We start from the raw sequence: 72,089 nt of genomic DNA on the forward strand, positions 1-72,089 counted from the left end.
TTCCGATCTTTCGAGGAGGTCTTCATAGGTCAGTCTCTCACCTTCCATGTTTATTTTTTTAATAGTTAATATGTCAACAGGCGATAGCCACCAGGGGGTCTTTTTTCCAGTAATTTTTTATTCTTTTCCCACACTTCTAATTGTGTTCTTCTAATGATGTGGTTTGAGAAGCCTTTATGCACCTTTTCCTTATTCTGCCAAAGATAAGCATGCCAGCCGAATCTTAGGTCAAAGCCTTCTAAATCTAACAGATCTGTGTTCTTTAAAATAACCCATTCTCTAAGCCAACACAGGCACGAGGCTTCATAATACAGACTCAAATTTGGGACCGAGAATCCTCCTCTGTCTTTTCTGTCCGTTAACAATTTAAATCTAATTCTTGGTCTTTTACCTTGCCATATAAATTTGGAAAGAACTTTTTGCCAATTTTTAAATATTGCACTTCCTCTAATCACTGGGACATTTTGGAATAAAAATAAAAGTTTCGGTAATATACACATCTTGATTGCAGCCATTCTGCCTGACCAGGAGAGTTTTATCCTATTCCAAATATCTAGTTCCTTTTGGATTTCCTTCCAGGTGTTTGTATAATTATCAGCCATTAAATTTATATTTTTCATCGTTAGCCACACTCCTAGGTATTTTATCTTTTTTACTTCTTTAATTCCCAATTGGAGTTCTAGCTGCCTCTTTGGATCTTCTCCCATATTCTTAACCATCATTTTAGTTTTGGTTTTGTTTAGCTTAAAGCCCGATACTTTCCCAAATTCTTCTAAAAGTCCCAAAACTTTGTCAATACTCCGTACCGGGTCCTCAACTGATATCACCAGGTCGTCGGTGTATGCCTTCAGTTTGAATTCTTTCACCCCAATTCTAATTCCTCGTACCTCAGATGTTTTCCTTATCTTATTCGCAATTACTTCCAACACCATTATAAAAAGAAGCGGAGACGGGGGGCAGCCTTGTCTTGTGCCCTTTGAAATTTCGAATGTGTCTGATAAATTATTGTTAATGATCAGTTTAGCTCTTTGATTTGAATAAATTGCTTTGATTCCCTCCATAAAGGCACCATCTATCCCTGCTGTCTCCATACACTCTAATAGGAATCGCCATGATACATTATCGAATGCTTTTTCTGCATCGATAAAAATTAGTGCAGCAGGAATTTCATTCTTCTTTTCCAAATATTCAATGATATTTATTATATGCCTGACATTGAAATTATACTTGTTGTTGTATGTGTTTTGTATGTATTTTTACTGTTTCTGTTTTCTGTTTTTTGTTTTTTCTATGTTATATAAACTTTTAAAACTTTAATAAATATCTTATATATAAAAAAAAGACATTGTCTTTTAGTTGTCTATTAGGCAGGAATCCAGCTTGATCCATATGTATTGCATTTTTTAAGTAGCTCTTGAGTCTGTTTGCCATTATCTCAGCAAATATTTTATAATCGTTGTTGAGAAGTGATATCGGTCTATAATTTTTAAGGTTTAGTTTATCTGAGTCCACTTTAGGTATCAGCGTTATGTGAGCATCTTTCCAAGAGTCCGGTATCTTCCCTCCTTGTAAAATATTATTCATTACCTCACATAACACCGGGGCTAAGTATTCTTCAAGAGTTTTATAATATTTGGCCAATAGACCATCTGGGCCCGGTGCTTTCCCTAGATTCATTCTCTTTATTGCTTCCTTGACCTCATCTACTGTTATACACTTATTCAATTGGGTTTTCTCGTCCTCTGTTATGGATGTTATTCTGTTATTTTCTAAATATTTTCCTATTTCTGCTATATCTTCTTCTTCTTTCTGGTAGAGTTTTTCAATGAATTTAAGGAAATTTTTCTTTATTTCATTTGGTTCTTCCACAAGCCTTTCTTCTATTTTTATCTTATTAATCACATTTTGCTTTTTGCTTTTTCGCAGTTGCCAGGCCAAGAATTTCCCTGTTTTGTTTGCTGGTTCGAAGAATTTTTGCCTCATTGATTTGATTCTCCATTCAACTTCTTGACTGACTAGCATTGAATATTGTGTTTGTAACAATTTGGATGTTTGTTTGGTCTGTTCATCACTAGGGTTTATTATTAATTTTTTCTCGCATTCTCTTAATTGGATCAGGATTTCATCTTTCTTTTGTTCTCTTATTTTTTTCCTATAACTGTTTTGTTGGATTAGAAAGCCTCTTAGCACCGCCTTACTGGCGTCCCAGACTGTGTCAATATTTGTCTCTTTATTAAGGTTTAAGTCAAAGAAATCTTTTAGAGTTTTTTTTGCCTTCTCAATTATCTCCTCATTTTCAAATAGGTACTCGTTCATTCTCCATCTGTACATGCCCTGAACTCCACATTTAATTTCCAAAGATATTGAATTATGATCAGAAAGAGTTCTGGGTTGTATTTCACATTTTTCAACTCTTGTTACTAATTCTCTTGATACCCAGATCTGGTCTATTCCTCCCCAGCTCTGGTGCGGCTCTGAAAAATGTGTAAATTGTTTTGTCAATGGGTTTTTGTGTCTCCAAATATCCACCAAGTCTAAGTTTTCTTCAAGGTTTTTAAATGATCTTGGTAGTTTCCCTTGACTCAATTTTTTCTTTTTTGCACTTCTGTCTAGCTCTGGTATTGGAACTCCATTTAAGTCACCTAGTAGGATCAATTTATGAGGCTCTAAGTCCAATAATATTTGTTCCAGTTTTTTAAAAAATTCTGCTTTATTCGTGTTTGGGGCATAAACATTTACCACGTTTAATTTTTCTCCCTGATGGGTAATCTGTACCCCCACGATTCTCCCTTCCTCATCTTTACATATTAATTTGGGGTCTCCTTTTTATTTTGCATATATCACCACTCCTCTTTTTTTGTTTATATCTGAGTTGATAAATTCAGTCCCCAACCTTTTATTTATCAGAATATGTTTGTGTTTTTTGGCCACGTGTGTTTCCTGACAGCATATCACATCACTATTCTTTTTCATCAAAACCTTCAGAACTTTATTTCTTTTAGATTTGTCATTTAGTCCGTTCACATTCCAAGATAGGATTTTAAGAGTCATTATCGTATACGTTTATTTTTTAGTTCTTATTACACGCGTGCACAAGCTTGAAGTCTAACTTTCCTGTTCCTTATAATTTCTTCCTCGTTTTCTTCCTCTTCTTCTCCTCCCTCAGCCCCCTCTTCCTCTTTTTCTTCTTCTACTTCCTCCTCTTCTTTCTCTTTCTCTCCTTTCTCCTTCCCCTTCGCTTTCTTTCTCTTCTTCTCTCTCACCTCTGTGAATCTCTCTCCCTCTTCCAACCTTTCTTCCACTTTCCCAAGTTCCTTCTCATATCTTCTCAAAAAATTATCAGCTTCTTGGGTACTCATCAATCTAAATCTCTTATACTTGTAATAGAAGGAAATCCCTTCTGGGAATTCCCATCTATACGGTATGGCATTCCTTCTCAAGATACTTGCTATTTGTCTATATCCGTCCCTTTTGCGTAAGAGCCTAATTGGAATTTCTTTATAAATGATAATCGGTCTTCCTTCAATTATTAGGGTTTTTTTATAGCTTAGTCTTAGAATCATATTTTTCATTTTAATTGAATTGAAGACCACTAAACAGACGCCAGCAGGTATTTTTGATTTTGCTTGCTGCGTTTTCCCTCTAATTCTGAATGCCTTATCTATCGTGTAGGCCACCTCTTCCTCTTTTACTTCTAACCATTTTGCAAGCTCTCTAGTCATTTTATCTTTCACATTCTCATTTGCTTCTTCACCCACTCCTCTAAATTTTAAGTTAAACTGTTTCTGCCGCATTTCTACCATGGCTAAGCTGTCTGACAGTTGGTCTTGTCTATTATTCCATTCTCTTATTTCCTCCTTTATTTTTTCTGTCTCTTTCTTTTGTTCCTTCATCTCCTTTTGAATTTTCCTGTTTGTTTCTTCAATTGATTTTGACCTAACTGTCAGGTCTTGAATTTTACTAGAAAGCTCTCCAACGGCCCCTTCTATTTTCTTGTCTATCATCTCCTGCACCTCTCCTAATTTATTTTCCATATGTGCCTCACTTTGTTTAAATTCCTCTTTAATCTTTGACCACAAGATATCTAAATCTTTGATTTCCTCTTGTCTGGATCCTTTCCTTTCCCCAGGGGTCCCTGATACCTTTTTCCCGTCTTTCCCCAACATTTTACGTTGTTTTCCCAAGTTATCAGTTTTATTTCCTAGTCTCTCCCTTAAAGGGCTCACAATCTCTCTCTCCTTTTCCTTCTAGATCCTGTGCGTTCCAATATATTCCTCCCAGTATTCCCAGCTGAGGAGAGTCTTTGTCCCCAAAACTTGAAGCAAACCCCGTCAGGTCTAAATAATAAACCTCATGTAGCCAAAAAAAAAAAAAAAAATACCGGAGTTTCTTCTCTAAGTCCACAATATGTTTGCTAATGCTGAAATATCTATTACTTTAGATCATCTTATATAGATTATATTTTAATCCAGCTACACAACATTGGGGACTTTAAGATTTAAGTTAAAGATCTTTCCCAGAAGGGGAACAAAGCAAATGAGAAGAAAAGAAAAGAAACCCCAAACCTAGGCCTCTGATAAGACCTCTGATAAAACTTAATTTTTTTCCCCTAAAAGAAACCCAGAGGTTTTAATTCTTGAGAGTAAAAACTCTATTTACGTGTCCCCCCCCCCCGAGTATATATGATAAAGAAGAAAGAAGAAGAAAAACACACAAAAGTAGAAGTTGATATTCTTGTAGAGAAAAATTAATTATCAAATGTTCCAATGGAGAAAGAATAGTTATCAAATATTCTTATAGAGAAAACATAATTATTAAATAGTCCTGGTCAATTCAACACAGTTCTAAATGGTTCTGATGTCTTCCGCCACTTGTCGGCTCAATCCCACTGGTTTCTTCCACGATAACTTGTTTCTTCAGTACCCTTCCGGAATAGGATCTCAAAATATATAGTCGTAATTTATTTTATGCAAGTATCAAACTATCCAAATATCTTCAATATTAAAGTTCCTTAAATGAGTTCAGAATCCTTAAGAGAATATGTAAGTCCAAAGTCCATACAACTTTGCCAGGTCGGCGAAGTTTTAATTTAGAAAAGTGAATTTAAGTTGTAATGAGAAGGGTAAAGTCAGTATATCAAGGCTTAAGACGAAGAGTGGGGTGTAATTACCAATTTTCTCCACTGGGGCCAAAGTCTGGAATCTTCTAGCCCTTTCCAACTCAGACTGCGTTGGAGTGCCCCCTGCACTATCGTTCCAACGATTATAAAAATGAGAAGTTTTAAACAGTCCCTCCAGAGAAAAAGATGAAATGAAGTGACAGAAAAGAGAGACCGGTATAGTTCAATAGTCCCCAGGTCTTTTGCGCTGCTTAATGAAGGGGGATTAAATAAAGTTTCAGAAACAGAGCAACTAATATAAAGGTAAACAGAAGGATGGTCACTTATGTGCTTAGTGTGCCGAGGAGAGGCAGGGGAGAAAAACTGATTTTAACTTTGGTCCCTCTTTCCTTTATCCCTTACGGTTCTTATCCACGGTTCTTATACATTCCCCTTCTAATTCTGGTCTCTTTTAATCCAACAGAGAGGAGGGGGGTAGAATTTTCATGCAGTCTTTCTTTTCAATCTCCTTAAAGCCTTGTCAAATTCATTTAAACAGTCCGCTTGGCTGCAACTCAGTTGAAATAAATAAACGCAGTTACTTTTTAGCTCTTAACTTTCCAGCATAAAGATGTTCAAAGTCTCTAGTCAATTCCTTATTAGTTACTTTGTAATTGATAAGTTAATCTGCCACAGCAAAGAAAAACGCTGTGGACTTTTTTTGTTTTGTACTCACTCAGATAGGCAACAAATCACTTCCTTTCTCCTTCTTGCGACTTGTTTCCTGCGCCATTTTTCCCCTCAGCCGGGATGAATTCCTTGTTTTCAATCTTAAGGCATCCAAAAACCACTTGGTCCAATCTTCCAGATTTTGAGGTATAGATGTTCCACTTTCGCCAAGGGTTTTATTCTTATCTTTCTGGAGATTCGTCGCGCTTCTCAGGGGAAGCTGCAGGCATCGCAACACAGGGTCAGTGCTCTCCCATTTGCGTTCGCAGTCTCGCCGTCCTCGAGCTCTTCTAAAAGAAAACCTCGAAAAAACGACGAAACCGCTCCTCCGCTGCTGGGAAGCCTGTCCCTCAAGGGTCTCCCCCCTTGAGATTTTTGGGGTGCGCAGTGCCTAGCGACTCCCCCAAGCCCCCGTGTTGCTGGAAAACCCCGGACGAGGTTTTCCGTGCTTCCTCGTTGTCCGCGGGTCAAACCGGAAGTCCCTTCGTATTTTACTGTTTTTCTTATGTATTTTCATTCTCTTGTAAAACACTCTGAGGGTCTTGGGCTGGAGAGCAGCATAAACAGTAACAGTGACATAAGAGGAAGAACATAACAGCCCAGTGCTAGGGGTGATTAACTTATAAAGTGCCTGCAGGTTTTCTTTTTTTACAGATGTGCAGATGTGAAATTATAATTTGCATCCTAGTCGAAAACACACCACAAAGCAGCATACAGATTACAAAATGAAATAACCACCAAAAGAAATTCAAAACACAATAAAAATCTTTTAAAATACCCAAACCTAAAAAAGAAAAACAAAAGGCCAGCATAAGGACATTTTGCAGTTTACATTCTAGATGAGCTTCTATTATTGTGGTTTTGAATAATTCCCAAGCATTCTGGAGAGATCTGACCCTCTTGACTTTGCATTTCAACTTCCTTTTTACCAGTCCCCTCATTATTGTGAAGCTTCCTCTTTCGAAGTCAAATGTGACTATGTTGGCAATTTCTTGGCAATTGCCCACTTACATATTTATGTTGAATTTGATAGCACTATAATCAATGTAAGTGTTGTTCAACTGTTGGGGAACATCTCACAGCAGGCCCAGATGGCATCCATAGGAGAACTCAAATGGGAAATTGCTGATCTGCTCAGATTTCACACCTGAGAACTGGAAAGTGGCAACTGTAACACCAATATAATAATATAATATATAATATATAATATATAATATATAATATATAATATATAATATATAATATATAATATATAATATATAATATATAATATATAATATATAATATATAATATATAATATATAATATAATATAATATAATATAATAATATAAATTCCATGGAACATCCAGGAAATTACACAGCAGTTACCTTAATGTCTGTTCCTGGGAAACTGATGGAAACCAAAGATGGGATTATCAAACATATGGAAGAACAAGACCTGCTGAAATAGAGCCAGCATGGCTTTGGCTCATTATCCTTTTACAGTTTCAGTAAGCTTATGGGTGATCTAGTTAAAGCTATGTACTTGGATTTTCAAAAATCATTTGGTAAAGTCCCTCACCAAAGATTCCTGAATAAGTGTAATCATGGATAAGAGTGGGTAAGTGTAGATCCATAACTGTTTGGGTTAGAGGATCTGCTTTGTTTATCTTTCTGCTGGCAGGCTAAGACTTTCCTACTGAGGCAGGATTTGAAAACCAGGTACAGTTTAGGTTGGCAATGGGGCTGCTCTCAGGGTATTTGGTATTTTAATGCTGACTCTACATTTATTGTATTTAAACTATTGTATTTAAATGGTTTTGTCAGGGAACTGCCATCAGTTCAGAGGCGAGAGGTGGAAGGGCAGTTGTGTTATAGGGAACCTCCGAAAATCTTGCGAAGCAGTTCCTCCTCTGGCGAGGAGGGAAGCCCCACCTCCAGTGGAGAGGAGGTGCAGGGACCAGGGGATGCTAGGGAGAACCTTGACACTGAGCCTGAGCAAACCAGAGAGGAGGGAAGTACCCCTTTGCCAGCACCCATTCTGCGCAGTAGGTTTTGGCGCAGGGAGGGGAGGAGAAGGTTGGGGGTCAAGCGACTGTTATGCTGGGGGAGGTAGAAGGACCGACCACTCCCAGATTCTGCTAGCGATTGAGCCAGACATGAACTTCTGATGCTCTTCACTGTAAATAGTTTGCACTAAGAAGAAAGCCTGGAAAAGACAGGTCGGAGTCTTGCCTGTTTGCTCGCGAGCAACCACACCAGCACCTGACAGGTTTGGTTTTATTACTTTGTGTTTTATAATGATGTTCTCAAGATGCTGCAAGCTGCCTAGAATCCAAACTTGGGAGAAAGACAGGGCATTTATGCATTTAATAATAATAATAATAATAATAATAATAATAATAATAATAATATTGGTGGTAGTAGCAGCGGTTGTACTATATCTCAGGTTTTGCACATTTGCTGATTCACTGCTGAAGGTGTAAGCTTCTCCGCTTCTCCTGTCGAAGTTGCATTTAAGGGGATTCTTCCATGATGTTTCATTCATACATGCAAGCACTAGTCAACAGGTGATTGACATGCATCTTTGAACGAAGCTCTAATTCTTAATGTGCAATGCAAACATTGTGTTGCTTCTTGTGTATTGACCCCATGTATACCAAACTGGATAAAGCCATCCACTGAACTATGAGGATGATAATTCCTTGGAACTGCACTTTCATTTAGAATTATTTGTTCTGTCAATATCTGCAATTAAAAGATATCTCAGGTCTTCCTGGCCTTCCAAAATCTGCTCCTGAAGTGGCAGGCTGATAAATTTTCGTTTGCTCCATGCTTTCTGCTGCCTGTTGCCCCACTGAAAGGATGCTGCAAGTAAGCAGCATCTTAGATTTCTGAACCCTTTTAACTTGATGTCCTACTTCATCAGAACAAAAGTGTGTCTTCCTTTCTGGTTATATAAAGGAAGAATGCCAAAGCAGGTGCCTGGGTGGCTTGGGGGGGATGCACAAAAAAGATGCTTTCCCCATTATTATAAATATTTGAGTGGTAGCCTTTTCCCACCAGATCTTTCCCACACAGTCTGCATTTCCTTTGTTTCAAAGGTTGTTTGTTGAAATGTATTGCATTTGTTTTATTAAAGTGATGTTTGCACTGAGCAAATAATCTTTCTGATAAACATAGCTGTGGCTCAGTTATGCTTATGGGTAGCAATAGCATATCTCCTAATAAGAGTTGAGAGATTACATTGTCTCAGAAAATGCTGCCATTGATTATGGTTATCATTTATTACTACAATTGTGACTACTATTGTCCACAACACAACACTTTATTATGGTTGTAGACCAGCATAAGGAGGGAGGGGTACAATCTTTTAAAATCATTTAAAATCTAAAAACAACAACACTAAAAGGAGTTAAAACAGAATATATATATATAAAATCTCCATAAGAATCCAAAAGAAGCTAATAAAGCCTAAAAGAAGGGTTAGGAACATCAGACAAGAGTGAAAGCCTACTGTTATCCATTAACCTAAAGATTCTGGTTAGGTGAAATATAATATAGAGCTGTGTGTTAAACACGGCTGATCCACTTTTGATAGTGGGGCAAAAACTGAGAAGTTCAATGGATAGAAATTGTTCCCAAATAAAGGCTTAGACTGTGCGAAGCTGCTATTTCTGTCACCCCTCCCTCCTAGCCCCTGCTCTTGCTTTTTCCTGGGTTAGTTAGTGAATGGGATGTTGCTGCAACACTTCCTAGCCAAATGAGGCTCTGTGGTCATATTGCTGAAAGTAATTAGGGCAATGCAAATGAATGTGAACATTTCCATAAGGAATGCTAAGTCTGTCTGAAAATGGGAAGCATTTTTCTGCCTATTGAAAATATCCTGAAACCATCTAAATAGCTTCAGTTTAGCTATTCTCTAGGTTAATATGTAAAAATGACAGCATCACAAAAAAGTATATTGTGTACATGTAACTTTACTGATGTTTAATATGTGGGGACGGCTAAGATACACTGTGCGTGCATCTTATTCTTGTAAGCAGCATGCACCCTTAATAAAGTATATTCTGGTCTGTTGCCCGTGAATGTAGCAGGAGGATTTCAAAGCGGGCTCTTGGGCTGGGGAGGAATGCAGCCTTGTCTTTTTGTATGATCTGAGGTATGATGCCAGCATGAGATGTCCACAAACAAATAAGATTCTCATTCTTCTTTGACAGTCTTTGGTTATCGTGTGCCAAAACTGAGACAATCCTGCTCAAAATGCTTGCAAATCTATGTTGGATAAAAGGAGCAGGGAAGTCTTTCCTCTGATGGCTAATTAAAAATGGAAGTCAGGGAAGAGCCAGCTGGGCCAGGGAGTTGATCAATGTCTCTTTGCCAGACACAGCAGCCTTGGGGCACCCAGAAGAGGATGTGGTGAGATCACTTCTGAAGAAATCCTCTTTGGACCCAAAACAACATTCATTCAGTCATTCATTTATCTTGCCATGAGGTATCCCAATGCAATCTGCAAAGTGAAATAAAGTAACACATAAAAAACAATTGCTTATATAAAAACAAAGTTTAAAAAGTCAAAACAGTCTAAAACAAGAACATCCAAGTACAGTGGTACCTCGGGTTAAGTACTTAATTCGTTCCGGAGGTCCGTACTTAACCTGAAACTGTTCTGAACCTGAAGCACCACTTTAGCTAATGGGGCCTCCTGCTGCTGCTGCGCCGCCGGAGCATGATTTCTGTTCTCATCCTGAAGCAAAGTTCTTAACCTGAAGCACTCTTTCTGGGTTAGCGGAGTCTGTAACCTGAAGCGTCTGTAACCTGAGGTACCACTGTACATAAAATCAATTCAAATCCATGGCAGATACCAACTGGGATAATTTTTTTAAGAAGGCTTTTAGAAAGAGAAACATTTTTCACCTACACCAGAAAGACAGTCAAGAAGGTGCCTGTCTGGTATGCAATGGCAGCCAGTGCCAAAAGGTGAGGTGCCATCACACTAAAGGCCCAATTCTGACATTGTGTTCGACAGAGCTCCTGATAACACAGTACTGTATCTGCAGGGTGCCCTCTCCTACAGAGCACAGTGATCAGCTGGGGATGTAGAGGATGAGACAGCCTGTGGAATTCTTTCAGCAGCAGCTTAATATTATGGCAACATTGCACCCCAGTGAGCAGTTGAGCTGCCACATTTTGCACGAGTTGCAGCTTCTGGCTCAGCTCAGAGGTGGTTCTATGGTAGGACGACTGGTGGGGTTGCACTAGATGCCGCCCTGCAGGGAACACGAAAGCAATGTTGTAGAATGGAGCACAGGAGGTGGGGGTGAGGGAACCAAACGTTAGTGTTGCACAGGGTGCTGCTGAAATTTGAGAGCCCAAAGTCAGTCTCAAGGGCAGCTCCATGTAGACCACATTGCATTAATCCAATCTGGAGCTTACAAGTAGGTGAATGACAGTGGTCAACCTTTTCTACTCTAGACATAGCTGTAGCTATTTTACCATCCAATGCACGTAAAAGGCACTCCTAGCCACTGAGATCACCTAGACCTCCAACAACAGAGTTTCTTTGTTTCTTTGTTTGTTTTCTACACTGCCATTCATAGGGATCACAGGGCAGTTTACAAGATAAAAGCACATATACACTATAACATAGTAACAAACAAAAACAATACCTCCAGTTAAAAATGTGATAGATTGTTTAAGGCCAGAATCACCCCTGGACTTTGGAAGTCTTCAAACTGTTGCTGTAAGTTCACAGCACAGCTCTTCAGCAATAATATCTTTGTTTCCGTTGCACATCAGTGGTTTCTCCAAATTCTTTCAGGCCTTAAGTACATCTTCAACAGATTTTATGTTAATACTGTATATACCACATAGGAAGCCAAATAGGAAATTATATTGTAGCTGTTGGAATGTCTCTCTTCAGCAGATTGTATGGTCCTGTCTAAGACAGTATAGTTTAAATACTTTAATTTCTGCTTTGGATCTTGTGGTGTTTTTTCTTGGGCCTCATACTCAAACTGCCATTTCTTTCTCCCTTTTCTAACTTGTTATGTCTCAAAGTTTGGTAGTATTTCTAGCTCCTTTACAACCCCAGTAGCATCTATCAAAACTTGTTGAAAACACTCATCACACCTTCAACCCACAAAGTAATTCTCGGCCACTTGCAATTGACTTGTAGCTAAATTTAAATCAGCTTCCTTGTTTTGTAATAGCTTGCTTGTACGCTTGACTTCCAAAAGGATGTTGTGCCATGTTACAAAAGATACCACAAACTAACATCAGCAATTTGGGAAGTATTTCCATATAAACCTTTTAGACTTGTGTCATTAAAGAACTCTGTTAAAGCATCATATCTACTACCAAGATGATATCTCAGTGGTTTCAAAAGTGCTCCTCTCCGAAGTCAGTATTGCACCCCTTTGAAGACTGCGCCCTAAGTAGCTGCCTCATTGGCCTAATGATAGCCCCAGCGCTGCTGACAAGCCAAATAAATGTCTCCACCATACTTATCCTTTATTTCTCCTAAAGAGGCAATGGTATATGGCTTAGAATATTTGTAGCAAGAGCTACTGATCAGGGAGCTATTACACAGGATTTCATATGTGTGCTGTCAATATGGCACATGCCACCTCTACGTTATGTGCTTAACATAGTTGTTAGTGCACAGATGTTTTATTTTGAGTATTATGTGCTTTTCAAAGCATGGCTTTTATTATATCAAGAAAAGTCCTGGTTTAACTACAGTGGTGGTGACATCACGCTTACACAGTTTCCCAGATGTTTTAATTGCTGAAAGCACAAAGGCTCATTCAGTCATGCATGTTAATTGCTCATTATCTGTGACAACTTGCACATGTGTGAATCAGCCTTCCAAGATTAATTATCATGCATAGAACATTTATGCCATCAAAACTCACTCTAACATGCTGTTTTTCAATTCTGATAGTTCACAATTTTGTCTGAAAGTTACCAAATACTGAGTAACCAAGTGATGAAAGATTAGTGAGTGATGAATGATGGGAAATTGGCATGTGTGGATCAGTCCTAAATTAGGTGTGCATCAAGGTTGTGCTGCTGCTGTTGAAAAGGGCAAAATAATATATTTGTATATTCTCATTTACTATATAATTGCATTTTGAATAATATTCTCTTTGTACCGTCAGGATTGAGTTCACTTGTTCTTCTCAAAAACATAATTGTGGTCCTGTTTACTACATATTTTAATCTAGTGCAGAATATACCCCATTAACATGCCTTGCCACAGCACAGAGTTTTAATCTAATGCGAATGCATGATGAATTGTGTCAAATTGGCTCTAGGTATTTCAGTCTTGCTGACAATTTTCTTTGTATTAAACTTACATTTACTTCCTAATTAAAACTGCACTTGCAACGCCTGCAGCAACAGCAGCTTTAACGTAGGTTTCACCAGGCAGGCAAACTAAGGTAAATAATCGTTTCTCCAAGCATTCTGTTTAACTCTAGTTAAAACTTGGCTAGCCTAGCTCATCAGCCTGAAAAGGAGTGGTAATTGCCTGATTACCAATGCCAGGTTTGTCATCACTGACTCTCGGTCCGCTTCTGCAAGGATGTTTCACACAAACAGAGCAAGGTTCCTTTCACACGTGGCTTCACATTGATTGCTGTGTCATCTGGTCGCTGTTTCCCAGAAGAGCTCATCTCATGCTGTGATACAGGCAAGGACAGATGATTTAACAATTATTATTTGTGTAGCACACACATATCTATACACACATCCCTATAGGAATGTGGATGCTAGGATTGGAATCCATATTCCAAGAGAATTTAAAACCTTAAAGGAGGTGAGATCTAGTATGGCCTATCTAGCCTGAGCCAGGCAATTGTTCCAGCGTGAACTTTCCACATGAACCCAAACATGCATTATTATTGCAGGCTGTGCAGCTAAAGGGGCAGTGGAGGTACAGTTTTCTCACTGCCCCCAATATCATGCAGGCTCTTTTGGCTCTGCTCATGATGTCCTCATGTTAGATAGCGGAGCCAAGGAAGTTTACTTGCATGAAATGCTATATGCCTTGGCTTCTACAGATTGGAGCAGATTGGGGAGCGGGGAATAAATAACAATCCAGATTTATTTCATTGTTCATCACTTGCTTTTTTTGCAGTGGAGATCCTTGGATTGCAATCATACAACAGTACTTCAGGAAGTATCCTATCACTAGAAGCAAAGACCTTGAGGGCTATATACACATTGTATATAAACATTGGCAAAACACAAAGTATGTGGGGATGGCTGTTACAATGCAGGGAAGAAGATCATCTAGAGAAGATGGCTAACTGACCCCTTATCTCTATCCCCAATCCCCCACGACTCATAGCTAGTATACAGTATGTAGGCTAGCCTTTAACTGCTGGGCATGTCTGCTTGCTAGTGGCAAGAGGGGAGAGAATTTACATTTGGTTTGTTATTTTTAGCCAAGTCTTCTGTCTGGATGAGGGCAGGAGGAGCAGATGACCTGCAGTTCATTTGTTCTCAAATTATTCCACCTTGGGGGCAGAGGCAGGTGGTAGAGAATCACCCCCCCCAAAAAAAAAGCAACTGTGTTCAGCAAATGCAACCTCCCAGGAGTGCTGATGAACATTTATGGCTTATGGCTGGGTTAGGTTATCTCTGGTTCTGCCTTATTTCTAGCAAGGGAATAAAAATAAATGAAGCCTTGCCACAGGGTTCAATTCTTTTCTGATCTATCCAGAACTCCTTCCCTTCTTGCACCCATGAATAAAGCATGTTGGTTTCTACCATCATGAAACCACTTTGCTACTGCTGAAAGACCACCAAACCCCAAGAACAACCAATGTTGAGTTGAGTGTGCTCATGAGAAAGCTGGCCAGCCTACAATGAAGTCTGGCAGCAGTGAGAGAAAACAAGCATCAATTTTTGCAAGTTTCTACTCTATAGAAAAATGGGGGGGGGGGGGGTTAGCAGATTCTAACAAAACTATTGAGGATGTTTCATAACCCTGCACTTTCTTTGATCCATGTGGATATGTATGGTTTGGGGTTTTTTTGTTTTTTTTAAATAAATGTTTTATTACATGGCATCGCCCCCCCCCCCCTCATCTAAGGCTACAGCAGGCGAGCAGGAGTCAGGAGATTGCAAAAGGATGCACAGGCTACACATATATAATGAAAAATTCCTGGTTTGAGAATATGGGCATTTTGATGCAGTGCACTACAATCAAATATAGTTAGAAAAACCCACTGCTATCTCACCACAGCACACCTGATGCACACTGGCATGTCTCCTAATTAGCTCAAAATGTGTCTAAGAAGGACATCTTGCAAAAAGAAAAAGAACTATTTTCTAAGGTAGTTATAGCCACAAAAAGATGACAGGGCCACCTTTCTCTTGCTGAGTAAAATATCCATCATTTAAGTCACCTAAGATATTGAAAGGTTTCTTTTGTGTGTGGTTGATTGGGGGGTATTTTAAAGTGAAGGGTCTCTTTCTATTAGTCTCTCTTTGTTTCATTTAGTTTTCCCCAAAAGATCAAGTGAAACACAAATATGGAACACAAATAAAAACAGAGGAATGTGCATACTCTAGCCAATTTTTTCTTCCATTGATTTCCGTAAAGGAAGACTTGTCCATATGGAAGTATGTGTACAACATATAGCTGCCAGGTGCTGTACAGGAAGAACAGCCCTAGTTCAGTGGCAGAATATAGGACTTGCTCATGAGATTCTAGTCAGGTTTCTTCCATCCCTAGCTTCTTTCCAGCCAAAGACTTCCAAGCAGCACATCAGAGAAGATTAAGTGATCTGATCCCACATAAAACAAGTTTCATATCTTTAGGAAAGATCCATCTGCCATTTAACTCTGCGTCATTATGCTTTCATTGGGAACTCATTGAATTTCTCCATTGATGCACATCCCATCTCATTCACTGCTCATAACTAGAACCATCAAATATTCCTCTTCCTCATAAATAGACAGTCTTGAAGGGAAGTAGAAGTTGAGTTAGGAATGATCAATGAATTCCCTCTCACCAATTATTTTTCAACTTGTGTGATGCAAAGTGTTTTGATTGTTTCCAGTAATGGGTAAAGTGGGTAATGCCAGCCTCTTTCAAGTGTTCTAATGAAAGTTCCTGGAAGGGAAGTGAGAGCACAATCGTGGTGGAAGATTTTGCCCCAGCCTCTATGCATTCATGGGAACAGCCTTCACGAATCAGGTCCCCAGATCTAGCCAGGATGGCCAATGGTCAGGGATGATGGAAGCTGTGCAGTTCAAAACATCTGGAGGTCACCAGGGTGGGAAAGTCTGCATTTGAACATCTGTAGAGAGGCAGCATGAATACTGTTGCTTCCACTGTTGCTTTGGAACTCCGGAACGATAGGGATTCCGATGAGAGGGAGCGAGAAAGCCTTTCCTACGTGCAGGGGGATCTAGTGAAGCCCTTCTGTTAGCACAAGCATTTTCACCTGAACAATGGGACTTCCTCTCCCTCTCCTCATGTGCCCCTAGTCTGTTTTGGGGTCTCCCTCAACCCCCTAGAGCAGATTTGTGGGTGCATTGGAGACATGTAGGAGAGTGAAAGGAGTACCATTGTCCAAGAAGATGTCCTTGAGCAAACAGGACAGCTTTGTTGGGTATAACCCAAAGAATGGGAAGAATTTTTGTATTATTGAAATTGTTCTCTCCCTGCACCACAAGATACCTTGGTGAAAGTGTACGGATGGGATGGTCAGTAATAGAGACAAAACCATCATTCCCTAATATTTATATATCTGCCAGCATCCCACTTTTGCCATTCAAATTATGAATGCAAAATTCTGATTTTCTTAAGTGTCACTGCATATTAACAATCAGAAACTGTCAAAATACTGAATACCATTGTATGTCCTCTATTATACACTTTCATTTGCTAAATACAATTGCATTTCAATTTTAGATTACTTTCAGATATCATGCCAGGTATCAATAGCAAATAGTCAAAAATCAAAATTCACAGAAGAGGATTGAGAAGAGTGAAGTCCGTATTTCACTCTGATTAGCTTATAAAAAATGCAGAGTGTCTTTGCTGAATTTTGTTAGATGAATCTATTGCACACAGTGAGTGGTATTCAACTAATTTTTACTCAGAATGGACTCATTGAAATGAATGAGCGCTCCATTAATGAATAAGAATGTATGAGTCTGACTAAGAAAGGTCCATTAATTTCAGTAGACCTGTTCAGAGCAAAACTTTGTTGACTACCACCCAATAGTCATAACAGTTTATTCTGTTCCAAAAGAAAGAAAGTGATAATTCTGGATGCAGTCACCTGGAAAACAAACATTGGGTGTGTGTACCTTGCTGCCCGCCAAGCTGGAGGCAATCAATCGGCAATGTGGGCAAGGAAGTACACCAAAGGTTCAATAAACTTCATGGTTTTGCTGTCAGCCTAACACTATAAAACAACTGTGTGGTTGTGCATGCGGGGTGGAGCTGCAAACACTTCCATGATCTGCATTTGGTTTAGTGGTGCACAGACTATGGAGGCTTGCCTATTCCACTGCAACAACCAACGTCTTAATCAGAGGGGTGGGGATGAAATTCCACACTAGGGGGGAAATCATGTTCCCTTCCTTGTTCCAACTGAATGCTGAACCATTAAGAATTGATATTTTGTCCTTTTTGAGTTCAAATTTATTTTGCCTGCTGGGTATGCATCTTAGAGCTGTTGCGGCTAATCATCACTTCTTCGTTTTCCTGTGAGAATGTCATGCTGAACTGCATCAAATACTTTATTAAAATCAAGACATTGTATGTCCACTGCATATCCTTTATACGCTAAGCTTGTTATCTGATCAGAACAAGAAATTAAGTTCGTTCAGCTTGATTTGTTTTTGATGAACTCATGTCGCTTACTTATTTACTGCTAGGCACTAGCCAATGTCTGCTTTATTAATTACTGTAGCCATATATCAAGTATTGAAGTGAAACATAGCACTCCCTAAGTCTTTGTCAAACAATGGAAAGGCAAATATGATTATTATTTTAATGCTAACTAAAAAAAATTACAACCAGAACCAAATGAATTATCTTTTTATCTAAACTGCAGCTGCTGATAATGTTAAACTTCTGTAATAATAAATTCATTAAGAAAACACACAGAGACACACACCAAAACAGGCTGTTTCCTGCAATACTACTATAAATTATTGTGTGTAATTATGTCCTAGTGAAATTGATTTACAACATATAGTAGTGGATCATCCAAATATTGTGCCTACATATAAAATGTTGAGGTACTTAAAAAGCCCTGCTGGAAACAATAGCCAATCTATGGGTTGTATCTTCTCTGGGGGCTCCTCCAATCCCCCAGAACTGATTTTGAGGACATGTGGGGGGCTGGAGAGGAGAGGGAGCTCCATGGCTCACACAGAAGTTTGTTGTGCCATCAAAGCTGCAACACTGGATAAGGCCCCATATCTTCAAGAGAGAGAGGAGGCCTAGATGTTCTGCTACACTGAAACTCCAAAGGGTTGCTATTTCTAAGCACTACAGTCTTGATGGGTGGGGGGTCACACCTCCCTGCTAGAGCTCATGCTTGGCATGTAGAAATTCCTAGGTTCTAGTCATATGATCTCTGGGAAGAGGGCTGGGAAGATCCTCTGCTGCTTGAGATTCAGGAGAGCTGCTACCACCAAAGAACATGTGTACCTATCTATCTGTCAGAAGAACATGCCAACTTTCTACAAATATGGAAAAAGGTCTGGAAACCAAGCTTTATGAGGTTGAGGGAGTTAGAATCATAGAACTGTAGAGTTGGAAGGGCCCTGAGGGTCATTTAGACCAACCCCCTGCAATGCAGGAATATCAGCTAAAGCAACCATGACAGATAGCCACACAATTCCTGCTTAAAAACCTCTAAGGAAGAAAAGTCCACAACCTCTCATGGGAGTCTGTTTCACTGTTGAACAGAAAATTCTTGCTGATGTTTAGCCGGACGCCCCTTTTCTATAACTTGACTCCATTGGCTCAGGTCATACCCTTTAGAGTAGGAGAAAATTTGGAGTAGGAGAAAACAAGCTTGCTCCATCTTCCAGGTGACAGCCCTTGAGATATTTGAAGATAGCTATCATTACTCCTCTCAGTCTCCTCTTATCCAGGCTAAACGTATCTAACTCCCTCAACCATTCAGCATAAGGCTTGGTTTCCAGACCCTTGATCATCTTGGTTTCCTCCTCTGCACACTTTCCAGCTTGTTAATCTCCTTCTTAAATTGTGGTGCCCAGAACTGGACACAGGACTCCAGGTGTGGTCTGATCAAGGCAGAAGAGAGCAGGGCTATCACTTCACTTGACTGGGAGACGAGTGTTGCTGCGGCCTAGAGCAGCATTGCCTTTAAAATATGCTAATATACTAGGAACTTTTAGAATTATTTCACAACTAGATGGGCTGGAGGGAGATGGGAATTACGTTATTCACTTTGATTGATTGCTTTGTCAATGCCTGCTGCTTGTTAATCCATATGCAAATCATATTCAATTGCTAATCATTTAATCAATTTTTACCTATTTTGTATCAATTCCCATATATTCAATTTTCTGTTTTCCCTGTTTCTACATGCATTCTCATTTTATTTCATATCATCAACATTTTTCATTCCTATTAAGCTTTGTATATCAATAAACTGAGTAATTCATTTCAGTTACGTTCAGCAGTCTTTGGGGTTTTTTCTCGATGTGTGTGAGATTCACTCCCTGTTCCACTAGGTTGCTACTGGGCAAAACAGAACCTCAGCTGGGATCCAGTGAGTGTTATTGCATGCACCAGGATTTGGCATGGTATATGCTGATGTTGTCTAGATCACCAGATTAACAAGCATGACATGTTGCTGCAGACACCCACAACTTCTGAGTTCTTTCTAGCTCTGCTCGTCTTTTGATACAAGAAGAAGTGCATAGTGGAAGGTACTCAGATGGCTGCGGGGACAGAAAGTCCCACTTGTGCATTTTTTGTTGCTTGCCTAACAGCTGTCACAGATAGATCCATTGAGAAGAGGACCTGAACTCTGGCTAAAAGAGGGAGTGACCCCACATGCTCCTCTGAAGTAAGGAGTGAGCTACTAAGGGTTCCTCAGAGAAATGGAAGTGGAAGAGAAATAGAAGTGATTTCCACTAGCTGCGATACCCTCTTTTAAAAAATTAAAATTAGAGGCAGTCTTATATCCAGAGCAGTTTATTTTTAGTTTTCTTCCCAGGAAGGAGCCCTGTGTCACATTCTGGGCATGCCTCCTAATCAAAACAAGGCAGAGCAGTGACTCATTTAGAAACAACAAATGTCTCATCCCAGGGCAGGCCATTTAGCTGCCTCTCTGCATGGGAGTGCTTAATTTGCCCCCGGTTGAGGCTGATTGGCAGGAGGCAGAGCCAGAGCAGCAAATCATGCAGAGATGCATAGAGCAGTCTCGGCTGGGTGTGTACTTTTGGCTCATGGGAGCCCTTACATTATTTAATTAATGTATTTCTTGTGGCACACTGGCCGTTCTCTCATGTTAAACTGACATGCTCTGGCAGCGAATATGCTCTAGTTTGTCAAGGTATTTTGTGGTTCCCTATGACGTTTGGCAATGTTAATCTGGTATCTGTTCTTTCATCCTCATGTGATTCCAAGACATTATGGCTCCAGATGTGCAGTTACAAAGTATAATAATTGGTGTCTACTGAACTATTGTTGCTGCAAAGCCACAATTATTTGAGAACACTGAAAGCTCCCACCTACTACCAGAGCTGGCAGATGTTACATGGACCCCTGAGGGGGTCTTTCCCGTGTTATGCTGTGGAGTTCAAAGTAGGGTTTTGGGGGGTTTTTTGTACACCTGTAAACTTGGGAATTTGTTGTTGTTGTTCATCAAAAGGGCTGAACTGTGTCCCCACAGCTCAGATGATTCTGTTTTTCAGCCAAATTTCAGCACAGTGAAACTTGCACATTGTGAATGTAATTCAAAATCAGCATTATCCAAAGGTTCTCTGAATGGATAAAAATCTATGAAAATTAATCATAAACATGTCTGACTTGCATATTGTGGAGAAACAGAGGTGCATCTCAGCATACTGGTGTCACTTTGCCTTAAAATTCCTTTGATCCCAATGTTAGGATCCTAAGTTTCTTAGAGTTTCTACATGTTGGGGATCTTAGAAATTCTGCTTCACAACTAGGTGGACTGGAGGAAGTTAGAAGGCTATATTGATTGCTTCAGTTATTATGACAATTTCAAGGTATGTTATGCTATATATTTTTTATTATTTTTTCTATTTTTTCCTTATATTTTGCTTTGGTTTCTTCAAAATTCATGTCCTCATTTTCTCCTGTATTATAATATATGTCTTAAATGAAACATTGCTCACCAATTGATTTGTTTCAGTCATAATCTTGAGTTTGTGGTCTTCTATCACTGGTCATACTTTATTCCCTGTCCCACTGGCTTGCTAATGAGCAAATCTGAATCCTGATTACAAGACCCAAATGATTCTTAATCACGGGGACCATATGTTAAGGCATCAACCTTAGTTTTCAATTTCCTGATTTTATAGTTCTTGAGCCAACACAAGCCTTTACTCTGATCAGGCAGGGTTTTTTATCATTGAATTCCCCTGATTTTTTTAAAGGGAGGAATATCAGGTTCAATTAAACATGAAGGTAGCTGTTTTGTGACTATTAATTTTTGAATATAATTGGTATTCTCAATTATATGTGCACTTCTGCTCACAGTTCAAAATCTACACTGCATGCAATCAGTTGCCACAGACTGAAATGCCGTTAAACTAGTAACTTCAGGGCATCTCCCTTTTGATAGAAAGAAAGAAGACTTTAAATTCCATTACTTTCACTTGGCAAGCACAGATAAATCTGGTTGAGCTCTTGGAGCCACCTCAGAAAGCTAGGAACCCAGGTCAGTCAAAGTAGGGCTTACTTCTGAGTAACCTGAATATGATTATAGTTTAAAGCAGCTGCAGTTCCACATCATGTCTTCTTATAGTGACACTTTCACTGCCACCTCTACTCACATAGTAAAACCTCCCTGGCAAGGATCGAGAGTTTGTGTGGATAGATGCCTATCAGAAAAAACACTGTCCATGTCCTTGAGCTGCATCAGCTGAAACTGATTCCATAAAACTTGCCTTGATGGGGTTTTGGATACCACATCAGGATTCTCTGTAATAGTATCAAGATAATAGAGCAGTTAAGTTGTTTTACCCTCAAAGCTCCTTGCAAACAAATCATGACTGGCAACTGATGGATCTAGTTGCTCCATTAACTGAGGCTCATAGACCTCACTGAGTGGAGCTTTGTAAAGGTTGTCCAGTGTGTTTTGACATCTGCCTCAGTTGAGGATGGCAGTGAAAATATACATTCTTAGCTATCCATGCAGACATGCAGTAGGCACAAGTAGAGCATCAACAGGATCACCAGCTCTGTCTGGTAGAAAATGCCCCACAGCGTTTAGAATTCCATTGGATTCCATTTATTTTCCTAGACAGACCATTTAGATTGGTCTCCCAGTTCTGCAGGGAGGTCTAGGAGCTGTAATTCTAAACTCAGCTGGAAGTGGTTGGACCATGAAAACAGGCAAATATTTCCCCTGCCCCAATATCCAGACCTTCCTCCTCCGTACATGGGACAATGCCCTGCTTTAAACTGCCCCATGAAGACCATGAGGTCCTAAGCTGACCTATCACAGTGGACTCAGCATGAATGTTGAAAACACCCAGGACTACAGTCTTCTGCTCTTCTAACACTGCAGTTGAGAACACCTTAGTTGGGTGGTTAGTGGGCAGGACACCAAAGGCAACCTCAGTCTCTCTCTGTCCCAGCACCAGAAGCAGCCTCTGAAGAGCCATCCCAAATCAAAGAGGCTTCCTCATGAGACAGGTGCTCTGCCTCAGTTAATCCAGCACTAGACCTGTTTTTTAAAATTCCAAATCGGACATGGGGGATGATCCAGCAATCACTCGTAATTAGCAACAGAAAGATTTGCCTGCGAATATGACCTTGTCATAGTACACATTTATAGTAACAAAATAATAAAAATGTGGAACTTAACAATGCAGAAAAGCATGTTTGCCCCCAAAGAATGCATCATAAACACTTTTAATGAACACATGTCACGCTTACCATATTGATGCTGCATATGTTTCCTAAGCCTCCCTTGTCACCTTGAATAGGGAAAAATCGCTTGGGGTGGAGATTTCTTTTCTGCTTAATGCAGCCAGAGAAAAAAGATGCTGCTTTTGCTCTAAGATGTTGTGGCAGAGACAGATGCTATTTCAGAGAGAAAATAACTCCATGAGTCGTTATTCAAAATAAATCCCCGTTGGCTTCCGTGGAACCTTGTACAAATGATAGACTGTGGGTCTTGATCCACAGAGAGGGGAAGGCATCCATCGGTATGTAATCGGAAGCTATAAAGGTACCAAGAACAGCAAAGTGAATATGAGAGTGAAAAACTTAAGTGGCCTTTGAAGTTACTCCCAAGACATTTCTTTGTGTGATTACTTTATCAATAAAGAATAAAACTTGTATCTATGAGTGTTTATATTACATGATTACCTCTCTGGCTTCCATTGGACAGTTGCTTCTTTTTTTCCACCAAAGGGAAATGCTTTATTACAATTTGATGAAAATTCTGCTGCCAAAAATAGTCATTTTAAAAACTGCAACCCACAAGTAGGCATGTTGGATGCCCTGCTCAGAAAGAGGGAAGTCCCTGTAGTCATTTTGCAACATTATGGCAGTATTTTTCACTGCAAAATGCCCATTTGAGTATTTGTTAATGCTCTAATAAGCATTCCCCACTGGAAGTGGAGCTCTTAAAGCTTACTAAAACATTAATGGAAGGTTCTTATACAGAGGCCCAGAGTTCTGACTTCAGCTCAAGGGACTGTATGCCTTATTTTTGATTTACACTAAATTCAATAAACAGGGAGCCTAAAATGAAATGTTTTTGCTCACATGGGGTTGTTACCAAAACAGCAGCCCAAGTATGTTTTACTCAAAAGTAAGTCCTATTAAGTTCAATGAGGCTTACTGCTCTGGCCTTCTGCATGAGCAATGAAGTAAAAATAATGCCTCTAATACATTCTCTAATATTTACAACAGTGCACACCCTTTTCTGCCCCCCTTCCATTACCAGTTCAGTGATTTTATCTTTTGCTGAATTAGAAATATTTTATATTAGTTTGAATGTTGAAAATCTTCTTCACTTACTAATTCAATATGCTTCACTTTTAGGAAGCAGTTTTTTAAAAAGGAGAAGTCAATGATAATTAAATGCTTATTTCTGTTTAGCATTTTTACAGATATTATGTGTTTTGTATTTCTAAATAATATGCAAAAGTAGGCAGATTATTCTGATTCTGCCATTATTTTCTTTTCCAATACAGCATGGTAAACTAAGAATTTTGTTAGGTCAAATTAAATCTGGTTGAAAAGTCTGATATGCCATTTGCCTCTGCACTCGTCCTCCAAATATCGTATTTGCTTAGAATACCAACTTTACTTTAAAAATGCTAATTTTATTTTATTGTTAAATGAAATACCTGAAGAACTCGGGGAAATACAGCTTTTAACAGATTAAGTTCCAGGGGAGGTGGGGGTAGGCTTTTTAGGTAATCCTATCAAAGAAGAAAAGGCTAAATTGAAGAAGAATGAATGTTCTTTGTTTAGATATCTATGCCCTGAAGGCAAAGGAAGGATCTTGTGGGGAGGTTCTTGGTTTGAGGTGAAATGGACTGTTGGGTGAGGAATGTAAATGATACTGTAGAATATCAAATTGCGAGGAGGGGGAATGGCAAAGCAATACTACTTATTTTGTGGAGGGGGCATCAACAGACATAAAGGGGCTACACAGATTCAATCTACAATCTAGAAAGAAATTTTTTTAAAAAATGAATCATTGTTTCATTCTTTGTCTCTTAGAGTAGATGATTTGCCTCTGAGTCGACATAGATGCCATAGATGGCATTTGTGAGCCATCTATGACAGCAGAGGCAAGTTCACTCTTGATTCATCTACAAGTCTGTACTGCTAAAGTGGACTAAGTATTGGCATAAACCAAGCCAGTATGATTGGAACCACAAGCACAGGCAAGCAGTGAGTTCCTTCCCTCATGTTTACTCACAAGTAAGTCCCACTTGTTGTGTTTAGTGGAGCTCCCAGGTAGGTCTATATAGGGCTGCAGCATAAAAGAATTCCTCCTAATTCATGCAGATGGAAGGGTGAATCTGCCTGCCATTGTATATGCCTGAATCATATTGTTTCACTATGTAAGTCACATTGCTTTCTCCTGCTCTGGAGGGTAGGACTTGAACCTATGGCTTCAAGTTACAAGAAAGGAGATTCCAATGAAACACCAGGAAAAGCTTTCCAACAGTAAGAGCTGTTCAACAGTGGGACTCCCTCAGGAGGTGGTGAACTCTCCTTCCTTGGAGATTTTTAAGACAAAGATTGGATGGCCATCTGTCATGGATGCTTTGGTGATATTCCTGCATTGCAGGGGGTTGGACTAGATGACCCTTGGCGTCCCTTCCCAAAACATAGAGAAAGTCTATCTATGTTTATTTTTTTGCCAGAATCAGAGACAAATTGTAGGCATGGTCTGCCTTTCTGAGGGGATGATGCCTGCTGAATTTCAGAATGATAGCTGAGATGGTTCTCCCAAGAAGGAAGACTTTACCATTTTGGGTGGGTGCAATAGGAATCAGAGGGTGTATGAGGGAGAGACAATGCATTCCCAATGAAGACTGGAATGGGTAGCAAGAGCTACCATGCACACTCCAAGACAGGGGGCCAACAGCTAGTGAACTACCCTTATGAATTCAAATAACTCATTATATTAAGAAGTACTTTGGATTCATTCCTTGTCCTCTGAAATTCACTATTTTTGCATTTTTACTAAAAAGATAGCCTGGATAGAAGCCAGGGGGGTTGAGTTAACTGCCTTTCTTCTCTCTGGTAGTGCACATAAGTTCATAGCACTGGATACCAGAAAAGCATTTCTGGCAAGAGCAGATTTAGCACCCAACTTGCCCAGCTTGGTTTCATTATACGGGAGGTGAGGTTCAGCTACACCAATCCTCTCATTAGGTGAAGTGGCTCTTTTTTAACTCTTCCCATTATGTATGTAGTACTTGCAAATATATGAAATTCATTATGAAGAGTGTGCCAAGCCCTTAGAGACAAAGCGATAGGTTCCTGACCCCCACCATTTATCCCAAAGGAGTCCGAGGTGGCCACACAACATCTGAATTTAAAACAATATAAAACAAATTTCACAACAGTCCCCAAAAGAACATTTTCAAAGCTGATAAAAACCATTATATTTCAGTCACCAAATGCCTGGGTGAACAGAAACTTTTTTCTGATTTTTTCTGAATGATAGAAATGAGAGAGACGAATGTACAGCACTAGGAAGGAAGTCCTATAATCAGGAGACCACCACTGATAAAGCCTTGCCTTGGGTCACTGCCCCTTACAGAGTGTCCCACAGTAGCACCAGTGGCAGCAGGACTTTATCTAGACTTCATGGTTAATACCAACTTCCTAAATTGGGCCCATTAGCTCACTGGTAGCAGGTGCAGTGCATCTAGGACCAGCGAGACATAGTCCCATTGCCATGCTCTGTGCATGAGGCAGCTTCTGAACCATCTTCAAGAGCATTGCAATAGTTCAGACAGCAGGCCACTAGAGCACGGACTACGGATGCCAGGCTATCTCAATCCAGGAACAGCTGCAGCTGGTGAGCTAGCTGGAGTTGAGCATAAGCACTGCTTGCTACAGAGGTTTGGCCTGCAGTAATAGTTGGAATCAAGGTGCACTCCCAGAAAGTGCAGCTGCTCCATCAGGGAAAGTGCAACATCTGCACTGAATTCCAGACCACCCATCCAAAGCTCCTCCATCTTATTAGCCTCAGTTTCTTGGGTCTCATAGTGAAATTATACCCTGCAGGGATGGCAACCAGTTACAGTCACCCATCCTTGGAGACTGATAGAATCTGAGGGATTTTCTAGCGGATAGAGCAGGTGATCCTGTCAAAGTTCTAGTCTTGGTATGGAATGTGCTATTGACACAATTGCTGCTGAGGGCCCCCTCCAGAGCTGTGGAGCCCATTTTGCTCCTTGGTACACCAAGGTTGATGACATGGGTTGAGCAAGGAGCATAAGCCACATAAGTGGCATAATTCTTTTGGAGACAACACAAAAACCTACTTTGCTGCCTCCATCAGTTAGTGGTAGCATGTTCAGGTATGTGTTGGCAGGAAGTTGGGCAAAGGTTTCCTGCATTGCAGAGGGTTGGAGTAGATGACCCTAGGGGTCCCTTCCAACTCTACAATTCTATTATATGATCACATCCTCAAACAGTCTCCCATTGCTTCTTCAAAGAGTAATTCTGTGTGGTCCAGGGGTTGGTTAATGACTATGTGGTAGACCTCTGGAGCACACACTGTCTAGCTGCAATCAGTTTGCAAGACACATTGAAGATACAGTTGTTCATTTTTGCAGCGTATTGTAGCAGTGCCAGCTGATCAGACCCAGTGTTATGCGATCCATTTTAGTTAATGTGGCATGATTATGTGGACAGGAAACTTGCAGTGATGTGTCCAGACAAGCGCTTGTTATATCATTGTCCATCCTGGCTTACTAATACTAGCCAGAGTGGGTAACTGGATGGGTCTACTAAATAAAATATCATGCAATGAAGTGTTACCAGCTGTCCTTAGTGTGGTACATCCACCTTGACCAGAGGCAGTTGAAGGGTGGCCCAACCGGTGAAGCCGCACTGGGCACCATGCTGCAGGCGGCACTCCAACAATGCTGTAGTGCAAGAGGTAAGGGGTGCCAAATCTTAGTGTCACACAGGGTGCTGCTGAAATTTGATATCCCAAATTTATTTTATAAATAAATCCCATCTTTATTGAGAGAGAGATGGGAGAAGCGCAATCTCAGCCATGTTTGATACCCCACATCTGCCTGCCCCCTGTCCCCCAGAAACAGCACTTATGTCTTGTCAGGACTCAACCTCAAGCTGTTGACCTCAATCCAGGATGTTCACTGTGGGGAATATATAGGATAGAATTCATAGCCTCTTCCAGTAGTTGCATCTGCCCAAGCTTTTCAGCTTGCCAGACAGAGAGAACCCTGCTCCTCCTCCCCTGGGTGCTCTTCTGAGGGTTCTTCTGACCTCCTCAAGCCCATTTTGGGATGTGCACATGCAGAGGGAGAGGAAAGGGAGGAAGCCCTCTAAGAAAGTGGAAATCCTTACACAGGGCTGCCATGGACAGGGCTCCTTCAGTGAATTCTGCCCATAAGGTTTAATTCTAATTCACTTGCCACCTAGATCATTGTTTTGCAGATGGAGCTTTTCTTTCAATGGTTTCTGAAGCTGTATTTATGGATCCCCCCCCCCAATACGTGCAGGAAAGAGCTGACAGCACCACACGTTTTTTACAGCATATGACTACAGAAATGCATTTCCCTGAAGAGAAACATCTCTCTAAACATAATTAAGATCACAGTCATAAATAGAGTAGATTTATTAAGAAACAAAAAACAAACAATTTCTTCCCATCCGAATATGACAGGAACTGGAACAGACGGAGTTGTGATGATGCAGGAGTTTTTGTCTAACCTCAAAGATATGTTACAGAAGAAAGCAAAGATATAAAATGTCTTAAGAGAGCCAGCTAAAGATTGTATTTCAGACCTCATTCAAAGCAAAATAGCTGCCAGACAAGCCCAGATAAACCTAGGAATTTGGGTTTAAACTGATGTAGACTTCTTGACTTCAGGCAGCAAAATGTCTTGGGCTAGCACTGGGAGAGAGAAAGTCCAATAACCTGGTCTTCACATGCAGCAGAATAAGATGGTTGGGTTTAAGTGGGTTGCATCGTTCTAGACTTCAGGTGATGGTGTCTTTCAAACGTTTTCCCATATTAAGACAACTGAAAGAAAATATATACACAAGTGATTCAAGCCCAGCAACTCCTCCACAGCAGCATTCTGAAATGATATCTATTCTACCAACTCAGGACCATTCTCCATAATTTCCAACTTCAGTTTGTTTTTAGATCCAGCCTGAGCTGACATTATTTGGTTGGAATGGAATGTCTCTTGCCCTGGCTCAGTATATAGTCACATCACATAGCTAAGCATCTAGCCATTAAAAAGAACAGCATTGCATAACGATGGATCAAAGAACTCACTCTTTAGTGGTATTAACTAAAGAGTCTAAGATTATGGAAGAAATAAAAATAGTTAAAAGGAAGAAGAAGAAGAAATAAAATACGTTTCATCAATAGCCTTTTCATTAGAAAAAAATCAAGCAAGCTCTGGGATTTAAAGAGCATAGCTACAAACAGAAATTGCTTAGCACATTAAAGATAATTTGAAAAGCTATACACCACAAGATATTTTCTACATGCCACTGCTTATTACCAATTTTGTCTTTTTATATTACATTTACTGTTGCTTTCCCCCCTTCCCACAGCTATCGAGCTGATGTGTCACACACAAAATAATGATCTTTTCAGATTCTCCCCTCTTTCTCCCTCCTTTTCTTGCTAGTGATTTTCAATTTGATTCTTACCCCCACCCCCGTTTTCTGCCTCTTCCTTAGTGTCCTTGGTGACACACCATAAATTAGGTTTAATTTTTTCCTCCTTAAACAAGCAATACATTGATTACTCAATCCTTTAGGAAAATTATACTCATAATATAGAACAAAGTATCTCTATTGAACAGATTTCTATGGAGGAATCACTTAAGACAAATGAGTTTGCTACACATCCTAATAATAGATCATCTTTTCCCTCACAGAACAATAGAGATATTGAAGTGCATGTAGAAATGGCCCTCTTTGAAACTGCAGTGTCTATTTAAAGGAGGATAGCAACTCCACAACACCATAAGCCTATTGTGCACCCTGTCTTCCAGAGTGATTCTTATGCTCCCTTCCATCTATAGAAGAATATAACATCTTCTCCTTTTATTGGTAGCATTTTCTCTTCCTGATGTTTGTGGAAATTGAATCAGGCTCAGGGTGGGAGGGGGTGAGAGCAACTCATTTACATATATCTACTTTAAGGGGAGGGACTACAACTGAAAAAGAGTAAGTGGTGGTAGCAATAATTAACATTAGAATGCACGTAGTGAATTCCATGCATTTAAACTGCCTTGCACATATCATTTCAGTCATCCATACATGCCTCCACTGTATTGTTGACCTGGAACCTGGCTTGGTAGTGGAGGGGCAGCCAGTGCAGCTGTTTCAACAATGGGATCACATGTTTTGACCAGATGAGCTTGGGCCTCTCAATGACAAAGATGTGTCCAGGAGAACCCCCAAGCTATGCACTTGCTCCTTGCACGAGATGCGCCCTGCAACCCTGCACCTTCCATGCTCATAATCCCCTCCTCCTCTTGAGGCCAGAACAATTCTCCCCCACCTCTGTGCTCCCTCTCACCGCTGAGCCCCAGAGACAGAGGTTAATGGGGAGAGGGAGGGGAGAAGTGCAGACTCCTCCCCCTGAGAGTCTAGGCAATAACTTCAACTCCTGCCAGGCTGAAGCCTGCAAGTTGCATGAACTGTCATCTTATTTTTTTAATAAAAAAAAAAGGTGTTCCAGCCCACCTTAAAAAATTAAGGTGTTCCAGGAGAATTAAAGTCCTCCACCTGCCATTTGGAGGGAGCAGGCAAACCTGGGGACTCCATGTCAGCCTTGGAGGTCTGGCAACCTTACACCTAAACAAACAAGGGTTGCTTATGCATAGTCAAGGTGAGTCAACTGCTGGTTCTCCCATGTGTTCACATCACTTGATAGCTCTATGTTTGTACATTTGGGACTGGTTTTCCATATTCATGTCCAGTGTTGGCATTACGCGTCAACATTATAGGGTACCCATTGAGGTCCACACTCCTCCCTGCTGACTCCCAGTATTCCATAAATATGTTGTTCTTGCCTACTCACTTTCTGTCTCCAAGCCTGCAAATAGTGACAAGATCAGGTAGCTTCTGTTTGCTCTTTCCTTTGGTTAGCAGTATGGCATTAGGCTTAGACAATGAGATGAACTGCAAATCAGTGGTGGACTTTGTACTCTCAAATTTCAGTGGCACTCTGTGCAACACTAACATTTGGTAACACTAACATCTCTTGGACTTAGTTCTACAGCTTTTTGTGGTGCCTCCTGCAGTGTGGTGCCCACTGTGTCCAAACCTGTTGCACTACCCTAAAACTGCTTCTGTTGAGAAAAAATTCTAGAGACTAAACCAATCTTGACAAATGGAAAATTTTGGCTAAAAGCCATTAAATGGCAATGGAAAGAACAAGTGCAGCAAACGTTCCATTTAAGTAAGGAAACAATGACCACCAGATATGAACAAGTATATTATAATATTGACTAGCATGATGGGTTTAGGGGGTGTAGTAGATGAGTAACTGGATATATGTCAAGGTGACATCATTACACAAATGCATCTTTTGCCTGGATCCATAGAGGCTAATGGATCTAAACATCAGGGAATAATTAACACTGCAATCCAGCCCCTAGGAACTCATGCCCATCATATCACTTGCTGTTCTCATTACTTTCCATTTCCCCACCAGGAAAGAAAAGTTGCAGAGGAATCTTCCATATATATGTGAACATAACTACCCAAAGCACAGACATACTGTACAGTATATTTAAACATTCTAAATGAACAACACCATTGCAAATTTAATTATGCAAGAAACCCATACAAGCCTTAGCCATCATGCTCTAAAAAAAATTCTTTACCATTCCCTAGTTCATATTTCAGGTTGGTCCAAAAAACTCTTTGAAATACAGACTTTTTGTGATTGTTGTGGCCTCATCTTTAAGTGGTATGCAGAATAAGGGAGCAATTCAACACCCAAGAAGCTATCATAAAGCTCTAAGTTAACAAGGTGTAAAGGGACCCCAGATCCTAACAACATTTAGCAGCAGGGCTACTGCTGGTCCCATCCCCACTGCACCCCTTTTTCAGGGCTTACACCTGCTTAAGATCCACCAGGCTTACCGTATTTTTCGCCCTGTTGGACGCACCGGCCCATAGGACGCACCTGGTTTTCAGGGGGGGAAATCAAGGAAAAAAATATGATCCCCACCCCCGCAACTCTGGGAGCAGCAGACAGGCTGCACGCAGCCTGTGCGCTACTCCAAGACCTTCTCCCTGCTTTCGCGGGAGGTGGCGGAATTCCCCCACCTCCCGCAAAAGCCCACAGGAGCCATGCGCGACTCCTACGGGCTTTTCGACCAGGAGGGAGAAGGGACTGAAATGGCACTCTTCAAAGGCTGCGCGGCTCCTACGGGCTTTTCTATGAGGTGGGGGAATTCCCCCACCTCCTAGAAAAGCCAGCAGAAGCCGCGGAGCCCCTTTAAAGAGCGCTCGGCTTTTGCCTGCTTTTGCAGGAGGTGGGGGAATTCCCCCATCTCCCGCAAAAGCCCACAAGAGGGTTGGAGAGTAGCGGGAAGGCGTCGCACGCCTTCCCGCTACCCCCCAATCTCTGGGGCTGGCGATGGGGGAAGCGCTGCTTTCCCCACCGCCAGCCTCCAACCCGGGTTGAAGAGTAGCGGGAAGGCGTTGCGCGCCTTCCCGCTGCCCCCCATCCTCTGGGGCTGGCCATGGGGGAAGCGCTGCTTTCCCCACCGCCAGCCTCAAAGCTGGGTCGGAGAGTAGCCGGAAGGCGTCACGCGCCTTCCCGCTGCCCCCCATCCTCTGGGGCTGGTGATGGAGGAGGCGCTGCTTTCCCCCACCACCAGCCTCAAAGAGCAGACTCTCCTGGCTTCAGCGGAAGCTACACAAAGCCTCCAGAGCGCAGGCTTCGGAGGCTTCGCGTTGCTATTGCTGAAGCCAAGGAGCCTGCATTCGCCCCATAAGATGCACACACATTTTCCCTTCATTTTTGGAGGGGAAAAAGTGCGTCTTATAGGGGAAAAATACGGTAGCTCAGCCAGCTGGTTTTTGGCTGGGCTGGGCTGGTGGAGATAAACCGGCATATTACCTGCTGAACTGGGAATGAGGGAGTTAAGCCAGGGCAGCCTGGTTATACTGGGTACCTCCCAGCTCAGCTGGAGATCCCTAGACCCTAACCCACTCATCACAGCAGATCTTGCTTATAGGATTGCTCCCATAGTGTTACATATAGTGTAGAGATTTATTGTTATATGCAGGAATTGGCTCTCAAGTAGAAAAATAATTCCGAAAAAATTAATTCAAAAATAAATGCATGTTTCAAGAAAAGTTTAATGAAAACAAAGCAGTTCTGAAAACAAATTGCAGCTCTAATGAACAGCAAGTTCAATGCTACAGTTTATATTGTGTTACTCAAACATGAAGTTTGAATGGACTTGTATTGATTGTCAGTTATCCAGTCATTCCTAGTAATGCACATACTTCAGTAGGAGAAAAAAAGTAAAGAAGAACATCTGTAACATTTACTGCAAGTGGCATGGATGCATTCTTTTGGCAAAAGGGAATGTCAGTGATAGACTTCTGAGAGGTCAAAGAATGCTTTCCTTGTTTAGTGGAGAAAGCCTTTCAGCAGTCTCCTCCCCCCCCCCCAAGTCAGCATCCATGCTACACTAACTGTGTCATTTTTAAAAGAACGCTTGGTGCTCACCACTTTTTTATTTTATTTTTGGATAAAAATCAGCCTAAATGTATGCCTTCAAAACAGAGTTTGATATCTTTGGTTGTGTAGTTGTGAGCATGGGAAAATGTACGCGGGTGAAATAAATTGTTAATGTAGCCAAGTGGAGTTGGACCTCTGCTATAACAAAAGCAAGTGTCATCCATAAGTCTTCACATTTTGGAGATAAATGGGACAACAGATTGAAAGAAGAGTGAACACTCAGCACATTATATTGTGCACAAACCCCTCCGATGATGCCAATAGAATTAAAAAACAAATAAACCAAGAAACAACACCCCCCCACACAGCTTTATGAGTCTTAAGAAAGATGTTTCAAGCTTTTAAATGGTTCCATATGGTAACAGAGATGGGGAATAATATGCAGCAACTCAGAGGTAAATCAGATTTTGTGCATGACATATACAGCTTTAATGCAAAGTGGGCAATTCACTCTTGTCACATAACTTAATTCAACCAATGGAGGCCATGATGCTGCTACTAAAGAGTGTCTCTCGGATCAATGCAAACAGAATACAGCTCTGACTTTAGCTGAGTGGGGGCACAATGGCTTCACCTGCTCTGGTTCTTCCAGAGCCTCAGACAAAGGTCTTCTTTCCCTGCTCTGCTGCTTGAGAGCCTTTCACAGCCTAGAAATGGCAGAGACTGAACCTGGGACTTTTCAGCACTTGAACAATGGACAGCCAAATGCCCCTTGGAGATCAGGCACACTCACAGGTACTGTGTGCAGGGCTGAGAATTGCCTAAAGAGCCCTATAGACGTCTATAGCCATGATTGCCACCAACAATTCATGAGCAAGGAAGTAATGATCTAATTGTTTCATTACACACACACACACACACACACACACACACACATATCCCACCCTTTCCCCCAGCGGCACTCTATGGGGTCACATTTTCATGCTTACAGAGGGGGTGGAGGTAGGGAATAGCAGGGTGAGGAGCAGACTCTTTCAGTAATATCACATTTTCCTTTGGCTGCTCATTGTCTGTGTCATTATTCATCTCTTTTTAAGGACACGGCTGATTCTGTATGAGTGAATAGTTTATATGGCCTACAAGAGAGTCACTGAGGCCAAATTGATTTTTCTTTACTGAATATATATCATGTGCCCTTGGGCAGTTACAGAGGTTAGAGATGTAATGCAAGTGATTATGAAAATAGCATGCTTAAAATGCAGGTCTGCATAATACGTGCTAAAAATAAGAATTTAAAAGTATCTTATGATGAGACCAGGCAAAATTCCCTTACCCATAATATTCAAATGAATGCACAACAGAGTTATGCACAATATATTGATAATTATACACCTGTTTACTGAACCACAGTTGTAGGCCCCTTGCAATTCATAGCAATATGAATTGTAAGATTTTCTATTACCTGGTTGTAATCCTGAGAGAAAGTAAATAGTCATTTCAGATAAATGAGTGGGGTAGGAAGTATCTTGTTTCTGATATTAAATTGGGATTTGATAAATGGAAGCAACTGAGGAAGCAGTCTTCTGCTGCGTGTGAGCTCCAAAAGCACAACCGCCAGATTGTGAGAGGGTAGCTAATCCAAGAAATCCACATATCCTTCCTTCTCCTCCACTTTAAATAACTACTGCTTGAAGGGATTAGCAAGCAAGAGATTGAACTATCAAGTGCTGGAACCAATTTCAATTGAAACAATCAAATATTATGCTTGAAAATAAATCCCAATTTGACCTTTTCTTGCCCCATCAGTGGCCGGGGGGTGGGGTGGAATCAAGTGTCAAATCCCAAAAGACAAAAGAATCATAGCAGGCTCAATTATTGCTGGGACATGTAGACTTCAGCTAATTTTCTGAATGTGTTTGGTGCAGTGTGAGTGACTTTCAGGGTTGCATGTGTACAGGACCAATCCTATAGCAAGATCTGCTGCAATAAGCAGGCTTAGGTTCCAGCTACACCAGTTTAACTCCCTCATCCCTGGCTTAGCCAGAGATACAAAGGTGTGTCTTCCCATCCTGACTTACCTGGGATCCAGCTAGCTGAGCAGAGCCCAGCAGATCACAAGCTATCCTAAAGCCTGAAAAGGGGGTGTTTGGGGGGTATGGTGGGGACGGGACCAGTGGAAGTATTTGGGATGGATCCTGAGCCCATTCAGCTCAGTCATGTGAACTGGCAACCTGGGCAAAAAGGGTGCTGTACCCCAAAACCTCTTTGAAAGGCTTGCTTTTCCTCTGCCGGCTCAGCCACCAGTAGCTCCACTGCTGAATGGAGTTTGAATCTGGTGAAACTTGACACTAGCTCAGTTTACACCCGTGTGCTTTAGGCCAGCCTCCTGTGTATTGGACTGATCCCAATATGTGATTGTGCAATATTATTTATTTGATACTAAAATGCTAATGAAGTTTTGCATCCTGGTATCCTGTGTGTGTAGGGGGGGTGTCCAATTAGGAGTGGGAGAGAAATCAATTATGTTTTCAAAATTTGTGCTTTTCTGAATTTTCTGATTAACTTCTCCAACCAATAATATGCACAGAAATTCATATATTTGGGGAAAGTGTGCATAAAATGAATATATTTGTGAAACTAACATACAAAATGCATCATATTAGTGAAAATTGTTTTAAAGATGTGTACATTGGCCAAAACTGCAAAAAAAAAAGAGGGCTTATTAGAATAAATTCACACTGAAATGCTGATGAAATTTTATGAGTTTTCTTCACACTTAAATTGCTACAGATATGTGGAGAACTTGTTTTAAGGCTGGAAAATGAGAAACTAGGGGAAATGAAATTGACTGATTCATCCATTTCTACTTCCAGTGCTCCAAGACTATGTTTCCCCCCCCCCCTCTTCCTGTAAGAAGGTAACATGCCTTCAATTTTAATCAGAAAACAAATGTGCCTCAGGTATTAGAAGTTTGGGAAGTAATAATTTAATCAATGATTTAATAAGCAGCAATAAAGTAAGACAAACAATAAACATAATTAAGAGGCTGGTGCTATGCATGCTTAATCCAAAATAAGTTTTCTGAGTTCAGTGGGACTCTGATACATACTCTTTCTTTGGAACAGACTCAAGTAAACATGGCTAAGCATGGCTTACAGCACTCTTGTGCTATGTGCACTTACTTGTAAGTCCCATTAATACCTGAGCTCTGCCAGTTATGTGCCCGCACTGCTACAGGATCAGTCCACTTCTAGAACATGTGTGTGTGTGTAATTTGATTCATTTTTATTCCACTTTTCACAATATGATAACAGTAAAAGGAATATTAAAATACCAGGAGCCCAGGAAGGTCTGGGCAAACAAATCTTTTGTAATTAGCAAAATGATAACACAGTTGGTAGCTTCTGGATCTCTGACAGCAGACCATTGCACAAAATGGCACCACCAATATTATATCCAAATATCCCTCCCCACCATTTAGTGAGCCTGTTGCTAGGTGAACAAACCTGAACCTGAAGAAGCTGCAGCCTCTCGGGCAATGAAGCAATTGAGCCTCAAGGATGTGAGTGATGCATTTTTATACTTTAAGCCAAAAATTACCTCAGAACATTTGGAATGTGCAAAAGCCAGTAGATGATTGAAGGGATGTTCATGGTACTGGCTTTAAGCACAGCAAGGCTAGTCACACTTCTCTGAAGTCTCTCAGCCTCACTCACCTCACAGAGTGTTTGTTGTGGGGGAGGAAGGGAAAGGAGAATGTTAGCCGCTTTGAGATTTCTTAAGGGGAGTGAAAAGGGATGCGGGTGGCTCTGTGGTCTAAACCACGGAGCCTAGGGCTTGCCAATCAAAAAAAGGTCAGCGGTTCGAATCCCCGCGACAGGGTGAGCTCCCGTTGTTCGGTCCCTGCTCCTGCCAACCTAACAGTTTGAAAGCACGCCAAAAGTGCAAGTAGACTAATAGGTACCACTCTGGCGGGAAGGTAAACGGCATTTCCGTGTGCTGCTCTGGTGTCGGTGTTCCATTGCACCAGAAGTGGCTTAGTCATGCTGGCCACATGACCCGGAAAAATTGTCTGTGGAGTGGACAAATGTGGGCTCCCTCAGCCTGTAAAGCAAGATGAGCACCTCAACCCCGGAGTCATTTGCGACTTAACTGTCAGGGATCCCTTTACCTTTACCTCTAAGGGGAGTGAAAGGTGGGATACCAAGTCCAAACTCTTCTTCTTCTTCCCCCGCTAAATTTAAGCTGCATGTTCACAGTGTTGTTCATATCAGATAGGGGTGTAGAGATGTCTTCACCTGACACACATGACATTGTGGGTTTCTTTCCTCTGCAATGCCTCAACCCCCAAAGTCCTGTTTATTAAGCTGTGATTTGTGCAAGAGTGCTCATCTGTGCATCCACAATGGCTATTAAGGTATATTTGCATTGCCATTTACTCCACATCTAGTTTTTTAGTTGGATTGAAGCTGGTTTGGGGTGGGGGAGGGAAGCATCAGCAGTATGACCCTACATGACTGACATGGAATTGTAGCTAACCTTGTGTGAATGCAGATTCAAAAACTAGCAGTGGGGCAACTTTGGATGCAGAGTAAGTGGCAATGTGAGCACACCCTAAGAGTGTGTTTTGCACATTTGCCTGGAAGACCTGGCTTGTTTCTGTCAGAGCCATCAAATAATGCATTCTCAAGTGTCCTTAAAGGTAAAGGGACCCCTGACCATTAGGTCCAGTCACGGACGACTCTGGGGTTGCGGCGCTCATCTCGCTTTACTGGCCGAGGGAGCCAGTGTACACCTTCTGGGTCATGTGGCCAGCATGACTAAGCCACTTCTGGTGAACCAGAGCAGCCCACGGAAATGCCGTTTACCTTCCCGCCGGAGTGGTACCTATTTACCTACTTGCACTTGACGTGCTTTCGAACTGCTAGGTGGGCAGGAGCTGGGACCAAGCAACAGGAGCTCACCCAGATTCAAACCACCGACCTTCTGATCGGCAAGCCCTACGCTCTGTGGTTTAACCCACAGCACCACCCATGTCCTCAAGTGTCCTTAAATGAGCTCTATCATGGCATGAAATTTGGGTCTTTATTCTTTCAATGTGCACATGAATGAATATTCTGGGCAGGAAGAGCTTCTGTTAGGCTACATCCATAATGCTTCTTTTGCTGACAGGTAAAGTTTTTCCTGTTTTTAAAGAGCTTTCATTCACTGTCGATGGTAGCAGTTGTGTTTTTAGCTCCAAGCTTTAAAGCATTTTGATTGATTTTTATGTTTTTTAATTGCTCTGTAATTTTTATTATATGATTATTAGGTAATTTGGAATCTTTGCAATGAGACAACGGACAAATTCATATATGAGAAGGTGCAGAAAAAATGTAAAAGACAGTTACAAACAGATTCTGAAGATTTTCCTTCAGCACTACTGACTTTTCTAGCTATGTTATTCCCTTTTAATATCCTGGGGGGGGGACACAGGACATTCTGTTGTTGTTCAATTACGAGTGAACAGCAGCCATTTTGGTTGCCGTGATCTCAAGCAATTTCATAGCGCAATTCCCTCCCCTCCCCAATTTTTCCCCCAGGGTTGTGATCTCATGTGGTGCCCCAAAGTGTGAATTTTTAGGTGTTGTGCCCAAAAAGACCACCGGGGTTGGGGGCACGGCTCAGCAACCAAAATGGCTCTTGTGAATAAAAATGGGAATTTGGCATTCAGGACGATGCAGTCCCAGATTTTGGCTTCCAAGTGTGGGAGGGTATGGGTAGTGGGAAGCACTCAGTTTAAAATAATAGGGTGGTACACTAGATCCCAGAGCAAATTGGGCTGATTTGGGTCAACCCAAATTTAGCAATCCCCAATCGTCGCAGGTCTGATCAGGTCCGTTTCAATGTAATTGGGATTTAAGCCATAATTAAATGCTGTGCAAGGTACTGAATTGATTTGGGCCCTGGACCTAGGTTAGGATGGCAGCCATGTTGTATTGAGGCACGGAGGGTGAACAGAGCCTGCTGGGCCAGCCTAGCAACCAGATACTGTGTAAATTAGGCTTCAGTCTTACCAAAAGAATTTCTTAGCATAAAATCCCAGGGAAGGTGGTTTGCCATAGACTCTTAAGGACCTGTAGACACCAGCAACCCACAATTCTTAGATGCAGTTGCTCTGAAAAGATTTGGTTGTAGGGCTTCCACACCTAATGAAAGTCCAATAAGAAGCCCTCAAATGTGTGTGTGGGGTGTATATATATTATAAGGCCATTGCAAGGAAGGCTGGGAATAATGGAAGGAAAGCAGTGAAGCATTTGCGAATGAGTCTGGCAAGAACAGACAACCATTCTCCAAAAAAGCTTGGACTGAGGTGATTGGTGTTTGTCCATCCCTGATTTGAAACTGGGACAATAGCAATTGTACCAATATATTAGGAGATGTCTACTCCCTAACAATCTATTCCAGCACCTGATTTTGTCTTACAAGAGGACTGGAATAGGGTGGGGATCCCAGAATATGAATATATATGTATGTGTATGTGTATATGTATATGTATTGTATTGATAAAGTGAATGAAATTCATTCTTTTAGGTCAATCAGGCTTCTTTAACTGCAGCCCGAGTTTAGACACTTTTCTTTTGGTCTCATATTCATTAATACAGTTTCCTGTCTAAGGAGAGTTAGTCCATCACAGGTTCATTGCTTCCACTCACCATCACAGAGAAGATGAGCTTACACTTTGCTGCATGAGTGAAAGATGCACTCAATTTTGCCTCCAGTGCACCTCCATCAATTTTAAAAATAGCAACATCGAAAACAACCTATTTTGCAAAACAGGCCAATGTTTCAAGGTATTATTATTTTTTTTTTTAAAAAAGAGATAGGTCTTTGAAATTCAGCATCCCTGTTCAACTTGATGAAGAAGTCTGTTTACTCATCTGGGAGGACGTCTTTAAAAGACAATTCTGTGGTAAGCCTGAGGTCCTAGAATGACTCATTTGGGACTAGCTGGTAGTGCAAGATAAAGATTTATGTGTGTTGAAAATTCAAGATTACTTAGGGTGATATGTGTGAAGTTACAAAAGGCTAGGAACTTAAGTCAGTATTAAGGGCAGGTGAGGTAACATAAGGGAGAGAAAAAATAGCAAGGTGGACTGTGCTGGGAGAAAGGGAGTGAGTGTGCCATGGATTCAGGTCCCCGTCCTTCCCAAACAGGTGATGTCCAGCACCGATTGCCCAGCCAGGCAGATAATGTGCGGCAGCAGTATGCAGGCAACTTGCTGGAGCTGAATGTTTTAATTTGGACCCATTTTAAACATGTGAATATATAATTATAAATATATACATTGTCCTGATGCTATAGCAGTGTTTCTCAGATGTATTGCAGGGAAACTTCTGTCTTGAAGCTAAAATATTTACATTTGATGTGTGAAATAATTAGAATGACACTCTCATGAAAGCCTTCCACTCTCCTTGGTTTTTATGTATAAATCATAGATCCAATCATTCCTCCTGGCTGCATGGAGGAAAGTCCAGAGCAGCGGTTCACGTGGGGACGAACAGACAGCTTCCTCTGAAATTGGGCAATTTTGCCATGTCTCCATATGAGGAGTGACTGAAGGATCCACTCACACCAAAATGCAGAGAGATGACGCAGAATTATCAACCCCCATGATGACCGATTGGAAAGGTCATGAAGCCTGTATCATCATGCAGAGATACAGTGGGATACCTCTTCTATGGGAGGAAACGTGGGATTAATTTCCTATTCAGTCACGAGTTTATTGAGTATGTTTGGGCCGGTCTTTATTTCTCAGTCTAATGTACCACCAAGATAGTTGTGAGGATAAAACGGAGCAGGGAGGAGAGAACCACATATACAGCCCTGAGCTCCTTAGAATAATGTGGAAGGGGGAATACACAAACAAAATATATATTCTGCTGCTACAAAGAAGGGTCAGAAAAGTAAAATTAAAATAATATGTAGATAGGTTAAAAATCCTTTGCTAATCAGTAATCCATTTTTAAAAATGTATCTGGAGGATGATACTATTATCTCTTTTCTGTGTATTAATGTCTCATGAGCGTACAAATGAAGAAAATTCATGCAATCTTTGAGGCAGCAACACCTTCAAACCAGAAGCCAAATAGAGATATCATGAAATATCAATCTATCCTGTGCTTAGCAACTTGATTGTGAAAATCTTTTTTTAAAACTGTACATCAGTGAAGCTTTAAAGGGCAATAGCTAAAATAATGTGGGGAAGTTTTACAAAGGTGCATTGGCTGCTAGTCTTTCGAAGTAATTTTGTCACATAATCCTCTGTGCCATATTGATATAGCTTGATCATGAGCTTGCCTTTGGCTAGGATTTGCGGGTGCACACACAGACATCACTGCCACCACCAAAGGTGATAAGGTGTAAGAGTTACATATGCTAGACTAATGGCAAATGAGCTTCGCAAGGTTTAAACTATTACTATCTGTTTACAGTGGTACCTCGGGTTAAGTACTTAATTCGTTCTGGAGGTCCGTTCTTAACCTGAAACTGTTCTTAACCTGAAGCACCACTTTAACTAATGGGGCCTCCTGCTGCCACTGCACTGCCACTGCACGATTTCTGTTCTCATCCTAAAGCAAAGTTCTTAACCCGAGGTAATATTTCTGGGTTAGTGGAGTCTAAAAGCATATGTAACCTGAAGCGTATGTAACCCGAGGTACCACTGTATTTATTTCCTGGTATCATAGGGTAGGCTGACCTTTCTGGACTGTCATCTAAATGAGACTTTAGCATTGCTTGATATCCTGTTAGAGAAGGCAAGGCAGAACTCAGCGGCCAGGTTGCTCACTGGAACAAGACGGTTTGAGCATCTTTCAACGATCCTGGTCCAACTGCACTGGCTACCGATTAGTTACCAGGCCCAATTCAAAGTGCTGGTTTTGACCTATAAAGCCTTTAACAGCTCGGGACTGCAATAGTTTAAGGACCGCCATTCCCATATGAACCTACCAGGACCCTGAGATCATCTTCTGAGGCCCTTCTTTGTGTGCCTCCTCCTCGAGACGTCCAGAGGGTGGCAACACAAGAACAGAGCCTTCTCTGCAGTGGCTCCCCATCTGTGGAATGCTCTCCCCAGGGAAGTTCGCCTGGCGCCTTCATTATACACCTTTAGGCGCCAGGCAAAAACATTCCTCTTCAACCAGGCCTTTGCCTGACCTGACATCCTATACCCTTTTTAAAATGCTGGCTCTTTTCGAGGCGGGGGGGGGGGGAGGATCTGGTTTTTGTTTTGCTTTTATGTAAGTGATTTTTAATGTGAACCACCCTGAGACCTTCAGGTATAGGGCGGTATAGAAATAAAACAACAACAACAATTTACGTATTAGATAAGAAAGAAAAAAACACATTTTATTACAAGTTAATCCTCCCTGCCAATGCAAGTAAGCATGAGTTCCAATTTATAATATGTCACAATTTATAATAAGTCCTGTGATGCAGATACCACTCCTGTGTGCTTGAGATTCCAGTGCCCAGAGCTCTCCCCACCTTGAAGAAAGAAGATTGGCGTAGAACTCCCCCACCCGCTGTGCCTGTTCTGGCTGTGATTTGAAATCTCTCAGCTATGAACTTGCCATACTTTTGTCTTGGCATGGTGATGTGCCAGGTTAAACAGACCCCCATCACTCCTTGAGTGGAAGGAAACACCGTCTTCAGTTGAGCTGAAGGTATGGGAGAACACCAAGCAGAAAAATATGCAGTTGGGGTGAGAACACAGCCCTGCTTCACACCGCTCTCTATAGGGAAGGCGTCCGAGGATGAACCATGTGCACATTCTTGTGGAAGGGCACCGTCATCTTGTGGCACTTAGGTGGGCATCCTATCTTGTTGAGCAGTGTGAAGAGTCCTTTTCGGCTGATGAAGTCAAAGGCCTTCATCAGGTCTATGAAGGCAACAGACGAGGGGTGTCTCTGCTCTCAGCATTTGTTCTGCAGCTGGTGCAATGAGAAAATCATGTCAACTGTTGAGCTCTGAGCTCTAAAACTGCACTGTGACCTTGGATAGACCCTGTCAGTGTGTGACTGTAATCTGTTGAGAACTACATGGGCAAAGGCTTTCTCCACAGGACTCAGCAGAGAGATTGCTTGATGGTTGTTACAATCATGGCGGTCACCTGATGCCTTCCTCTGCCCCACCTGCAGTAAAAGAGGCTTCTCCCATATCTGTCTCTACAGCCACAGCAGGTGCTGTAACTCTCCAACGGTTTGACTTAACCCCCACAAGGGTAATGGAGTACCTGCAGGGGCAGAAAGAGCCAGCACTTGTGGGACTAATAATAAGGAAGGTTATTGTTGGGCTTGCATTTGATGTGAGGTAGAGTAAAATGAAAGAGTCTGTGGTATATTATAACTGCATATTCTGTCTGTCTGAATGTATGTATCTGTCACTGTTGATCCATACTGGAAAAGAATTCAGATAAATTTATGTTCTACCTGCAATCAATCGCAGGAAGCAAGTGGTATCCCATAATGTCCAATCCCCTAAATGTTAATTACAGGGGGCACGCTAACAATTAATTTTAATTTTTATATTTAAATTCTTGTTATTGCATATTGTCCCTTGTATTCATGATATTTTTTATGATCTGTGATATTGTGTGTGTTGAAGCTGGTCTATGACCATATTAATAAATTCAATTCAATTTATGTTCTACTGTCCTAAGCTGACCAACTCACAGTATGGGTTCTCTCTCTATGGAAGAACAAACTCATACAGACTTCCAGAGCCACTGAGTTTTATTTAGAGGGTTATATAGTGGAATAATACAACATACACTTTTTCTTGTTTCTAACACGTTTATAGTTCTATTTTGATTTGGATTACGTTTGTCAGGTTTTAGCTTGTATATTTTAATTACAAACACAAGCTTGTAAGAAACAACAATCATCTTGAAAAACAATGCTCAGCAAATACTCTGGTTTATACAGATACATTACCTTTAATTTTAATTTTTAAAATTAGGACTTCCGGGAGAGGCGTCATGGCTGACTAACTGCTTTCTGCCAGCATGCTGTTGACAGAGATAATTATGTGGTGATTAATTATAGCTAGGCTATAAATCCTAGCTATTGAATTATCTCTGAGGGACAGAGAGAACAGGGATTAACTTTCAATATTCTGAAAGCACTGATCCCATGTGGCAGGATCAAGAAATCTGCGGAGGACCCGGATGGACAGGCTGAGTAATGGGAAGGACTGTAACTGTGCTCAACACTGCATAATAACCCTAGACATAAGTCCTTAGGGCAAAGGTCAGATTAACCTCCCTTTCTTCAATTATCTTCAAAACCCATATAAATTACGATCAAAACTATCTCTCTGACAGTTAAAATGTTTGCATGAAATATGTCCCAACTGCTGGCTTAAGAAAAGATGCTATTCAGGGGCTGAAATCAAAATAAACAAAAAGCGTGCAACGAAAAAAAATTTAAACAGAGATTTTCCATTGCTGATAATGGAATTTATTTTGCTTTGTTCTGCTTTTAATCCTCTGCTTCATTGATGAATCTGCGGATTGTAATGAGAAACTACATGGCTGCGCGCTGTGAGAGTAAATAAAGATTGTGTGGAACCGAGCAATAGGAGTCAGCACAGTTGAAATTATGGGAAACATCTCCCTGATTGTTGGGGGAATGTGGCGGCTCTTGGACTTAGAGCAGAACTGCGTAGAATGCACAAGAATGGACTGGATAAAGCTGAGTCTGAAGAAGTTAAAGAGTATTTGGAAGGACTCTTGGGGGGGGGGGGATACTGATGGAGTATTCCCAGAACAGAACAATGAGATAACTTTCACAAGAGTGCTGGGAGGAGTGGAACTAGAGGAAGTGAAACAGTCAGTGGACTTATGGTGTGGGAAACCATGGTTAACAAGAAATGAGACTAGAAAATTTGAGTAAGTGTGTGAACTAATGAATAAATAATAATCAGTGATTGTGGATTATGGTCTCAATATATGATCACAGTGAAGAGACGCCTGAAGGAATGATTGAGGATGTCTTGTCGCTCAGGACCAGAGGCAAAGCTGGTATGCTGAACTGGACGAAGACTATTGTTGACATTTATCAATAAAAGGATTTGGAGAGCATCTTTTGGACTTTTTGTTTTGAAGGAAAATGAACTTGGGATGCCTAGAACTGAAGATGGAAAAACACAGTCTAGCAGATGGAAGAACAACTGGATATTATTTGGGATTGAACATTGTAAGTATTTTGAAGAAATCTTGTACATACCACTGACAGACAGACAGCTGAATATTGTTTTTATTTTTGTTTCTTTCCAACTAGTTCTATTTATTTTTTATTATCTTCTTATCTTTTTCTGATTCTTATGTTACCTGTTCTTTTTCTTTTTTGGTTTGTTTTTGTTTTGATCGGTCTTTTGTTGCTATTGTCCTATACTCTGGGTTAAAGAGAGAACTGTACGCAGATGAAGGTTATGATCACTTGGTGAAGGATCCTGTGTGAGACAAAGAGATGGGGAGATCTTCCAGGGTGAGAGGCTGGAGGATGCTCCCAGGTGAGGGGGGCTCACCTTTTTCATGCTTGGAACAAAAGTTGAGATATAACTTTAAGAGAAAACTTTACATTCTTCTATATTTTTTCCTTTTTTCATTCTTTATTTTCTTGGTTTTTGCATGTTGTTTTTATTATTTTTGTTCTTAGATTAGTTTGTTTTTTATTGTATTATGAAAAGTCTTAATAGATTTTTTAATTTTAATTTTTAAATTAAACCACTGTTCAAAAGTTGAGAAGCCTTTTTCCTACTGGAGCAACTTCTTTGTTAGTTTTGCCCCCTCCCCACAAAACGTCTCAGTTTATCAGCATGTATTCTCTCCAAGTATAGCACCTTTTTAAATAACAGCTAGAGTATTCTGTCTTTGGTAGAAATAAGGCCTTATCTACTTGATGCAACCTGCAGCTTGAAGCACCACTTTGTTTGCAGCAATATGTACACTTGCAAAAAAAACAAAACCCTGTCACCTTCTTATAAGGCTGTGGACTTGTGGATTTAGGTCAGGATGAAGTTAGGAGGTGACAGGTTTAGTTGAGATTCCTGCATTGCACGCGGTCGGACTTGATGGCCCTCAGGGTCCCTTCCAACTTTACAATTCTATGATTCTATGAACTGTTCAATATCAAATAAAATATTGATATGTGTCAAAGAGGTATAAATTCAGATCTGCACTCTGCAGTAAACACATGCAATGAATCTTTGAATGCTGCAGGAACCAAGAGATGAATATGCATGTGCGACCCAGTCCTTAATAAGAGAGGTTGTTAAAAGTGAAATCACTGTTCCTGTAAATTTGCACAGGCGATTCTGGGATGTTAACTGGGTTATGGGTTCCAGCAAATATTCATCACACCTCTGTTGCTGCCATGAAAATGACAGAAGGACAGCAGAAAATGTGAGTGTCATCCATTTAATGGTACTGGCTTCCAACACATGATGGGGGGAAGATGTCTGGATAACTGACATTGATATGACCATGATGCTCGGTTGCAATGTCAGTTAATCTGGTATTTGATGTCACTTTGAAGATTTAAAAATAATAATGAGGCAGTCTTCATGCTCACATTGACTGAAAATTAAATACACCCCGCCTATTCTATGGAAATGGTCTTAATTTCACAACATCACTTAATTTATTCATTATAAGAGAAGCTGGGAAGGTCATTTTATTGAAATAAATGTTGGGCCAGTTTACATTGGATATAACCATGAGCCGGGGGGTGGGCACACAACACAATGATATTATGAAGCACATTTTCATCTACTACATGTTACAACAACAGCACCAAGATTATTGCCAAATCTACTTTTGCCCGCAGCAGAACACTGCGCCTAATTTTATGAGGTTGTTTTACTGCAACAGTTGCCATTTCAGGAACATAAACATTTTCAGACAAAACCTTGCCTTCCACTATTTCATTCCTGTTCAAAACCAATGACACCCCCCCCCATCTACTGCTGAGGCACCAGAGTCAACAGTCCCCAGATTTTGTGGGGTATGTTGACTGCTAGGCATGAGAAAAGGTTTTGAGAGAAGCACGAGGATTGCTGTAAAGCCTGATGACGACCCAAAGACAAGAGCCACATTCAGGTGTTCACAGAATGCAGAAGGGAAACGAGCAATGCACGAACCATGTGCACTAGACCTGCCCCCCCCCCTGACCTTGCTGCTTCCACCCCAGACTTACATCTGAGAGGGAATTATTCATGTGTTTAGAACATGCTTGGAATCTTCCCCAGCTAGGAAGCTTGCAAACCCACAAAGAATTCCCCTTCAGACTTTCCTGCTCATGTATGGGAAGCTCCGGAGTGGGCGTGGGGCCTTTGGAGGTGATGTGCGAGCATCCAAGTCTACCCAGCTGCTTAGAAATTTGAGGTATTTTTAATCTGTTATAGTATTGTAACTTTTGTATGTTTTAAGGTAGAGTTGTGTTCTCCCCCCTTGGTGTTACTGTTTTATCTTTTGCAAACCACCTTGAGAGGTTGTTTTTTTTTACAATTAGGTTCTAGAAGGAAGAGCCATTTGGGGACTCCTCTGCAGGTCAACTGTTCAGGTTCTTAAAAGAACAGTGGCCCCCTCTTTCACAGCGTTCAGGTGATAGCCTTTCTGCTGATACCATGCAAGTGGTTCAGGTGCAAAAGGCCAACAACCTGGTGCACGGCACATTAGAACTGGTGCAACAACTCTTTGACAGTATTACATGTGAATGGGTCCCCAAGATTTAAAGTTTTGGGCCAGCATGTGCCAGCCCATGGATTTGTAGATAAAAATATGACCAGAAATTTGCATAATCTTAATCATCCTTGAAATTCCTTTTATCTAAATCTTTTTATCCTATGAATCAGAAATTCTACATGAATATAGTTTCTGCATTTTTAGTATACACATTATTATGCAAACTTTGTACTAAGTAGGATAAATATTTACATGTAAAGGGTTGCTCAGTGACTTGTGGTAGCTTTGACTATATTATATAAACTGCAGATTGCATGAGATTGTGAGAAAGAGGAAGAAAAGGAGAGGCATGGTGCCACTGAACCTTAAGGCATTGTGGATTTAAAAGCAAATCAGGCTGTGCAAACAAGTTCTCATCGTACAAAATTGTATTATTATTATTATTATTATTATTATTATTATTATTAAAATTAGCCATTTAATATTTTTAGAAGTCTTTAAGGTAGCTTATGAAGACCAAACAATACAATAGGAAATATATTAAAACAAAAAAATATATGTAAACAGAAGTACAGCAGAATTTGCAGCTTTGGCAAATGAAAGAGACTTGAGAAGCTGTAATAATATAGCCCGGATATTACCAGTCTCTGGAACAGTCACCGCTTTTCAGGAGGAGGCACAGCTGGGGGTATCCACTAAATACTATAGATGCCATTTCTGTGACCAACAGCAAAACTTAAGGAAGTACAAGCCCATCCAATACAGGCCAACTACTATTCTCATGGGTGTTGACTCATCTAACCACCACACTCGTCTCTTGTCTGGACAGGGTTAAGCATTCATTTATTATCCTTTATGTAGAACACTGCAGACTACAAATCCCTATTCTGGACATGCATAGCTACTTTTGGATAAGATTAAAAATAGATTTAGTGTTTGGTATTGTCCGCGTATTGACGGTACTTCCCCTTAGTAGATGGCCTCTCCTAGTGGTTTCATGTAGCATGGTGGAATAAAACCAGATGGAATCCCATAAGATAAATGCCACAGAGTCAATGAATAGTCATCCAGCTCTACCTGCTGGAATCTGCCTGTCAAGTCAGGTGAAGCCACTGCAACATAGTGTCTCCTATTTGCATTCCAGATAGCCAAAGCAGGAGGATACCATGACTGATGGAATGGTGTAAAAGCTGCTGAGAACAACAAGTTAATCAAGTATCTCATCCTAGTGTAGACTGCCCACAAAGGTTTCAGTTCCCAAAACTGCCAGAAATGGGTTCAGAAATGCCATCCAGAAATGTCTGGTGTTACCTGCCATCACACAAAAAGCTTTCCCAATAACAGGAGTTTTGCTACCAAGTCCATTGATGTTTCTGCAGGAGCAGTCTCACTTACCTCCTCTTGGATCCACCTGGACACATCCTTGCTGCTAGTGATCAACCATGATGAGGAAAGGTCAGGCATAGGGATTGTTGACTGTACTCCTCCAAGTGTCTTATGCACATCTACTGGCTGCTGTAGTGGAAACTCATACTGAGGCAAAGGAAACACCACACTTCAGTTATTTGTCCCACTATTAGGGGAAGAAATATTTTCCTAAGAGAAAATCATGCCAGCCGAAAGTTAGTGTGATGACCCCACTGTCCATGAATGGGTTACCCAAAATAATTTATAGTTTTGGTACAGCCAACCCATATTTAAAATTCTTATATAAGAAAACAACAAAATAATAATCTGTTTGATAAAATCAACCTGAAATGCAATATTACTAGCATTAGTTTCCATTTTAAGTTGAAAAAACAATGTCTATCACAATGACAAACACACATATAAAAAGAGATGAAGGCCCCAATCCAGGATGAGGCACCTGCATTAACCGCTTCTGGGTGCAAAGCTAATGCCATGCATGTGTATCCAGCATTCAAATGGCTGGGTGCATCTTTTCCTGCAGGGTGGGATGCCCTTGTTTTGTCCACAGCAAATTATTTCCCATGACCAGACCTGGATTAGGACCTGGATCTGCTGGTTTGAGATTGATAGCCACTTGTTAATTTCATACAAACACTTGCAACTTTTTCAAATATCTGTTTGATCTTTGTTATCAAGGTGAAGGACAACCCAAAGACATCCAGCCAAAATCACAGCATGAGAGCAGCATTTCCTATAACTATTCCTGACAGCTGTTTATCCCATCTATTTTTAAAACTTCCAGTGAAAGAGATTTTGCAGCTTCCCTTGTGAATTCTTGTCATTGCTCACCTTTTCTGAAAGTTTTTTTCTAATTAGAATAAATTTAAGCCAGCAACTAAAACGGACTGGTCCCTATCCATAGAAAGTTACAACCTATTGAGCTCTATTAATTTCAGAGGACTTATTCATGATGAACTATTTCATGAGCAAGACTATAGAGCTGAAACGAAAATGTTCCATATGTATGGGCTTCTCATTCTTTTCTATAAGGTACCACTGATGATGTTTCAGGGAGTGCTCAAGTGTAATAGTGCAGTTAGTACTGCAGCATCAGGACCAGTGTGTTGTAATAAATCTACATGAAGCCTGCAATTGCTAAGTAATACTTAATTTTGTCTCTTACCTCTGAAGAGCCTAGACCTGCTTAGATATAGTTCCTAAAAGGAACTCAGTCAATGAGTCGCCAGGGGAAGCAAGGTCCTGCAAGGCTTGGCGGAATCTATCAGGGTCCATCAGCCTCCATGAACGAGCCCAAATTGGCACGCTACCTAAGCAGGGTGGGGGTGGAAAGTCAATCCTGGCTTTCAGGGCATAGTGATCAGACCATGGCACCTTCATCGAGGGGGACATGATCACATCTATGCCTGCACCAAAGATCAAATCCAGCATGTGGCCTGCTTGATGTGGGGGGGCCCGAAACAAAGTGGGAGAGCCCTAATGTCGCCATGGAAGACACCAGGTCCAGAGTCTGTGCGGAGGGAGTGGCATCAGCATGGATGTTGAAGTCCCCCAATACCAATAGGTTAGGGAACTCCAAGGTCCAGCCGGCCACCGCCTCCAGCAGGCCTGACAGGGTGGCTGCTGGTGCGCTAGGTGGCCGGTACACCAGCCAGACAGCCAAGCTCTCCTCAGAACCCCACACTAGGCCAACACATTCAATGCCAAGGATCGATGGTGATGGCAGAGCCCTGAAAGAACAATCTTCCCAGATTAACAATGCCACCCTTCCCCCCCGGCCCTTGCAACTGGTGGAGGACGGAGAAACCCAGGGGTGCCATCTCTCGTAAGGTAACTGTTTTCCCTTCATGCACCCAGGTCTCCGTCACACAAGCCAGGTTGACCCCCTGCGAGGTAAAGAAATCTCGCAGGGTGGCGGTTTTGTTGCCTATAGACATGGCGTTGCACAGTACCAGTGACAGAGGTGAATAATCCTTGCTCACCCTACCCTCATCCCTCGGGATGGGGTGCAGATTGGAAGGGGTACGAGCATATCCGTATCTCGATCCCCTTCGCCTATAACATCTGCCCCCACCGCCATACCTCCCTCGCCCCTCCACGGTAGCAATTCCAAGCCTCATACTAGCCTCCATTGATGGCAATTGATGTTATTCTTTCCCAGCCCAGTTATTCTGCTTATAATATCAACAACTTGATATACTCTAATTAGTCGAGTAGGACAAACCAGCTAACCATCAGCTACCTATCTGATTATATGAAAACTATTATATTATTTGTCAACCAATAATATTAAACTAATTAATTAAATTAGAAAATAAACCACAAAACATTCCACGGCTAAACAAAGCTACCATATAACATACATTCAGGGAAGAAAAACCACCTAACTAGCAGGAAAACAACAATCAAGTATCTAACAATAGAGAAGCAAAACTTAAATATAATCATGAAATAACGGACTATAAAGAACTAAAACAGCTGGCAAAGGAAGGGGGAAGGGAAAAAAATTCCTCCTACCCTTAATATTGGACCCAGAATTCTGCATAAGATGCTATTAATGGACAACAAGGGAGGTGATATATCACATTTTCCTCTAAAATTAAGAGCTAAACAAGGAATGGCTAATGCCAAACCTGATCGATTCTTCCCCCTGTGCTATCGACAATTCTGGGCCCCGGAGGTTTTTGTAGCATCATGTGCCAGCTTGAGTCTACTCGAATCTCTGAATCTGCCAACCTGGACAACCAAGCGACATCAGGGGACGGGCAAAGGAAGGAGGGGCAGGCTCGGTAAATTCCCTGTTCGGTGTTGATGCCATGCTCAATGGTCTCAGGGGGCTCTCCCCTTGCTGTTGCGCTAGCACTTGTAGCAACAGAGAAAGTGTTCCTCTTAGCATCAGGAGTCCTCGGGTTTACCCCCGCAGCTGGTGTTCTCAGGGGCCACGGGGTGATACCTTGGGGGGGGGGAGCCTCCGTTACCTCATCGTTCTCCATGCCAGGGTGGGAGCCGTCAGTGTTGCTGCCTCCGGGACCGACCGTTCCCCAGCTGCCACCTGGGTAGGTTCAATCTCAGGTGCCTTGAGACCTGGGAGGTTCAGGATTGGCCTCGTCCTAAACTCCAGCTGCATCTGAAGAAAGGATGTCAACTCACCCCCAGGTGGAAGGCCCTCATCACAAAGGCCCCTGAGAGCCTTGACCTCACGTAAGTTCTGTTGGTTACCCCCTCTGCTATGGCCAGCTGCCAGCCCTGTGGCTTAAGAATCTCTGGCGTCTTGAGAGCAGAACCGTCTGACAATCACTGACAATCATTCTCAAAGAACCAAGAAGCAGGAACCAAGAAGCTGCAGAAGGGGCTTCCAGTTCCACTCTGCCTTAATGGAGGCAGTCCCCATGACAGCGGGAGATCGTTGGTGAAGGAAAAACAAGGATGAATCATCCTTGCAAATTCTCCCCAGGGATGGGGGGAACGGGCTTCACTCGCAGTTCATCTCAACACCTGGCTCTGGCATAGAATGTGGGGGGCAGGGAGGCGCTGAGTGCAAAAGCCCTTCACCTGGTGTAAACCCTCCAACACTGCCATTAAGAAGCAGAGGTTCTGTTAATTAGAGCTTAATTGGACTAAAGTACAGGCCCGTGCTAGAAGAGATGAGATCACAAAATTCAGAACAAACCAACTGCAAGGACTTCAAGGTTTGAATTTTAGATAAGACTTCGTTCAGTGCAAAAGACGGGGCAGTGGGGAGCTCACGCTTTCTTTATTTAAAGTTTTCTTCTCTACATTTATGATTCAGCAACTCTCCTCTGAATGTTAGTTCAAATTATATTTCTACAAGAGAGGATGGAAGAAATTGGATTATAATATCAAATGAACTGTGTGTGTAAAAAAAAAGGAAAAAGGGAATAAAGCTCTATATTGCAAAAGGTTTATGATGGAAACTTAGAACTTGCTGTTCCCCATCCTTTATTATATATGAAGTGAACTGAATAACACTAAGAGGGCTTGGAATTTAATTTAATTGGAAGGATAATTTGCCATATATCTTCAGCTGGAAGGAAGGATGAAAGGAGTCTGTGAGCTGCCAAGGAACTAATAAGGTTCCTTATTGAGTCATCTGCAGTTCAACAGATCACTCTTCTTCCCAGGTTGAGAAGAAAAATGGTGATAACAGTTTATTTACTGAGACAGAGCAACTTTTGCAGCTGTTGTTAAAGTTCTTGGTGCAAAACAATGAAGCATGGGACGAAGCAATGGAGAAATTTCTGGAACAACTATTGGATATCAGCTCCGCCCAAGGCATGATGGATAACAGCAACAATCGGGGGAAAGAAAGACATAACCTCTTACAAGGAAGAAACACCACAGACAGAATAACTGCCACACACAGAAAGAACAAGGATATAGTTTGAGTTCCTCACTTGTAGTTTTATAAATCATTTAATGTGTCAACACAAATAGAAGTTAGTTGTAAAAGGGATTATTATTATGACTGAAATGTAACTGAAACTAACTGTCACAGCTTAAAATTACCCCCTGTTTCTTTAATACAAAGGGAACTGAGTCACCATGAGTCAGCGGCTTACAATGAATCGGCAAAGCCTGCATGACTCATGCAACCTTTCAGCTGCATATGCCTGTATACATAGAGTGGTCATTGATTTTGTGTGGTGTGGTGTTGGTTGGTTGGATGGTAGAAAGCTGGTTGTGTTTGATATGTATGAAGCTGTCGGTTTTGGTTGAATAAGAAGACTTTTAAGAATAAAAGCAGCATTCTGCAAAGTACTCTTTCTCAAGGACTCTTTGTGCTAACTAGGGTCTGAGGACCAGGCAAAGTAGGCCAGAACCTTTTCCTTTTCAAACACTGACAGGTTATGGGCCCAGTGTTTCTGAGTGTGTGCAGAGTGCAAAACAACCGACAACATCTCAGCAGGAAGCTGGTGATTCCTGGTGGTGTATGGAGCCAGTGGCTGTGCGCTGAAGCAGTTGGTGGCAAGCTGTAACAGTCTGCAGCGACACTGGAGCAGCTAGAATCTAGAAGATTTTAGAACACAGAAATAAAGAAAATCATCAAATCTAGCATGGTGGGGCACTTTAACAAATTATATAATTCGATATTTGAATGATTGGAATTGTGTTATAAATTGGTATTGTTATAATGAGGCTATTATTGAACTGTAATTGAAAACTAATAAACATTTATTACCAAAAAGAAGAAGAAGAAGAAGAAGAAGAAGAAGAAGAAGAAGAAGAAGAAGAGGAAGAAGCAGCTGCAGAAGGGAAGATTTGCAGGAGGATGGTGCTGCTGTGTGGCGGGTTGGGGATCAGGAGTGGGCATGGCTGATGAAAGGTGAACCTCTGGGAATTCAAGAAAGGCATTGATTGAAGCAGTGCCTTCTTACTCAGCCCCCAGAAGCACACGAAGCAGCAAAATAGAGGGGAATAATTGGGAGTGTGATTGACAGGAGGGTCCTGGTGGGCTGGACATTGCCAACCAGTGGGGAACCACATTTGTGCATCCAAATCACATGTCAAATGATAATTTGATCAATAATGTCAATCTTAATATCAGTTTTGGGTAGAAAGGAAACTGGTAGTTTTTGGTGGGGTGGGAACAATGCATTTTGGCCTCTGAGGCCAAACAAAATGCACCCCCCACACACACACACACTAATGGGGGAGTGAAGATCTTCATCAGGAACACGAGGGTGTGGGATATGCTTTCCCTGTAGATCTTGCTGCCAGAGGCAGTTGCCTTAGCTCCCCTGAAGGGTGGGCCGGCCTTGGGTAGAAATCTGGCTGCAGCTGCTTCAGTGCCTCCCCATCCGGCTGCTGACTCTTCTGTTTGGATTAGCCACATTGACAATCTCACCCAGTCAGGGATCGCACATGAAATGAAATTTCATCCCTCTTAGGTAAAGGTATCCCTGACAGTTAAGTCCAGTCGTGGCCGACTCTGGGGCTGCGGCGCTCATCTCGCTTTACTGGCTGAGGGAGCCGGCGGTCATGTGGCCAGCAGGACTAAGCTGCTTCTGGCAAACCAGAGCAGCGCACAGAAATGCTGTTTACCTTCCCGCCGGAGCGGTACCTATTTATCTACTTACACTTTGACGTGCTTTCAAACTGCTAGGTGGGCAGGAGCAGGGACCGAGCAACGGAAGCTCAACCCGTTGTGGGGATTCGAACTGCTGACCTTTTGACTGGCAAGCACTAGGCTCTGTGGTTTAGACCACAGCGCCACCGCATCCCTCTCATCCCTCTTAATTAGGCTTTAATTGGGGGTGGGCTATGTACAGGAAGTGTTATGTGTAGTATGCATACGACTTCGTGTGACAGATTGTGTGTGTTTGTGTGTGTATTCTCAGTGTGGCCCACAGTTCTCAGCCAATAAACTATTTTGTCAAAAACTTAGCAAAAATTGGTGTTATATTCATTTAGGCATAGGGGGAACAACACTTGAATACTGTTTGCAAATACCATCTATAAACAGACTATTGAATTGATGTGTGAATTGCTCCTTAGATCTGTCTTTCAACAAACTCCTCTTAATATTTTATGCACTCTCTGTAACAATGCTGTCTTTTTTGTTTACATAACATTATGATATCGCTATTAGAATGACAACTGGGAAACAGAAAGGAAATCAAGCATTATGGCAGCAAAGTTCACACTGAGTTCATTGTGAGATACAGTGTATATTTGAGGACTGGAACCAGAAAGCGCTTGCTTTGATTCTGAAGTTTGTATCCTGCTCTTCCTCCATAAAGCCCAGGATTCAAATTTATCACAGCAACCCTCTGAGGAAGGTCAGGCTGAGACTCAGCAAATGGCCCAAAGTCCCCAAGGAGGTTTCATGGCCAAAGGGGCTTTTGAACTTGCATCTTCCAGTGCACTAGCGCCTCACTTAGATCCGTAGCAGTTCTGGACTCCTGTGAAAAATGCTAAGAATTTTACATTTTCCTGCTTTACTACAACCTGCCCCTAGTCCTGCTTCTTGTGGAGCTTATCCACCAGATTACCAAAAGATTACACTTTAACCTATATTTCTTCTAAACTAAACATGAAAAACAGTGTTGCGAAATTCAATTCCTTTGCTTTCAAGAGAAGGGCGGAGGTGAAATGGGGAGGGGGACTATTATGTGTTGCCCAAGCAATGCCAGCTTGTTTCCTTTGGGGTTAACATTGGCAGAGTGAATTTGTAACTTATCCCTTCACAGAAAGGAGACTATGCTTTATACAATTTTCCTCCACAGACATCCATATTAGTACGTGTGTGAGGTGAGACAAAAGGTACAGAGGGATAAATCACAGTAGGAGGACATGTTCCTTTTATGAAGCATTTCAGACTTGGAAAATTTAAAATCTGCCTGTATGCTTCATGCGTGTGTGTATGTAAAATGCAATTTGTCATTCTATCCTTTTCAATTAATGTTCTTTTTATTGGCCTTCTTTTAGGCCAGTAACTTTACAATCCCTTTTAAACTCATCTTTAATAAGCATTCACAGTTGACTAGACTTGGCTGATATCCTGTTTATTACTTTCAGACTTCATCAGGGTTTAGGCAGTTTTAGCCTCGTTTCCTTATGTGCTATATTATGATGAAGTGGCAAATAAAAGACTTTACCATGACGGGGTTTTTTCTCCCAATTATGTGCATGAGTCACTTCACTTGTGTACATGACAAATGCCATCTTTAATTTGACTAGAATATCATTTAGGAATTACTTGAAGTAACATGTTGTTTATTAAAAGCTGTGGGGGGTTGCCTAGCTATAGGTATTATGCAGGGGAGACCACTGCGAATGTTAACACAAAGCATTAAAATTTCAGTATCTTCCTATTTTAATATCTACTCATTTTAAATACCTTGGAGTATTTTTAATACCTCAATTGCTGCATGTTTTTTTAATAAACAGCCATGCAATGTTACAACTTTAGCTAAGCATATTTTCAGCCATTCCTAGTTAAAAAACAATAAGAAATAGTCACTTTAAGACATTTGCTAAAGTAAAAATATAAGCATTAATTTCTAATATAAATTCTCAGGATTCTAAATAAATTCTAGGAACTTTAGCCAAATAATGGGTTGTTTATTGCAAGTAGTTATCCTGGAATAGCAAAACTGAAAGGGAAAAAATGAGTTTCTAGATAACTGAAGATGTACATATATAATAAGTGAAGTGATACCTTTTAAAAAGTACCATGAGCAACCTTTCAAAAACTGTGCATAGCTATATGTGATGAAGAAAAAAAGTGAAATGGGGACCCCAGTGTTCCTCAGTCATCTCTTTTCCTTCTCTTGTGTTTACTGCAAATAAAGTGAATATATTACCTTATGTTCCACCTCGATTGCTGGGGGTCTTCTGATGAGGAAGTTTGGGTGATCCCACAAGGCCACAAACCTCTGGAAAGAGCATTCCCCTGCTGGAGTGCCACCACCAAAATGGCCTGCTCCCTAACTGTCACCCACCTAACTTCACTAGATGGGCTAGGCAGAGAAAGACCCCTGAAGATGTTGTCAAAGACTGTGCAAGTATTTATGACAGAAAACCATATTTCAGGTTACAAGTTGTGAAGAGCTTTAAAGGTCAAAACCAGCACTTGGAACTGGGGCCAGAAACAGATTGAATGCTGCTGCAGATGATGAAGAACTGACAAAATATGTTCAAACTGTCCAGTTCCAGTTGGCAGTCAGTCAGGTGTTTATTGTTTTAGCCAATTACCATTACAATGCAATTAACCATCATGCAGCCCTGTTTTGGACTAATTGAAGTTTTCAGCATAATTTTTTTAAGGCAGTCCCATGTACAGCACATTTAAATAATCCAAACAGGAAATATGGGTAACTGAAGCCAGGTTATCTCTCTTCAGGTATGGCTGCAGCTGATATTTCAGCCAAAGCTAAAAAGTGGCTGTTTGTGGCACTAGTGACAATTAATGAGCGCTACCAAACTGCACATGACATCCTTTAGGGGATTGCAACCCCTTCCAGAGTAGGGTGAACAACACTCACCTGGGCAGGCAATGGAGCACCAGCAGTACCCCCATCTTGTCTGGATGACGCCCATGTGAAGAGCTTTAAAGGTCAAAGCACCATGGCTAGGCACTAATTTAACATCCACACTGTCTCACTTGGATTAAGATGAAAACTAGAGAGAGAGTGCTGGCTGTCATCTGTATACTGGTGGCACTTCAGTCCAGCTGTCCAGGTGTGCTCACTCAGATGTTTCATGTAGACGTTGATAGAATGGAGTCCAGGGCTGGAGGGTGGGGCAAGAAAGGTGGAAGAAGGCCTTGCCTGATGAAGTCTCCATATTGTTTGGCGAACTGTGAGTTCATATTTCATATGATAATGAAAACTGAACAGAATTTCTCTCCTATCCCTATGCATTCAACACACAACTTGGAGAATCCTTCAGGAAGGATATCATGGTTTGATATCAGATGGCCCTGAGAGATCCAAGAAAATAAAGAGGATCACAGTCTATCTTTCTTTTTTTCTTGGCCAACAATGCTTGTTGCCTTGGACTGAAGCCACCTTCATCAGCTCAGGCAGAGACTTCAGCATCCTTCAGCAATAAATAAAAACTACACTAAAAGTATGTAATAAAAAATACAACAGCAAATAAATGCATCATGGAACCAATTCTGGAAAGAATAAAATTATTTAAGAACCTCGGGAACACTTACCAGAAAGAGCATTTCATAGCTATGGTATCAATGCTAGGAAGACTCTCTTTCACATGGCCACTTCCACTTTGTTCAGGTGTCAGTTGAACATGGATGGAGATCTTTGACAAAGATATCACTATATAGTTTGGCTGATATGGAGGCAGTCAGTCTTTTAGCTACCTATAGCCCATGACATGCAGGACTTTGAAGATAAGCAGCAACACACTGAACAGTGCCAGAAAAAGACAGTGAAGCAATGCATCTGTTCCAGCTGTTGCAAAATGTGATCCCAAAACCCAGTTCCAGTAGCTGTATTCTAAACTTACAACATTTTCCGTACAGTCTCCAAAGGTAGCTCCATGAACAATGCCTTGCTGTAATCTATCCTGGAGATTAGCAACACATGAGTTACTATGGACAGGCTGTCTGTGGTTTAAGATGGTGTGCTAGTCTCTGTATGCCATGTAAGACACTTGAGCATTCAGTGAAAGAGCTACAGCAGCCTGCAGTCCTGTCCATTCAGGTGGAAGATCCCAGGTGGAACTAGCTTGTGCACCTAATGTCTCTATCCGGCCTTGACTGAGCTTCAGCTTGTTGGCCGTTATGTAGCCTATGACCAAGTCCAGGCAGGGGTTCAGTTCTTCCACCGTAAAAGAGAGATAGAACTGGGTGTTGCCACCATACTGATGGCACCAAGCTCCAAGGCCGCTGTTTTGATGTAGGCTTTGAAAAAACAATTGGGGGTGGTTGGGAAGAGACATCCTTGTAGGGCTCCATAGCTTAAATGCCAAGAAACCCGAGAGTAGTCCTTCTGCAATAAGCCATCCAAATATAAACATAAATGTCATCATTCAGTTTCACTGAAATTTATTTTAGACCACCTAACCAGGAAGACACTTGTGGTTAAGGTTCTGAGAGGTGCTAAGATGTTGAAGAGAATCAACAGGAAATTCCAAGTTACTCAGAAATTAAACAGATGATCCAACGGGAAAACACTTCTCTGCATCTGGCTCATCTGCCTTCCCTTCCTGCCTACTAGTTTGCCTGCTCCAACTCTGCCATTCCAGCACATTCAGCAGAGGCAGACCATTCAAAATTATTAATGTGCATGGCATCCATGATCAATTGCTGACTGATCTGACTGCATTATATTGGGTGACAAAGGCTGTAAAAGCTTCATCTGCTAATCCTTAGCTGCTTTTAAGGAGCAGCTACAGAGGCTAACTGACAAGATGGTAAAACCTAGCTGCAGAAAAGAGGTAATTTTTTATTTTATTTTGTATTTTACATAGAAACCAAAAGTCAATAAAACACATGGGCTGGTCGTAAATTTGTTGATGTTATGAGCACCACAAAAATGAATTCAAGATCCTGCCAGGGTAGGCCTGATCTGCTTTCCAAAAGGGGCCACTGCTGATAAATTAATGGAGCAGTAAAGGTAGTATTAACATGTAAAGTGGGACAACTCCTTACTGTAGTGACAAAGCAACTCCCAACGCTTGCTAAGTGAGTTCCATAGGATCAAGTTTGTTAATGAATTCCAACTAGGTATTTTTATTCTGGTGTCTCCATTTAAACCTTTTCATGGAAGAATGGTAATTTTAAGGTGAGGGACAATGTCCTTGGAGATTTGCAATGCTCTCAATCTGGTTTCTGAAGGCTGCTATTTAAAAATCTGCTATGTGGAGTTAGCACACTTTCAGCACCACTTTAGGAATGCAGGAGGATCCCATGTAGTGACACCCAGGGTTCATTCTGTGAAGTGCATTGCACTAAGGACCACAGTCTGTTGTGTTGCTTAATATGGCAGATTGAGAAGCCATTTCATCCATTGACAAGTAGGTTATGTATAATTGATGGACATCCTGCTTGTAGCAAACAATGTGCTTGATGTGCCTAAATTCTGATTGCTAAAGAGGGAAGGTGTTTTTTCTTTTATAACATTACACACATAATGTACTTCTGTTTGCCTGTTGTAATCTACATTTACAGTTTCTTTCCTCTGCTTTCCTTTGTGCTGGTTCTTTTACTTGACTGGAGGCAGCTGATTTGGGGCTGTATTTCTTGAGAGTATATAAAACTAACATTGTTATGTGGTTCTCCTGACAGAAAGAGCACTCATGCAAAGCAAGATGAATGGGGTGTCAGTTTTCCCTATCATGGGATCTCCATTTAGTGACCCAGATGAGACTTGAGAGAACTTGTCACACAGGTGAGGAGACAAGACCAGAGATGTCTTTAAATGGGACTCCAAATCTCACCGAGTTTCAAAGTTACTGCCAGAAAAACAAAATTTGTCATAACAGACTTGTCAGTGCAGAGTTCATTACAGTAAAGGATGATAGTGTTTTATCTGGACACTGGCGTGCACTCCAAAGGTAGGCCTTGGCTCTAGTTGCTTGCTGTGGAAAAACAACAACAACTGAATGTGCTTTTGCAATGTATTCTTGCAGCTCTGCTTTGTTTTTAAATCTCTGCGGAGCAGCTCATTCTAGCACATAGAAACATTTTTTCCCTTTATTTGTCCTCTTTTTGCCTTCTTTGTTAAACTTGGAGGTGTGTTTGTGAAGTCAACTCAAAGCCACTGGAGACTTGAGGTGAGGTGTTAAACCTCACAAGGCTGAATTGGAACACTTAAGGTGAGAGACAGGGCTTTAATCACCCGCTCTGTGGCTGCCATGCTACAAACTTTCTGACCTTGCCTGAGTTTTCTTTTACTCAAAGGCCAGAATCAATAAAGGTATTCATGACGGGAGGACTGACTCCTGCTTAACTCTAACCCAAATGCCAGGCAAGAGCCAAAGGGGTTTATTTCTCAGGTACACAGAGGTTGCCGGCTCAGACTTTGCCCTTCAGAAGCATACCGCTTCCACATTTGTAAATAATTCACAACTGTTGTGTCATTCTAGGTAGCACATTTAATCCCCAAACATCAAATACACATTTCCTGCTCCATCCAAGATTTTTATCACATTTTACACTATGCATTTTTCAACAGAAAAGAAGTAGGGATGGAAGCAAGATCTACTGCCCTGGCCAAGTCGGAGGTTATGCTCTGGGTGCAGAGGGAGGCTGGATGAGGTATCTGCTGCATTCTGCTGGGCAAAGCGAGCCTACATAGCTAACCTTTTCTCACATGATACCACTGACCTTTCACTGCAATCCAGATTCTGCTGTCTGGAGTTTTGGTGAGGCAGAATCAGACCATTGCAGGTTCTCTTTAGAATGGAGCCAAGCGGTTTCCTCCCTGATTCCTGAGATGCTGCCCATTGTGATGATGATATTTCAGCATCCCACAGCTCAAATGGATTATTTACAGTCTCTGGAATAAATAATGCTCCTGCTTTTTTGATGGCACTAATATAGAAGACTGATTTATAATGCATGCTTAAGTATTGAAAATTCCATTACTGCCATTACGTTCTGGGATGCCATCGTCTTAAAAACTGAACCCTGGCCCTTGCCATGTTCATACGGCCCTAAACATTATAATTCTATAACAGATGCCAGCATTCCATCAAATCTATTTTTAGAATAGCAATGTTGGCTAAAAATAAATGCAGCATTAATGAAAGCTTTTTAATGGAGATGGCCTCTGTCCATATATTGGGAATATGTATGTTGAGTATTAAAACAGCATCCCATTAGAGTTGAGTAAATGTCTGATTAAAGCCTTGTGAAACACATTAAGTCTGTGTTTATATAGCAGATTTATGAGGCATTGGCACCTTTCCTATTTTCCACTCTTTGCCCTGATCTTCCACCCACTATAGTTTTATGCAGATTATATGTGGCCTATGGCTGATATATTTAAGCCAGAATTGTAATAGACTCCCATTTGATCAGATAGACTTAATCCCACCCTTACAATTTAAATTCATTTATCACCTGCAATGTTCCCAGGTGAATTCATCGTGACATCTTCCTGTCACTTTATTTGCTAGCTGACCCCCCCCCCCCCCCCGTGCATGTATAGCACTCATCACAGGAACAGGAAGCAGGAAAAGAAGGTACAGAGGGAATGAATTGCAAACGTCCTTGTGACTCACCAAGCAGAACACAATCCTCCATAGCGCTCAGTAGTCTGTCTTGAGTTTTTGTGTGCACATGCAGTTGCTGCTTGCTTATAACTGAATAAGTGGTAGGTGTGAATGCATGTGAAGAATTGGGCAGGCGGCCAAGCTGCATTTGTCTTGCAGGGTCACAAGCTATTTAGCCTAATACCACTATATTCAACAGATGAACATCCCTAGTATTCAGAACTGGCTGCACGTGCCCCCCCCCCATAGGCAACAAATTCTACCATTGGGTTAGCCTGTTTTCAGGTGTAGTTCCAGGTGTTGTTGCACATGGCATGCCGGACTGGCATCACACTTCAGACATCCTCAGCACACTCCAGCCAGTGCTGCCCCCCCCCCCCCCGTGGATGGACCCCCCCCTGCTCTTCCTCTTAGCTGCAGCAGCGCCATTGCCTTTCTCTTCCTTCTCCGCTGCTCACCTTCCCTTCCCCTTCCCCTTCCCCTTCCCCTTCCCCTTCCCCTTCCCCTTCCCCTTCCCTTCCCAGGCCTCTCTCTTACATTTTGCTTAAAGACATTTTTTGCTTTAGCAATAGTTGCAGCAGCACTGGCAGCATCTCTACCACCTCTGAGAAAGGAACAAAGGAGTCATTTTTCAGAACCAGGTATTATGGCTGAGGAGGTCAGGACAGTATGTCTGCTGTGGATGCAGCCTGCTGAAGCTGCTTGGAAGACTTTTAAACTAGGATTTTTGGATGTTGGAGAACAGAGTTGTGTGTGTCCCCAAACTAGCTACTTGGTGGGTCTTCAAGTTCTCAGGCAGATTCATTTACTGATGGTCAGTGTGCCTGCAGTGTGAACTGGTGGAGATCTACTGTTATCATTGGTATTATTAGCAGAGGTTAGCTCCCTGTAGAGCACATCTTTGGGGATCCTGACATCTTCCATTCTGTTGACATGACCAAGCCAGTGTAGACGTCACTGAGACAGGAGCACAAACATGCTGGGAATGTGGGCTTGGGACAGCACACCTTTGTTTGCCCTGTCATGTGATGCCCCCAATCTTCCTGATGCAACACATGTGGAAGGTGTTGAGATGTGGGGAGCTGGCTTCAGGCACCAGGCCCATTGCCAGACCAACTCTGTGTTACAAAGATGTCTGCAAACAAGACATGAAGGCTGGCAACATCAACCCTGCTGTGTAGAAATCCCTTGCAGACGTCTGCAGTGCCTGGAGAGAGACAGTCAGGTCATGCACCCACAGCAGTGACCAGAGGAGGAATGACAAACACCTGCATACAACCAGATGCCTTCCTCTGCCCCAGCTGCAACAAAACGTGTACCTTATATTAGTCTCTCTCCAGCCACAGCAGGCGCTGTAACTCTCCAAGGGCTTGGCTGCACCCCTGAAGACACACTCCTCCATTGTTTCCCGAGATGCCAACCAGGGTGGCATATTAGGATTTTTGTTTTAGTTTATTTTTCTCTTTTTCAACTTCCCCCCTTTAACCCTTGCTTGTTAAATTTGCAAATTTAAGAAAAACAAATTTGCAAAAACAAATTAAAGCTGGGATATAGTGCAACCAGGTACCTAACTACTGAGATATTGCCCTACATCAGTATATTGCCCTAAATCAGCGAGGACAACTCAGATATTGCTGAGGGCCAAGTCTCCTCATCCTTGACTATTGGTCATGTTGCCTGGGATTGATGGGACGTGGAGGCCGACAGCAGATTCACCATCCCTTTCCTTAATGGTATGAAAATGTGAATAACTAGTCCATGTTTATATTCTCTGTCAGCTTGTTTCCAGCGTTTCCAACAGCAGCTCTCCCCAGCTCTGCTGCCATAAGATCCTTTAGCAGGCTTCGCATTTGTGGGATTGCATCTCACTCTATGTTCACCTGACACCAAATCTGATGGTTTTTAGGCACCAGGTGCAAACAGTGTTCTGGGCTTTTGTTGCTGTTTTTAACAGTTCCTATGAATAACCTATTCCTTTGAATTGAGATGTTGGTGAGATTATTCTACAATTCCCTGGACAGAGGTCAAAGCTGACGTAAATATTTTTTAAAAGAAAATGGAAATGCGAAGAAGTGAGTCAGGACCTTCACCCTTGCAGGCTTCTATTTTGCATCATAATTAGTAATTGCATTGTTGCAGTAGACAGCACATTTAGAAACATGAGGCTCTCCATAGACACTGCTGTCTATTAAAATTTCACACGTTAAACAAGCTCAAGTTTTGAAGAAACCAACATATGACTAGAGATATCAAGTAGTATCATTTTTGAGGGCCAGGTTAAGCAGATTTGACAGGCTACACATCCATTATGAGAAGACAACTTCATATAAACAAAGCAATTACAGATGAAAAATCTAAAATGACAACTTGTAAGACAAGCTGTAAGACAAGATAAGAAACAGCAGCTGAGAATAAAATAATGATGTGGTTATGACAGAAGTCCAGTTAAGGTGTTTTGTGCTAGAGGAATTATTATTATTTTAAAAAAAGCAGGGCTGTGCCTGTACTTTTTAAAGGCCAATTTTTATAACACTTTTCGTATGATATGTGAATACAGGGTATATGCTGAGCAGTGAAATTACACTGAAAAATTTATCTGATTGTTTTATCAATATTATGTATCAACATAATGATTCTCCATGTCATAGCACAATATTCTAAATTTGGTCAAGAAGTGGATTAACACTGCTTGGACATGCATTTTGTGTGTGTGTGTGTGTGTGTGTGTGTGTGTGCGCGCGCGCGCGTGTGTGTGTGTGTGTGTGTGTGTGCCTGCATGACCACATACTTTTGAGCTTCAACAGAGTTGCAAAATAATTTGGTACCTCCTATTCAGAAATGAAAAGCCTAAAAACCTACTATTTTAGTTGAATGCCCTTGTGAAAATATAAAGTAACACTTTAGATTCAACCCTAGTTTTCCAAGTTCGGAAATCTGACCGATCATTAAATGCCAGTTTATATGTACAGTTGCTGCCAAACTGTTTCAAATCCTATCAAAACCATGTAAAACATATACAAAGAAAGGGCATGATCCATCCCCAGTTAAGTGCATGCTTACTTTCCCCTGTTGAAATCAATGCATCTTTGAAGTGCTTAACTTGGGCTAGATTGTTTTCACCCAAGCAAGTCCTGCTAAATCAGAAACTCACCAATAGTCTATCAAGCAGGAAAACATTTTTGCTTTCTTTTTCATCGTTCCATTGATCCTGCAGCGTGAACAATTGTGTTAAAGTGGCTGATATGGCTGGAAGACACAAAAACAACCAAGGCCTTGAGTGAGAAAAGTGTGGCTTAGGCACAGTTCTGATTAGGACAAAGCCTCCAGGGTAACCCTGGAGATTGTCCCCCTCACTTGCCAAATTGCCATTTAAGGAATTCATCAGAGAGCGTTCTAAGATGTCACGTTCAAAATTTTAATTGCTTTCAAGTGAAGAGGGAATGAATGAGCTGGTGAAATAAGAATATTGTTTCATGATATGAGTTTCTTCAATCTTGCTTCAACTACCTTATCATATTTAATATGCACATGAAGTATTTTTTATTCTTCTTACAAGAATCCCATTTCCAGGGAGATTTGTCTAGAACATGGTTAGGCAGACTAAAGCACAGGGGCCAGATCCGGCCCAATCACCTTCTAAATCCGGCGCGTGGACAGTCCATGAATCTGTGGTTTTTACATGAGTAGAATGTGTCCTTTTATTTGAAATGCATCTCTGGGTTATTTGTGGGACATAGGAATTCGCCCCCCCAAAAAAAATAGTCCAGCCCCCCACAAGGTCTGAGGGACAGTGGACTGGCCCGCTGCTGAAAACGTTTACTGACCACTGGCTAGAGCTTTTGCAACCTTCAGCCAGAATTTGATCAGAACAAGGTCTCTTACTTTTCCTTGTGATATTTTGGCACTCCTTAAATTCAGCTGGAATGATGACACAACAGCACAGTTATTAATTAGCTGCAGATGCCATGTTTTGTGGTAGATAAGTCTGAAGGCATTCTATTTTTTTATTTTTGTAATTCTTAAAACAGAGAAGATGAAAAGGAAACAAAGATTAGTCTCATTCATCATATCTACACTGGATAAACATTTCTCCTGGTTAGGAAAGCATATTATATGTTTATAGCAGTAAAAATGAATGACAAGGAGGGACATTGCCATCAATTTTTACATCCCAGAAATTTACAACCAAAGCCCATCTTTCTTTGAATTTATTTTTTGAGAGTTGCTTATAGCTCCTGTTTGGTATGTCTGTTCAGCTGACAATGCTATTTTGTCCTATCCGTTCAGTTATGGGAGAAGGGTTATTTATTTTTCAAGTACTGGCCAGTTCATGACCTTGCACCTGTTCAGAGACTTGTAAGAAGCTGAACCTTTCTTACAGTCATACAAGTAGATTTGATAGGTGTATGGTATCCAACACCTCATTAATATTATTATTTTTAAAAGTACTTTTAAAAGGACCATAACATATTTATACAATCTGCTTTAATTTTTCTACATCTCCAACTGCTTATATTGACTATAGGAATTTTGCTTAGTCTGCAATGAGTAACGTGCCGCTGGTATATAGATTTAAGAAACTTCCCTTAAATCATTGCTTATCTGTAGAAACAGTATTGTTTTTAACAGCCAAGCCCATTCTTATTCTGTGTAGAGATTGCTAATTGTCAAGCATTTTCTCTATTTTCTTTTAAATGTTGGCTATAGATGGTTTAATCTCTAATAATATTAGAATTAATAATATTAGATTTGGTTTGGTAATTTGACTTCATCTAGAAACTCTCAAAGTATATGTACCTGATGCTCAGCTGTTCATTGATGTGTCTTGATCTAAAGTATTGAAATATTGGAAATTGCTTAGAATTTAATAATGATACAGCTTGTCCATATATTAATTGACAAATAATAAACCAGCTGGAATATTTTTCTGAGACAAGACTGAAAAATTCATAGTTTTGTACAGATCTTCCTAAAGATTCATTTGTTTATAGGAGATATATCTGGAGCCAATTATCAATGGTGTTTAAACCACAGTTTCAGAATATTGGTTGATGGGAGGCATTTGGGCTCAAGACTGTATATATTTTATTTAAACCACAATAGTTTCTGTAATTGTTAATTATGAAATTCCTGCTCTGTTGTGATTAATTTAATTAATTACAAGCAGCTAGCTACCGATGCTATGTTGATAATAACTTGTGAGATTAGATTAGATCTATGGTCTCCTTTGTTCAGGTTTTCATTAGTTGTTATGTGAGGATTTATATTCTTTTATCAACTGCAGATATAGCCACATTCCTATATATTCAGACATAAAATCCACCTGGGTTTCCTAGAAGACTTGTTAAATTGTTTTGGTAATCAATCTCACCATAAACAGGTGTAACTGGTCATAAAAACAAAAAAGATTTTAAAAAAACTGCAAGAAGACTCAGTGCTGAAAGTATCACACAAGGTTGATTTATTCTTGGTTAATTTGAATGAACTAGTTTAGTTGATGAACGAACGCTGTAAAATTCTGAACTACACATGAAAATAGTTCCCGTAATTGCTAGGTGAAATAAAAGTGAATTAGGTTCATTTTGCGGTAGATCTTTGAACATTTTTTAGTCCATCTTCATGTTCATCCCACACACCTTATATAAGGTCTGGACTCTTAAATTTAATTTTTTAAAAATAAGTCAGGCATATCTATAAAGAAAAAGTTATAAAGCAAAATGTGCAGGCAATGTCCTCAGGCTTCTTATGTAGATATGGAGGTGGTGCTGTTGCTAAGGATGTTTAGCTACTTAATCACTGTTGCTAGGCAATCAGAAGGAAAGGATGGAGGCATTTCCTTATATTTCCTGCTGAAGAGATCTGCACTCTTCCAACAAGACCAGTTTTGCAGTAAAATGTACAGGAATAAGAAAAGGGGAATAATGCCATGTGCCTTTAACAGCTATGTGATTGGCACACCATCAAACCAGATAAGCCTTTTCTAGTATGGAAATGCAATTATAGGGAAAGCTTCACCAGTTGACAGTCTGATTTACTCTTGGAGCCTATATTTCAGCACATAACATAAAGAACGTTGGTTTTTGCATGTGGCAAGGATGATGTTTTTTGAACTAAAAAGTTCATCTGGATTAAGAAGAACTCATCTTGTTCATTTTTTAAATGAACTTCCCAAACACTGATTAATATTGATTGGATCATTTGCTTGCCACAGCTATCCTTTGCCACGGAGTATCTCATGGTCCACTCATATTTTGCCCTGCTGATCTCAGACGCTCCTTTTAATTTTAAAGTTGTATGATTTCCTAGCAAATTCAAACCACTAAAAAGTCTGACGAAGGCTGAGCAAGGTTGAGCAAAATTGATACTATGGCTACTGCTAATTATGGTCAATAAAAATATGTATTATTATACTTCATAGTTTTTATGAGTGATAGTCTGCAGTAAATATTAATTATTTACCATTGGAATAAGCATTATTGCCTAAACTTTTTCTTTCAGTCTGTGGCTCCACTCACAGTCAAGATAGTCAATATATTTAATACAGCTTGTGCCTTCCAAACCTCATCTTAGAGAATGGTGAAAAAAGGTAGGAACTCAAATAAAAACTGTACTTTTAAAAAATCACTTTACCCTTCTGAAATCGGAGGGTTTCAGGGATGGAGCTGGTATGTCACAATTTTAGGTCAAATGCATCAAAATCACAAAAGCATCGTAATGCTCTTTCTATGTTTTTCAGAAACCCATATCCATCACATGTGACACTTTATGTCATCCCATACTGGCATGAAGGCAAGCTGAAGTCAAACTTAGAGGAAATGCTCAATCACCCAAGAAACTTTGGGCTTGGCTTTCCGATAAATCTGGACACACAGTATAGCTAAAATAGCATGAAAAATAATTTTCTTGCATCATTTCTGTGTTCTTTACTTTTCATGCGTGATATGATTTGGATTTTTTCCAAACCATTTACCCAGACCTAGTTCTTTCGAACTGTGTACTTTTTAATAACTTTGAAATGAAGGGTTCTCCCTTCCCCACACATATAAGCTATTCTTGTAGTTTTGTGGAGTGGTGGGAAGTGAAGTGGGGGAGAATAGACAATGAACTTGTCAAATGAGCCTGTGACACGCAGATCAACAAGATGTTAAATCTCATGTCATTAAAACACAGTGAAAAAAAATTGTAATCAAGCATGTCAAGGATGATATTAACATTTAGGAATAAGATTACAAGAGTACTTTAACAGTTCAAGCTATAACCCAATTAATCCAGTTTAGCCAAACTTGAATCAATGTAGCCCACTGAAGCCAACCACCCTCCATTGACATATCAAGTGTGAACAGCCTATTTGTCACTGAGGTAGTCAATCTATGTCCAATTTGCACCACTTCAGACTAGAGCTGCAACCTGGAAAGGCCCATGCCACCTCATTCAGTTCTAGTGCCACCCTAAATGCCAACATATTGGCATCAGCATCAATGGCAGCACACAAACCATGAATCAGGTGCTTAGGTAAGGGTTGGTCAATCTGAAAGTGCTTGGGGTCTTTTGAGTAATTCCAACTGAACACTAAAAAAAAAAAAGCCCAATGGACCACCTTCTGTTGCCTCTACTGTTATCTCCTCCTCCTTCCCAAAGGGAAGAAATACCTTACACTGAGGGAGGAGGCAATGGGTATTCCTATTGACACACTGTTTTGTTTTTTCCTTGCTGGGGACCTACAACTTGGCTACAACTCTCAGAATCCCTGGGAACTGATGCTTTCTTGATTTGTTCCTATTGAAGATGCCCTGTAGAGAACTCACATTACCAACTGGAAGCATGAGACTTCTAATCAAGTCCCATGTGCCCATCAGGAAAACAGAGTGCTTTGTGGGTCAGGGAGAGTGGCCACCTCATCCTTCCCCAAGAAGAAGCTTTTTGCCATTGGGAAAAGACAGCAAGGACTGATTTGGAGATGCATGAGAACTGTGGTTATGCTCTGCTAAATGAAAAGTCATGCTTGCCGATTCAAGCATTCTGACTTTCACTGCTTGGCCCTTCCCTACCCTGTGTTGGGCAATCACCACAGACAGGACAAGTACTTGGATCTGAGGACGCTCAACATGTTATAAAAACCCACTCAAAATAAAGTTGCAAGTAATTTCAGGCCAGTTCCAGACCCATGTTTGACTAAGTCCTTGAAGTGGGTTAAAGATGTTAAACATGTGAAGCTACATGTGCCTTAGACTGAATCAAGCAACCAGCCCAGTACTGTGGCTGTCAGGGACAATTTAGTCTCCAGCAGAGGTCTTATGGCTCTCTGAGGATGCCTTAACTGGAGATGCCCGGATTTTATCTTAATGTTTGCCCTCAGACCTTATGCATGCATAACATGTGTCATACCATTGGGTCCTGAACTCCTACTTAGGTTTCAAATACAAATAGCTATTCTCAGAGAGCTCAGTGACACAGGGTACAAATAGATGTTTGTTTGTTTGTTTGTTTGTTTGTTTGTTTGTTTGTGCTTTCTTTTCCTTTGAACAACTGACAGCATGGCCATATGTCAATTTTATTTTTTAAAAAAAGATATTTATTAGGGTTTTACAAAAAACAGAGATTTACAGAATGAAAAGAAAACAAAGAAAGAGAAAAATACAAAAAATACAAAGATACATAGAAGAGAAAAAGAGAAAATACAAAGTACAAAAAGCAAATCCATTTTTTGATATCTTTAAGCTCATTTGCTTGTTTCCTTGACCTCCTCACACCTCCCCTTTTTGTATTCCCATTTACATAATCAATTCAGCAAATCCTT

At 41.1% G+C, this 72,089-nt stretch overlaps 2 long non-coding RNA genes across 2 annotated transcripts; both read right to left on the reverse strand.

Annotated features, from left to right (window-relative positions):
- Positions 1 to 9,808: 9,808 nt before the first annotated feature.
- Positions 9,809 to 23,163, reverse strand: LOC310761732. Its single transcript, XR_014547695.1, has 3 exons — positions 22,955 to 23,163; positions 13,351 to 13,493; positions 9,809 to 10,318 (listed from the first exon to the last, which is right to left on the reverse strand). It is a non-coding gene; the product is annotated as an uncharacterized lncRNA (long non-coding RNA).
- A 5,192-nt stretch (positions 23,164 to 28,355) lies between these two features.
- On the reverse strand, positions 28,356 to 53,311 carry LOC310761731. The gene is made up of 3 exons (XR_014547694.1): positions 52,564 to 53,311; positions 49,553 to 49,753; positions 28,356 to 28,778 (listed from the first exon to the last, which is right to left on the reverse strand). It is a non-coding gene; the product is annotated as an uncharacterized lncRNA (long non-coding RNA).
- Positions 53,312 to 72,089: the final 18,778 nt, after the last annotated feature.

The sequence above is a fragment of the Podarcis filfolensis genome, assembly GCF_964270895.1.
Source record: "Podarcis filfolensis genome assembly, chromosome: 4".
Lineage (NCBI taxonomy): Eukaryota > Metazoa > Chordata > Lepidosauria > Squamata > Lacertidae > Podarcis > Podarcis filfolensis.